Source organism: Aplidium turbinatum, chromosome 6 (genome assembly GCF_918807975.1).
Source record: "Aplidium turbinatum chromosome 6, kaAplTurb1.1, whole genome shotgun sequence".
NCBI lineage: Eukaryota > Metazoa > Chordata > Ascidiacea > Aplousobranchia > Polyclinidae > Aplidium > Aplidium turbinatum.
In genome coordinates this window covers 15,890,866-15,951,813 of record NC_137477.1, presented here as the reverse complement: position 1 = coordinate 15,951,813, position 60,948 = coordinate 15,890,866, and the positions used below count along the sequence as shown (strand labels likewise).

Here is a 60,948-nt window from a genome sequence, read left to right as displayed (position 1 = left end):
ATGCGTCGAGCGAATGAAGCAATCATCCGGGAACGACATCCCATTCCAACAATTGAAGATTTGTTGCATCGAATGAATGGTAGCACTATGTTTAGTAAACTCGATTTAAAGTGGGGTTTCCATCAAATTATGTTAGAGCCAGAAAGTCGTTACATCACAACATTTGTGACGCATAAAGGACTGTATCGCTATAAACGTTTGATGTTTGGAATCAACTCCGCTCCAGAGAAGTACCAAAAGATTCTGTGCGATGTGTTGAAGAAATGTCAAGAAGTAGCCAACATCGCAGACGATGTAATTGTGTACGGGAAGAACAAAGAAGAACACGACCAAAGATTGATTAATGTTTTAGAAAAACTACAGGAAGCCGGATTAACCTTGAACAAACATAAATGCCAATTTCGTTTACCGAAGCTGACGTTTTTTGGACACAATCTGAGCAAGCAAGGTGTCAGTCCTGGCGAGGAAAAAGTCGCAGCAATACTGAATGCAGAACCACCAAAAACTTCAAGTGAAGCAAGATCATTTATGGGATTGGTTCAATACTCTTCTAAATTTATTCCAAATCTTGCTACGATCGCTAGGCCTATGCTTGATCTGACAAAGAAAGAAGTTAAATTTGAGTGGAAGCAGGAGCAGCAACAAGCTTTTGAACAGCTGAAATCATTGATGACCAAAGCTAATGCATTAGCATTTTTCCGAACCGATTGCAAGACACGCATTATTGCAGATGCATCACCAGTCGGTTTAGGAGCTGTTCTTACACAGCTACAGGATGGGTTATGGCGCGTAATTGCCTATGCGTCAAGGAGTCTTTCTGACATTGAGAAGCGTTATAGCCAAACAGAAAAGGAAGCTTTAGGATTAGTTTGGGCATGTGAACGTTTTAATCTGTATGTGTTCGGGAAAGAATTTGAGCTGGAAACAGACCATAAACCTTTACAGTTTATTTATAACAAAACGTCCAAACCCTCTGCCAGAATAGAAAGATGGGTTTTAAGGTTACAAGCTTATGATTTCAAAGTTGTTTACAGACCGGGACGTACGAACATTGCAGATGCCTTATCAAGACTCAACTCCACACAATCAAAAGAAGACGGTTCGCATGAAGAGTACGATTTTGTGAGGTTAGTAGCAATAAGCAGTACTCCAGTTGCATTAACACCGCTAGAAATTGAAAGAGAGTCTGCTCGTGACAAGGAGTTTGAAGAAATTCGAAAATATGTCAAATCTGGCGATTGGTCAAAGTGTTCTCAATTTAGCTATTTACATGTCAAGGATGAACTTTGTTGTTATGGTGAATTAATTTTAAGAGGAACACGACTAGTAATTCCAAAGTCTTTGCGAGAACGCGTTTTGGAGCTCGCACATGAAGGACACCAGGGAATCGTTAAAACTAAGAATAGACTACGCACGAAAGTGTGGTGGCCTAAAATGGACAGTGATGCAGAGAAGTTATGTAGGAAATGTCATGGTTGCCAAGTGACAAGCGAATATGCAAGACCGGAGCCGATGACAAGAGTGGTTCCTCCGAACGGTCCATGGCAAGCTTGTTCCGCTGACATTCTTGGACCGTTGCCAAACGGTGAAAACATTTTAGTTATTGTAGACTACTACAGTAGGTACTATGAAATAGCTGTCTTGAAGTCTACTACCACCACGAAAATAATAGACGCAATTGTGCCTGTGTTTGCACGATTCGGTGTGCCAGTTTCTTTGAGAACTGATAATGGGCCACAATTTGTTTCTTCAGAGTTTGAAAATTTCTTAACCGAGTACGGCATAAAGCATGAAAAGTCGACGCCATTGTGGCCACAAGCAAATGGAGCGGTGGAGCGACAAAACAGAACGTTGATGAAAGCGATCAGAATTGCACATGTGGACGGGAAAAAATGGAAAGAGGAGATCAGTAAATTCCTGATGGCTTATCGATCGACACCACAGTCATCCACTGGTGCATCTCCGTACTATTTGATGTTTGGACGAGAAATGAAAACGAAACTTCCAGAATTATGTCGTGAGCCACAACAGTTCGACGAAGAAGTCAGAGATCGTGATTGGGAGAACAAATTGAAAAGTAAAAGCTATGCTGACGAAAAAAGGGGGGCTGTAGAGTCGGAAATAAAAATGGGTGATGAAGTCTTAGTTAGAAATCCTAAAACTTCTAAATTGTCTCCTAGATTTAAACCTGTCCCTCAAACAGTTGTCTCGAAAGAAAAGGGTGAGGTTACTGTTATGGATAAAGATGGTATTGAACTAAAACGTAATTCGTCTTTCTTTAAGAAGTATATCAGTCCAGACAATAGTCCTTGTGAAAGTGAGATTTACGACTCACCACTAGTCACTGTCGATGAATCAGATTCAATGAATCTATCACCCCCACGTTTACAAATGCCAGAACGTAGATCTTCTCGCTGTATAACTAAACCAACAAGGTTTAATGACTATGTTTTCACATAAACATGTTTACTGTATGTGGTAATATTGTGTAGTTCTGTTTTTACGTGTATTGGAGTAACCTATACCACATACTAACAATTTTCTTATTTGTTTATGTCTTGCTTCATACTTGCATATTAAGGCATATCGTCGAAATAGTAATAGCCTGGTCTGATGTTCTATGTACAATTGTACATACCGTTTGTGTCACCAATTGTTTCGTAATTGAGTCGCCACTAAAGTGCAGCTGTAGCAGTTCATAAAAGCTCATTCATGTTCTTGTTTTTCAATGTTAAAGCTGCATTAACTATATGATCTGTACCGTATTGTGAAGTTTTAAAAAAAAGGAGGGATGTAGTGTTTCGTCATAGAAACCATTGTTACGTTTCACTAGCCTATCGTTTGTACTACGTGCGACTGTTACGAGACTAGAGCATGAGATAGATTCAGCTGAGAGAAAGTACAATAAAGTGGTCTGTGTGTAATCTATTAAAGTGTGGTATATCTAAGTTAATCAAACGGAAATACAACACTCCTCTTTCAAAATACCTAGCTATGCTACTGAATTGGATCATTGTCATTGAGGCCCGCAAAACATATTCCGCACAGGGGCCGAAAAACCCTAAGACCGGCACTGCTCCAAGAGCCCTGCCGGGCCCCGGTGCAGATGTTGCTGCCGGGCCCCCCAGCGCGACATGTCGCGTGATATCTCACCAAACACAAGCAAAATTTGCGGTGCGCGTTCTTACAAAGGATAAATTAAGCTTAGGTTAAAGTATTAACACTCCATTACTTCACAAACAATGCACTATTGTAAATATAACTTTAAATTCACAGATACACACTAGTTATACACAAAGATAAAATGCTGTAAAATACTAAAACACTAGGCCTACATAGTGTAGATATAGCCTCAATAGCGTTGTCAGATATGGAATTTTTCCCTAATTTGAGGAAAAGTTTATAGCTGTTGAAAACAAAAACTTGTATTTTGGATATTTTTTTAGTCCTGGGCAAAGATCAAAACCCTAACCTTTTCTAACTCTAACCCTTCCTAACTCTGGCAACACCTGATTGTAACCATCGCAACAAGTGGATAAAATCGGTAGCCACTTTAACAAGTCGAAATTCTGCCACTGCGAATGACTACAATGCAACCGCCAACCAATCAGAACATGTTATAAGAAGCTACCGTCCAATTGTGACCCTTCTAGCACTCATCCAGAGAGTTAATGCTTGTTTTGAACTTTATTTGGTAATTACAGAAGAAAAAGAGCAATAGCAATGGTGGGAATCGAACCCGCGTCAATGAAATGACTACTTTCTAGCCCTAACCCCTAAGCCAACCAGCTGACAAAAAATCCATCACTTAATTTGCTTTTTATCATCTTCTTTTCGCCATTTTTTACGTCACTTAAACCGTAGCTTATGATTGGTTGGCGATTTCATTCTAGTCAAGTTTAGTGGCAGAATTTCGACTTGTTAAAGTGGTTACCGATAAAATCGGTAGGCACTTTAACATTACCCATTCGTCGAAAAGGTACGCAATCATGCGTGACATGTTCATTCGCGATTCAGCTGATTTCAGTCATGTGACTCGACACGTGATATTCTGATCGAAAAATTTTGATACAAAGAAATTTAACTGAATGCTTCACCACAACCACCGTTGCCTAATGGTTAGGGCAGAGGAGTAGTAATTTCGATTTCGTGGGTTCGATTATACTAATAACTTACCCTCTGCTAATAACTTACTATTTTTTTCTTCTGCAACTGAACTGAGTGCAAGAAGGATCTAAATGGTAGCCACTTTAACAAGTCGAAACTGTGACTAAAACACAAAGCAATTTCACATTGAAAAGCAGGCACTCTTCGACGAGTGGGTGATGTAAAAGTGCCTACCGATAAAATCAGCCATTTTGAAGATAAAAATTGCAATACTATCCGACATGGCTGACATAGCATTGCATATGTGTGCTTACAGCTTTACATTAACATATACAATACCATATCTGACCTTGAAATCTGCAGAGACTAGGGCAGCAAACTTAGGATGAATGCATTGCTATTGTTCATGACATTAAGAAATACCAACTTCAATATAAGAAATACCAACTTCATATAAGAAATACCAACTTCAAAATATTAAATTTTTTTTATGCAAAATTGACCTTAACACGCAAATTTAAACATTTTATTGGCCCCCTGAACGCAAAAAATGAAAATATTGTTGTTCTAAAAAAGGGCATAGCCTACCCATGAGGGGGCCCATTCAAAATACAAAACTAATATTCATATAAAAAAACAATATTTTATGCAAAATCGACCTGTGCACGCAAATTTAAACATTTTGTCGGGCCCCCCTAAACTAAAAAAATTGAAAAATCTGTAATTTCAAAAAAGGGCATAGCCTAGGCTACCCATAAGGGGGCCCCATTTGACATACGGAACTAATATAAAAACAATAGCCTATATACATAGGCGTAGCCAGGGGGGGGGGCGAAAGGGGCCATGGCCCCCCCCAAATTTTTAAAGTTTGGATCCGAAGTTGAACCCTTTGTTGAAAATATAATAAAATTTGTAGAAATTTATAACTTTTTCCAAGACATCTGGCTATTAACACCCCCAAGGACTTGTTTTAGACACACAGAAAAACACCAATAAATTTTGCAAATCATAAATCGCGCAAAATTTACTCGATTTACGTTTCTTTTAACTAATTTGTGGAAGCAATTTCAGAATGGCTTACTTTGTTGGGTTTTTGTGTAGCTGAGTTTTTGGTGTTCTCTAATTTTAGCCACAGATTTTGCCCGTTCGTGTGTAAGAGCTCCCTTTAAAAAGTTAATAGCTGTTTATCTTCTAATAAATTTCATACAAATATTACCCTAAAAGTGTTCCCAGAAAGCGCTATAATCCATCATTTAAGTGCAATTTTGCAAAAATTTCCGGGAGAGCATGCCCCCGGACCCCCCTAAAATACACGTACCTTCGGCACGCTCTAACCCCCACCAGTTTTATTGCTTCCCTTGCTCAAGCCACCAGGATGCGCCACTGCATATCAGGTGGCGATGTCTTCACTTAAATCAAACACTTTGTCGTTCTCTTCAATTCATCAAATATTTGGCCCCCCCCCAAAATTTTTTCCTGGCTACGCCTCTGCCTATATACTTTATGCAAAATCGTTAAAATCAATCTTTTTATCGAGTGAATTTAGACATTTTGTCAGGCCCCCTTGAACTCACCGGGCCCCCGGTGCAATGCACCGGTTGTCCCCCCCTCTTGTGGGTCCTGTGTATAGGCTAACACCTAACCTACAGCAAAAGAAATCGTGGCATAGATAGGCCTACAGCTTTGCAAGGAAAGCAATAGCTTTTTAGTTCACGCCGTTTTTAGCATCTTATTGGTAATGTGCAGCCTAATGTTTTAATCATATTTCTTGCAAATAATTTAACAATTTCGTTAAGACTGAACATTCCTTGTTGAAAAAAGTTACGGCTTGAGTTGACCTGGAGGTCGTGCCTGATTTGTCACATTTTGCAGATTTTTGCGATCATTGCTGTGCGACTGAAACTGTCTAAAAATTAGGTATTTTTTCACTTTTTTCTGACTCTTCTCCGACCCGTTAGCTCAGTGGTTGCGCCCCCAGCTGGTTCGACTCTCGGGGTGCGCGCTTGAGCAACGCACTTTCAGGACTGCTCTCCATTCAGCGGCATCTAGTGAATGGAATAATTCCCCGGCAACAACATTTCAACAATAAGAAAACTATACTAAAACTTGGTGACCGACCCTGCGTCAAAAGCCTTTACAAGTATTCGAAACTACCAGGAATAACCTATCAAGGCTTTGTCAGTCCGAGGACAAAGATTCAAAACCCACCAAACCAACCAACCAAATGAGAAAAAATTAGTTCTTTCAGTCAAATCTGTTTTCTTGTTGTTTTTTTTTGGTAACATTTGCTACGTAGGCCTATAGGCTACTGTAATGATCTAAAAACATGTAAAAGATTCTTCGAGCGTAAAATTTGACTTGCTGGCGAAATGTGTCCTTTTTTTAGGCGATGAAAATATGGTAGGCCTACCTTCAGGGATGGAGGAACCACGTGGGCCTCGTGGGCCTGGGCCCACCTATTTTATTTTCTGGGTGGGCCTGGCCCACCCACTTTTGAAAGCCAAATTTCTTTGAAAAGGTAGCGAAAACGGCAAATTAGAGAAGGAATTCAAAAAAAAGCTCTCATATGATACACACTAGTTTGATTACACAGGCCAACAAAAAATTTTGGACAAAAGGTGAGAGTCAGTTTAGAGTATTTCAGAGCCCTTGATTCCAAAAATGCACTTAGTTTTTTCGAATTTTCGAAACTACCAGGAATTGAATTTAGAATCAAGATTACGTTCTTCCATAACAAGGATAAAATTTCAAGCAGCTACTTTACTGAAGAACATAACTTTGTATTCTGTAATTACATAAATGGCCTTCGTACCTTAATGTGTGTTGCTCAGTATAGTAGGCTAAGCCTACCATAATAAAGAATTGAACGAAGTTTTGTTTGTTCATCGATGGCTTTTTATTTGTTCATTGATGGCTTTGTTTTGCTTATTCGTCTAGTTTGTTAAGCAAAACAATGTATGTATTTTGTTTGTACTTAGTAGCTTAGTTAGTAAGTCTGATATTGTTGAAGTCAACAAATATATTAAGGCAAAGCACAAATTGTTTATTCTACATCTTGTATCCTTTGTATCCTAAGGCTTGCTTCACGTCATATTTTGATTGTTACTAGGCCAGTAAACGTTAAATAGCTGTTTGTTTGGGTTGTAATCAACGTGATTGGTTCCAAATAGCGTTTATACAACTCAGAAATGTCTGAGATTACTTTCAGTTTTGTCTATGTACAGTAATAAACGACACGACGTTAAATCTATAGGGGCTCAAAATTGCAAGAAAAAATGTTTTGTTTTTGTGGTAGGCTATCTCAAAAACTAGAGCCAATTCGAAAAGACAAGTGCATTTTCGGAATCAGGGGCCTCGAAATACCCTAAAATGACTCTAACATGCCGTGCATTTAAAAAAAAAATTTTTTTGTTTACCTGTGTTATCTTTGATAGCTCAATGATGAAATCTAATTTTCAAACTTGTCTGTTGAGCCCACTATTGATGGGCAGCATGTGTGGGCGTGGTTGCGTGTGATTGGTGGAGTAATCCATAAATCAATCTAATTGATTTCTAATGTTAAAACTTAAAACAATGATATCATTACATATTATGCAGTGCATGCACGATTGTAGGCCTATTGTATAATGCTGCAGATTATTTCTCCCAGGTTGGTATTATAACTGTGTGTGTATTTTTGCCTTTTTATTTGTGTGTAAATTGCCATATTTTGTACAGCGCTATAGAGCAATTCAACAATTTTGTAATTTGTTTGGCCAAATCGGTCCCAAAAACGAAAGTTTTTCGCTTGTTGGCACAAAAGGCAATCATGAAAACACAAGGTATAAACGATTGGAAGTATTAGATACGCAGCAATGTTATTGGGGGGTCTGGGGGGCGAAGCCCCCCAGAAGTTTGATTAACTTTGACTGCTACGCCTTTGGGCCCACCTACTTTTAAAATGGTTCCTCCATCCCTGCCTACCTTATGTTACATTTAGCAAACAATTGGTTAATTTCATAAAACAAGAATATAAGTAGGTCGAATGCTAATAGGCCTATATCCGCACAAACCGCTCTTGCAAAATGCTAAATGTTTATCAATTGTATTAACGACCGCAGAAGCAAAGTCATTGGAATATCGATTTGGGCTAAAGCTTGATGTAAATGTTACGTGATTACATGTTAGGTAATTAGTGTTCAACCGTTACCCCCAGTATTTCTACTGCCAGGTACTTGTTTCACAAGTTAAAAGAATATCCCCGATAGCTCAGTTGGTTAGTCATGACTTCGTGAACGAAGAAGCATCAAGATCGAGCGGCGCTGGTTCGACTCTCGCAGGGTGTGCGCTTGAGCAACGCATAGGCTACTAAGTACTGCTCTCCGTTCAGCGGCACTAAATGGATAGAATAATTCCTCAGGAACAACACTTCAACAATCGGAAACTTCACTCTGTCAATCTCGGTAACCGACCCTGGGTCAAAAGCCTCTACAGTCTACATGCATGCGAAACTACAAGGAATAACTAGGGACGGTACATTACGGGACGCGCAACTCCGTTGTTCCTTCATTCAACATTAGAAGAGTCAATTGCCAATTTGACATTTTTTTACGCTTTACTGCTGGTTTGCTTTCAACTAAAAACCTTAAATTACTTTAAAACCAACTTCACTCTTCTTATACTGTATAACCCATAAAAAGTAAAATACTTTGTAAATTACAAAAAAACGTAACCCTTCTAGTGTTGCGGATAAGCCAAAAGCGGATGAAGTTTTGCATCCCTATGATCTACAATCCCTAGGAATAACCTATCAAGGCTTTGTCAGTCCGGGAATAAAGATTCCAAACCAAACCAATCAACCATTGTCGATCGCTTTTCACACAAAATAAATTACTGACCTAGGAACCTCGTGCTGTCACAAGCAGCTCTTATTTCCTTCAGATTGGTCAGCAGCTGCAATGGCTCTCACGTATCAAAGAGTTTTTATAATCTGTGTGTAGCTAAACTTTGAGTAAAAATAAAATGTCATTTTTGTTTGCAACTGCCTAAAATGCTTTTAGGAAGAAGCTGGTTCCATTTGTTCGTTTCACCGGCGCACTGACAGCATCCCTACCGGCAAAACCACTTCTCAGCTTGGATAGATTTTGTGATGTCCTTGCGACTCGTTGTTTTTGTGCTGTTTTTGTTCGTCGGGTTCTTGTTGACGAGTTCATTGTTTGGTCGCCGCAAGGTTTCCGCTCCAACGTTAAAAGTTTGAGCAGCGACTTTTTATACAAGCTCCATGTCTCTACCGCCTCCAGTGACGCTCGCGCTTCGCCTGCTGTTGGTAATTCATGGTTCTGAGAAAAAAAGTAACACTACAATAGCAGTTTTGGACTTTTGTTTTCTTAGAACTACGTAGCCTACTGCATATCAGGTTTATTTTTACTAGGATGAGCTTTCTTATGTCTTACGCCGTTTATCCGCTTTGTGAAAGCCACTGCACCAGCAGTTGATGGAGAAGAATTCTTCTAGATGAATACGTCTTCAAATGGTTGGCTACTGTCCCCTTTTTGTACCTCAATTTTTACAAAAGACTCGTTGTGTAAAGCAGATAACCCATGTTTTCATTGCATAGGCTACCACGTGTGTGTCAGTATAAAAAGGATTGAGGCATCATCACCTCTTCAAACGTTCATGGAGCCCATGTGAAAACATTTCGGAAGCCTCACGTACATTCGAAGAGATTATTGACGATTTGTGAAGACTTACTGTTAACCTTCAGACCAGGCATGGAGGGACCACGTGGGCCTCGTGGGCCTGGGCTCATCTACTTTAATTTCTGGGTGGGCCTGGCCCACCCACTTTTGAAAGTCTTTTTTTTTAAAGTAGCGAAAATGGCAAGTCAGCGAGGGAGTTCCAAAAAAGATCACTCATTTGATACACACTAGTTTGTTTATCTTTGATAGCACAGTGATGAAATCCACTCTTCAAACGTTTCTGTTGAGCCCACTATTGATGGGAAGCATGTGTGGGTGTGGCTGGGTGTGATTGGTGGAGCAAACTGTCAATCAATATAATTATTCTCTTTTGTCCCTATCAATCAATCAATCAAGGTTAAAATGGTTTTGTCCCTATGGTTAAAACGGTACTAGGACAGTTTATCGAACGACTATTAATTGAACGACAGTTAATCGAAACGACTGTTCACCGAACGACGATTTATCAAACGACAGTTAATCGAAAACCTAACTCTAACCTAAAGCTTAACCCTAAACCCAACCCTGACCCTAACCCTAACTCCTAACCCCTAACACATAACCCCTAACCCCTAACCCTTAACCCTAACCCCTAATCCTAACCATAACCCCTAACCCTAACCCTAACCCTAACCCTAACCCTAAACCCTAACCCTAATCTCTAACCTCTAACCCTAATCCTAACCCTAACTCTAACCCCTAACTTCTAACCCCTAACACCTAATCCTACCCTTAACCCCTAACCCTAAGCCTAACCCTTAACCCCTAACCCTTAACCCCTAACCCCTAACCCTTAACCCTTAACCCCTAACCCTTAACCCCTAACCCTTAACCCCTAACCCTTAACCCCTAACCCTTAACCCCTAACCCTTAACCCCTAACCCTTAACCCCTAACCCTTAACCCCTAACCCTTAACCCCTAACCCTTAACCCCTAACCCTTAACCCCTAACCCTTAACCCCTAACCCTTAACCCCTAACCCTTAACCCCTAACCCTTAACCCCTAACCCTTAACCCCTAACCTTTAACCCCTAACCCTTAACCCCTAAACCCTAACCCTTAACCCTTAACTCCTAACCCCTAAGTATTCCATTGCATATGTGCTTCGTCGTTCGATAAACAGTCGGTCGATGAACTTGTTAAGGACAATTTTCATATCAAACGTCATATAAAACCGTTCAGGTCTACTGAATCTTGGCGTCTGACGTAATGGACTATTGCTAATAATGAGCAGATTGCAGAATCGTTTGCAATCGTTTGCAATCGTTTTTCCCACGAAGAGATTATGGTTTACCGTTGTGACCATAAATAATAAAAGACGTGGCTTGTTAGTTGGTAGGCCAAGAAGCACTTAAAGTGCAAAATAATAAAAGACGAAGTTGTTGGTTGGTAGGCTACAGAAGCAAAGAAATAATAAAAGAAGATCTTGTTGGTTGGTAGTCTACAGAAGCAAAAGAAAATTAAAGACATTTCTTCTCAGTTGGTTCTGAAGAATTTCAAGCTGAAAATTAAAGGCGTTTCTTTGTTGGTTCTGAAGAAAAAACTACATTGACATTCATTGGCAAGATAAAAGATTAAAGACAATCGATCTGTGCTTGAAGATTCAAGTGGACGAATCCAAGCAAGTTTTGTGGAACTTTAGGACTTCTACCCAAATTACCCATACAACTACGGTATTGTGCATTTAAATACTTTTTGTATTTTTAAAGTCTTTGCAGTTAAGTTTTTTATAACTTAATAATTTGTGTGTTTGTGTAACTTAAATTTTTAATTGTTAAATTTAGCCTCAACATTTAATATGTCTACACTCGGTGGCGACAGGGACTCGGCCGCCGTCGACTCGACTGAGTTTAAGCCTGATGATGTTCTTTGCGGTCGGGCAGGCCATTCTGGGGAGGGACCCAGTAACGATGAGGCTAAGTCAGTTCGAGAGGCCCGGCATCTTAGAAGGGATATTTTGACTCAAATTGGAGAACTTTCTGTAGCCCTAGGTTCTTTGAATGATAAGCAGGAAGTGTTAATTTTTCGATCTAACTTATCTACTTTAGAAAAGGAATTACGGCATTTCCATGCTCTTTTGAGTAAAATTTTTAACTCTGCAATTTTGGCAGAACTTCGTGATAGGGTAGATCCCGAATTTAACTCGTTAAAAAATAACTTCGAACAAAAAGTAGTAACTTCTCAGATAGGGGGGATACTGACATACATCCTGAGGATAGCGCCTCAAATGTAAGCACTAGGATGTCTGAGAGCTCGTCACGAATAGTTGCACAAATTAACCTGTAGCTAAGACGAGAGGAGCTCCAGATACAAGCTGACGCCGAAGCGAGAGCTGCTGAGGCCGCCACGAGAGCTGAGACCATACGAGTTGAGGCCGAAGCGAGAGCTGCTGAAGCCGCCGCGAGAGCTGAGGCCATACGAGTTGAGGCCGCAGCGAGAGCTGAGGCCGTACGAGCTGAGGCTGCCGCGAGAGCTGAAGCGAGAGCTGCTGAGTTCGCACTCAAAGACGCACAGTTGAGGTCTGAACAACGTAAAGAGGTAGCTTTGGCTGAATATCGATCAGATGTGGGCTCCCGGCGTAGCTCTAAGAAGGGATCTTCTAGGCATTCCAGAAGTGAACATCAATCGCAGTTAAATTTACATAACCTTTTCCAGACGCCTGTTCAATCCGTAAGTGGACCAGTACAATCCACATCTTTTCAAACTGTTTCAGGAGGTCTCGGGGCGCAGCTAAGCATCTTCCCAAGGATCTAAAGCCAAGGTCAGCGAATTTTAGCCGAACTCCTCCCCCAGAGCGTACAGGTCACGAGGCCGCCATCAGCAATAATGCTTTGCCCCCTTCACAGTTTTCTGCTCCGCTAGTTTTTGATCGCCCAGCTACACGTAATCTGGGTGGTTGTGAGAGGCATGTCGCGTCTAATGATTTTAACGTGTGTGAGGATCGTGATCAGGCTGTGCATGTGACTGAGCCCCTTCACCCCCTTAAGGGATATAGCTTGTCTTCTCCCGCTAAATCGAGTTCTCAACAACAGGATAGCTTTTTTGAATACCAAAATAGTAGGACGTTTATTGATAAGGCGGCCTTGATTGGTTACGATGGTAATAATATGCCATTTATCTTCTTTAAAAATCGTGTTACGGCCTTAATGGCAGCTTCGCTCTTTAAAGGAACTCGTTTGACTTTGTTACAAGCAACTTGTGTTAGAACAGCTGCGCAAACGATTGCTAATTTGGTTTCTGACACCCCTAGCTTGTCAGAGGAAGACAGGATAGAAATGTCGTTAGCTCGCTTGTCCCAGCGTTTTGGAGTTCGTGGAGGTTTTTCCGCCGAACCGGAAATTAGAAAGTATCCCTATGGTAGCAAATTGACTTCGATCTCTTCCAGTGATTTGAAAGAGTTTAAAGATGAATTGTCGCAGTGTCTGCTTTACGCGCAAGCTTATGGTCAGCGTGACAAATTGAACGTTTTGTTTTGGATTTGGCTAAGCGACTCCCGTTTGACGCTAAGCAGCGTTATCTTGACTTTTTAGGTGATCAGTATGGTGGCACTGATGCGCCTACTTTTCAGAGTTTGTTTGAGTTTGTAGTACGGGAGGAAACGCGCAAGTCGACTGATTTTAGCATTATGCTAATGGCCGATTCTGGTGAGTCGCAGCATTTTAAAAAGTTTGGCAAAGGAAAATTGCCTTCATGTCCGGTTAGGCAGACGTCGGTAAAACCCCATCATAATGTGATTTCAGGGAGTTCGCAGTACTCGCCTGCTGTTGGCGCACCGCGCGGTGGTGTGACCAGACGTAGTGATATACCGGCATGTTTTTATTGTTCGTCACGTGGTCAAGTTGAATATCATTTTTTGTCTAATTGTAAAGATTTTTTGCGCTTGACACCTAAAGATCGGAGAGATGTTATTGTGAAAGCTGGCAAATGCTTGAATTGTTTGCGCCAGCATATCGTTAGGGACTGTAATCATGCAAACAACTGTCGTCAATGTGGGCCTAACAACGATAGGAAACACTTTTTTCTTCTGCATGATTTTTATGTGACGTCACGTGATTCTCTGGATTCGGTCGGCAAAGAGGATGCTGGTGCCAGAGTTCCTGTGCGTAATGTTAAGATTGGAAATGTTAAAGCAGCCTTTAACCGCGTTACTGCTGCTCGTGTTTTGAATCCAATGACTGGCAAATCGAAGTTGGTGTATTGTCAGCATGATCCTGGTTTGCAGTTGACTTTTGTTTCGAGTGATTTGGTGTGCGAACTTGGCGTTAAACCGTACGATAAAGTGTCGTTTAAAATGGATACTCTGGCTGGTCAGAAACCTACTTGTGCTAACCTTGTTAAACTCAACATCCAGCCGTTAGAGACGGATGAACTGTTTTGTGATATAACCTCGGTGGTTAACCCAGCTTGGGCTGACGATGTTAAAACTTTATCGCAAAAGCAGGATTTAAGTGGCTTCCGTCAATTTCATGACGTGAATATGTTTCATTTGAATGATTGTAGTACTGTAGATGTGCTGATTGGCAACGACAACGCTTATTTGATGTGGGCTAAAGAAGAGCGTGTTGGTGAAAATCGTAGTGAACCGCATGCTTTACTCACTCCTCTCGGTTGGTTGGCTTGTGGTGGTAAGTCACCCTTAGATGAAAGCGTTGCAAATGTGTGCAGAGTGCAGACGTCTTCAGAGTCGGATGTCATCTCTGGCTTTCAACGTAAAATTGAGTCTCGTGAGATGGAAATAGCAGACCTGAACAAAGTCATTCAGGATTTGACGTTGCAAAATGAAACCTGTGAATTGTCTCGCAATGACATTTTGGCTAGAGAACTTGTTGAACCGAATATTAAGTTGAAAGATGGTCGGTTTGAGATACCTGTACCGTTGAAGGAAGATATTGATTTACCTAACAATTTTGTGTTGGCGTCAGATAGAGCTGCTGCTTTAAGGAAGAAGGCTTTAAAACAACCTGAACTTCGTGATTTCCTTACTGACACCATGAAGGATCTTAAATCTAATGGCTATATTGAGCGTGCTGGTGAAGCAAAAAATGTAAAGGGATTTGAGTGGTATTTACCATACTTTGTGACGTCACAATTGAAAAAGCGCATTGTTTATGATGGCAAGTCTGAATTTCGAGGAACTTGTGTTAATGATGTAATGTTTTCGTGTCCTGATTTGTTAAACCCTCTGGCAGATCTCTTGGCTAGATTTCGGCTGAGTAGATTTGGTTTCGTGGCCGATATGACTAAGTACTTTTTTCACATTTTGGACACTTCAATACGTAAGCCCAATTTTATTGAACTGCTTACGTGCACAGGCAGTGCCGTTCGCATCGTGAACGAACGCCCTTTGGTACCTTTGAGTGACGACCCTAGGGATTTTACTGTCATCACCCCTGCCTCACTTTTGACCCCATACTTAGACCCATACTGTGCTGTTGGGAAACCACATGATCGTGACCAATTAAGACGGGATTATCGGTTCAATTTGTCACTTTCTCAGCAGTTTGGGGGTAAATGGATCGATTTTTACTTGCCAGGTCTTCAGGGCCGGAAAAAATGGTTAAAAATAGCCGAGAATTTGGAGCCTGGTCAACTTGTAGTGGTGGGTTCTCTCCAAGACATTGGTAAACGTGGGAAGTATCAACTTGGGAGGGTGCATGAGGTAGTTCCACAAATTAGGAAAGGGAAGCCTGTGGTTCGTAGAGCTAAAGTTGCCGTCTGCAACTATGATGAGAGTACGGGGAAAGTGAAAGTAGACTACGTGTTGAGGGATATTTCGTGCCTCGCCCCCGTAAAGAACACTTAAGTGTTAGGGCTTGAGCTTGGTTTTGTCTGCGGTGGCCGACCCTTGTCTGAGCCCAGAACAGTCGGTTATTATCGCAACCATTGTATATAGCGTCATTTTAGTGTGTACCTATGGTACCAATTTCATGTATCATCGTGTATTATTCTTATCGCTGTTCATTCTTTGCATGCCCTTTGTATTTGCGTATTAACTTAAACGTGAGTGATTCAAACAATTTGTGTATCGTCTGTTTTTATTCATTGGTTCACAATTGTCCTTAAATTCTTTTTTATTTATGCCATGATAGACTGTCATAACTAGGGCCGCAATGTTACGGACAATTTTCATATCAAACGTCATATAAAACCGTTCAGGTCTACTGAATCTTGGCGTCTGACGTAATGGACTATTGCTAATAATGAGCAGATTGCAGAATCGTTTGCAAGACCTGTAAAAAATTTGCAGCTGCGGCATAGCATTACATCATCGTTAAATCTTTAATTACTTGAACAAGTGTAAGCCAAACTTGAGCAGGTGTGAGCTAGGCTTGAACAGGTGTTAGCCAAACTTGAAACAGGTGCTTGAATAGTTTATCATTGCTTATCATTATTACGTCACATAAGATGCTTAGTTGCTTATGTGGGATTTGGAATATTGCAAATTATTCCCTTATTCATAAAATGGTTGCTTGAAAGCTGGTCGCATATTGAACTGTTTTGCTTATTGCTTGCTAGCTGGACAAAATTTCCGTCTTTAATCCAAGTAATCTGTTCTGTAGTGACAAGTTTTAGTGGCGTACGGTGTTGCGGCCCAATTTCGACAGCCTTGGGCTATTTTTACAGAAATGCACTTTTTGAATAAGCGTTTTCAAAGGAGTGTTTCTTTCGGTCATTGCATACAGACGAACAGATCCGGGAATCTTATGTTACAATTTTCTCACGAAGAGATTATGGTTTATCGTTGTGACCAGAACTGTCGTTTCGATGAATTGTCGTTAGATAATCTGTCTTTCGATAAACTGTCGTTTGATGAACTGTCGTTTGATGAATTGTCTTTTGATAAATTGTTGCGTCACGGGTTAAAACAATGATATCAGTACATTCACTTACTGTATAATGCTGCAGATTATTACTTTCAGGTGGTATTATTACTATATGTGTATTGTTGTCTTTTTATTTGTGTGTAGCCGACATCGTCATATTTTGTACAGCGCCACAGAGCAACTTAACAACTTTGCAAATTTTTTGGCCGAAAATCGGGCCAAAAAATAGAAATTGCTTGCTTGTTGGGAACACAATGTACACACGACTCCAAATATTAGGAATGCAACAATGTAGTGGGGGGTCTGGGGGCGAAGCCCCCATAAGTCAGATTGACTTTGACTGCTGCGCCTCTGGTGCCACCTACTTTTTGGTTTCCCCATGCCTGCTTCAGACCAGTGGTTCTCAAAATTTTGACATTCCTCCCTTACAAAGCTAAACACTATCAATGCTTTCTGGACAAAAACGTAGAAAAAATGATTGCCAAAACGTCTCACTATTCGGATGTGATTCCAGCAGGTGTGTTTTGAATGTTTATTTAAGGGATCAAATTAAAGCATTGTAGCCTAGTCGTGATCTTCATGTTGAAAATTTAACAACGAAAATCTTAAAGAAAGCAATAAATTTTGGTCGAGAATCTTTATGCTTACAAATGTCAAGTGTTCCTCTTGGTCGAAATGTATGTAGCAACTAGCTAGCTAATGGAATGAAAAGCACATTCAACTAAATATATAATTGGAAATTGCAGAAGTATTTACTCTGCCACCATACCTCATTTGATAGGCTATACTTAGCACAAGCTTATGAATACTACAGTGATCTTGATGTGCTTTTCAAAAAAATGCTGATCTGAATTTTGATCTGTTTGATCATTTACATGCTCTTTTATAACGTGTGACTGTGACTGTAGTTAAAAACAACTTGACTTTCCGTACTCTATTGTGTGCATTCTTACCTAAACCAACCTAGTTGTGCAGTTATCATGCTCAATAAATAATAACCATATACTAAACTTTTAAATTTTTCATCTGAAGATTTTCCCCAATTCCTTCCTAGAAAAAAGTTCTTCCCGATAATTAATTTTCTTCCCTTAGTGAGCCAAGTGGCTTTTGTTTGAGAACTTTTGCTTTAGACTCACCGATGTGCTTAGCTTTATGAGCAGATTTGCTGGTGCATGTCGGAGAAAAAATCCTCTTTTGATTCTGACAACTTCCGCACCATTGCTTATCAACGCTATGCGAGTGATGTCATCTGCACTCCCGTACAGATCGTCCAAACCCTAAAAATCAAATAGCTGGTTATGTGGGCCAACATTGTAACATTTTTGTCACAAGCGTCATCAACTAACATACTCTTACTTTTACTTACAAATACGTCACCAGGTGTTAATCTTCCCAATTCAAGATGAGCTCGTCGCATACCGTTCTTTTTGTCCAATGAGCGGCTGCCATTTGTAGCAAGTGACATCGAAGCAGCCATGCGTGACCTACTCAATACTTGCTTTGTTGTAATGTCAATCCCAGCCATTGCTGCGTCCATGGGGTTTAAGCCGGAATACACTGGTTTCTTGTTGATTGGTGGAAGATCTGTTTCGGCGCCGCTTTCCTGTACATTTGCAAACTTGCAATGACAGCTAGGTAACTGGTGGCAACAGAAAATCAATTAGGCCCACCACAGGCAGTAATAGCTTTCAAACTTTTTTTAGCCGGTTCTTAAATACACCAAGTAAATAAGATAGAATTTGCAACATTATTGCCAAAATTGCAGACTGTTTCCGTTAAAGTATTCTTCTTCCAAGTTTAATTCATTTCTGTCAAGTTAAATGTCTCTTAACTTATAGTTGATGCTCTTGGTCAATGACGCTTTGTTTTGTTTTTAAGATATGAAATAAGTTCCGCTCATCACAATCTTCAATCAGCAAATCGTCACGATGATACAATAGATATGAGGTAGAGAGTTTTTAAGAATTGTGGGGGGTTTTTACACAAGAACTGTCCCATACCGATGCATTATTTTAAAACGCGTCTTCGATATTATTTTATCACACGCTTTTCCCATCTTCATATCTAGCCAGAAAAAAGTTTGCACTAATTTTCTATTGATATTGAGCACTATTGCTTCACTATTACAATGGTTTCATCTCACTTCATTGTGTAAAAAGCCTTTTCCGCCCTGATGTTTTTCAAACTTTAATCAAACGAGATGAAGAGAATATTTTTACAATGAAATATTGCACCTCATTACTGCTATGAAGTTACACGCAGTGAAATCATCAACTTGCAGTTTTACGTTGGACCGAGAGAGTTCCTAATGCCATGCGGTTTCTTTTTGCTACGTTTCGTATAACCAAGGTAAAAATTGTGATTCCACTCCCGATTACACGAAAACCAAATGGCATATTTTCAGGATGCAGTTGGGGAAGGCAGCTGAACCACTGTCTTATTATACATATAAACAGCCTACAATTACCAGTAATTATTTTAACAATTTAAAAATTAACAAGAATAGAATGATATCAAAGTTAGTTTGAAAAGTTAAAGGTATTTCGACAAGAAAAAAAGGCAACTTAGCCTATAATTCAGGGCTTCCCAAACTGGGGGTCGCGTAACGAACTTCAGGGGTCGCAGAAAGTGTGCCAATTTTACTCAAAGTACGGTACTGCATATTAACACTTCTGTGCAAGTTATTAACTGTAACCAAACACGTTGAGAGTAACGCACCCAGTACGCGTATTTTCGCAAATTGGTGTGGTAAAACGGAATCGGAATTCAAAACCCTTTTATTGCAATGTGAAGTAAGATGGCTTTCAAAAGTTAAAGCTAAAAAGATTATTTGCCTAGTGTTGAAAATTGAAGTCGTGATTTTTCTAACGAAAACAAATGCAGACTTTGCCCACCATTTTCGCAATGACATACTGGTTCTTGAAATTAAGCTATTTATGAGATTTTCTTAAAAAACTGAACGAACTTAATTTGTTCCTCCACAAAGAAAACATCTATGTTTTTATATTTGTTTTACACTGAAATCTAAAATTAAAGCGTTCATCAACACATTAAACGTCTGGAAACAAGAAGTTGAAAATGATTCTTTTGAGATGTTCTCATTTACTGAAAAGTTTTTGAATAACAAAATGATGTGAAATCAAATGTTATTAAGCCTTTGGTTTGTTAATGTTTGTCGAATCTGTTGACAATTTCAGAAGTATTTTTTTCCAGAATTGGACAATACCACATTTACAAATTATATTGAATCCAAAACCTATTTGTAAAGCAAGAACAAAGTAGCTAACCTACCGAGCACCTCTCTCAGAAAGAAATTAGCCTACTGATCTATCTTCTGACTTAAAGTTTAAATTTTGTAAAAATTTATAAATTTTATGCAAAAAACCTTCTCACATTTTGGCTTAACGTTAGAACGGAATGTCTACCATGACCTGAATCAACAGTAGGCCTAACCGCACTCCTGTCGTTTGTTTTGACGTATTTGTCTTGAAAATTTCCTGCAGAGGAAACTGAGGCAAATGCTATAGGTACTCGTTAAGAGGATCGTCTCACCAATGACGCAATTACAAAGATCAGTTAAAGTGTCTCTCAACCCAGCAATCATTGATCTACAATAGCGGGAACAGCTTGCTAGTGATAAATCAATTTGGAAGAAGATAACATCGAAAGGCACGGAATTTAAAAAAAAAAAAAGCAAGATACAAAAGGTTCAGAAAAAATAAAATATTAGAAAAAAAGCTAATACAACCACGTTCCCAACATTCCATACAATGTGACGTTTTTCCACGTCTTTTCCACTGTAGACTAGGCCTCCAAAGCAACATCTGACTGGAAAATAAAACCAATGTTCGGACACAAGCTGGAGCCTACGACGACAATTTGTGCCAGTCAGCGTTTTTAACCTTGATAAACAGACACAATCAAAAATAAGCAACATCGAAACCGCTTTGGGACCAGCATTAGCCAATTGAGCCACGGCTGGACTTGCTCTGTAGCAGAAAACGGTTACACCCATCACATTCATCTAAATAAATGTGTTTGGTTTTTTGTTTTATTTCCAGTATGCTACGTGTCAACTGTAAAGCCTGGTCTACACTACAAGCCCGAAAAGCGCAAACGCCTGCCTTGTCCAGCCTCGACTGACTAAAAACTGTCTACACTGGCAAATTTGATCTTGCGACCGTGTACATTCAAGCGCTAACAACTTCACTTTCTGCTTGGTTACGTCAACTGGCTGGAAATTCGCCTTCAATTGATTTATACTTATCAATCAAACGCATCCATCGCTGTACTGACACAGTGTAATGGATCAACTGAAAATAATCTAGAATAGTATTGTAGACCTAGAGCTATCCTTCAACTTGTACAGTTGAACACTGCAATCAATGCAAGGCCAGGCCCGTAACTGGGGGGGGGGGGGGCGCAGGGGGGGCGAAGCCCTCCCTGCAAAAATGTTGGCACCCCTTAGAAAAAATTATGTTAATTAGCTCTGTTCGCTGACTTTTCAGTTTTATACTCAATTTTCTTGTGTTATTTAATTGTAAACATTGTGTGTTAAAGGGTGTGGTAGAATGTTGTCTCTAAAACAAAGTTTGCCTAATTTTAAACGAAACTGCATTAAAAGAGCGAGTTTTGCCAATACCAAACATTCAAATATCTCAGCCACGAATTAGCAACAAGAAAACATAGAGACTTAGCTTTATTACTGAAAAATGCCCTAGAAAACATGATCTTATCTTTTTGCTATGCCACCGGACAGCACCATTTTACAGGAATATTTATACCCACATGTTTGTTGAAAATGCTTTCAGAATGCACCAAATTCAAAGTAACTTTTCAAAATTTTCTGGGGGAGGCCCCCCAGACCCTCCGCTGCTGGGTGTCGCCTTTGGCGAAGACGCCGTCGGTCTTTGCCCGTCGGCCGTCAACCCCCACCCCCTTTCAAAATTCCTGGCTACGCCACTGACTGGTTCTATGATAAACTAGTCTAATGTAAACGTTGTATTAGGCCTACGATTAATGTTCTTGCGTAAATATACCCACATTGTGTACAAACGTCGTTTTCGTACATGATACGGAAAGTAAAAGTTGGGCCCCCTCTACAATACTTTTTGCCCCCCCCTGCTGCTCCAAGCTAGTTACGGGCCTGTGCAAGGCTAGCAGGTAGGCCAACCCAAGTTTGACCAAAAGCCTGGTGAAGTGCTACCTGAACCTGACCAACAGCTAAAGATAGTTTGAATCCGTTTACCACCATACTAGCTGGAAGGCCAACTTTAATCATACCAAAAGCCTAATGAAGTGCCACCTTAACCAAACTAACAGCTAAGTAGGCCTATGTAAGACTTTTTTAAACCTAACCTTTTAATTTTTATCTACACACACCAATTAACCTATTAACTGAAACAGAGTACCATCTTTCCAGAAATCTGAAACTGCCTTTCCACCAAAGTCCCACAAAATGCCAAGACCTGAGCTCAAACTAAATTTTGCGCCAGAACCTTGGTCAAGCGAATCTCTCCAGAGCGTAAAAAAAGCTCGCGATGACTAGACATTTTCAGGCCGACGGCGGCGCTGTTGCCGAGAGAAGCTTTGTGTTAAATAAACAACGAATGCGCCACGCTCACCTCAAAATATTTTGTAGTGTAGACCAGGCTTAAAGTAGCAGTCTTTGAGTGGCGTTAGCTTGTTTTAAGTTTTCATACGAATTAAATCTTTTCATCAATATCACAAATGTAGATTATATTTTGCACTGGTTATCATTTTAACCGTGAAGAGTCGCGGAACAATTTAAGAGATTAAAAGGGGTCGCGACTCGCGAGCAAAAACGTTTGGGAAGCCCTGGCCTATATGACAAGTGTTTGCAAAAACACTTTGCTTTGTAGTCTACTACAACCTACAATGAATCAACTTACTTTTTGTTTAAAAGCTATCATAAGTAGATGCTATACCTGAAAGAAGTTGTCCTCAGTCCTGCGAAATGATATTCGATTACTTTGTGCGTTGTTGGTCGATTGGATTCTGAAATGATGAAGTCATCAAACTTGTGTATCTTCATCCTTTACGATACGTTTCTATCGAAGCTCATTTGTCACAACCCCTCACCTATGTTTTCCCCTTGCATCGCTTCTGCCTGAAAAGCTTTCCTCTTGTCGCTCCCACATTCTGAAACCCGCCAATATTGCTTTTCGTCTTCGCATTATCCGCTCACATCCAACCTCCTGGGCAGCCCGCTTGTTAAAAAGTGATTTTTTCTGTTTTGGTACATCACTCACAAGCTGTGTTCGAACCATAGAGCAATCCCCCTATTCATAAAAGTAGACTATTTGTTATTCGCTTGACTATGGTAACAGCGAACTGCAAAGTGATTAGCGTACCGATTTGATGACGTAGATCCACTCGTAGCATGTTCCTCCAGGAAATATAACTTCTCCGCTTCTGAAAATGTTTATGACATCAAGATTAATCTGTTTCTGTGGGTTACCACGAAAACAATACGGTTTCGAATGAAACTCATATTACACTCGTGAATACATAAGCATACCCACAACAACGTAGGCTTACCATTATGGATTTGAATGTCGTAAGCCTAGTGGCGTAACCAGATCCATTTTACTTGGAGGGCAAGGAAAGGGCAATGCTTTTTCCCGGGGGTGCTACACTTTTAGTGATTTCATAAACGAAGGCAGTATAAACATTAAACAATAATTCACGATAAGGCTTTTGACTGGTGATACGCACGGTGAATATGGTTTGGTTATAAATGAAAGAAAAGCGACGCAAATGAGTTTCTAAGGAACGAACATGCTGAATCAAGATAACACACAGTCAATTGCAACTGCAACTGTGCAATATTGTTTTCAGCTGGATCGAGGAAAACGGATGTATTTAACCGAATCCGGTTAAAATAGGTGAACTACTGTAGGCTACTGCACTATGAGATACAGAATTCAAATAAAAAAATAAAAATAAAACAGTTCTTCTTGATTGACGTCTCGTTAGCTGCATTTTAGAGGGGAAGGGGCAACAGGAAAGGCAAATAATTTTACAGGGGGGCAATTTTCCCCCCTTAGTTACACCACTGCGTAGACCTACCAAAAACAAGCTTTAATTTTTATTTCACAGTGTTAGATTAATAATGTGCAATTTCAACCACAAAAAATACCTATTTCTTTTTGTAATTTAGAAAAGATAATTAGTTTGTCATGCATAGATGAATTCAGTACTACTAAACAACACATTTTAGCTGCAAATATTTCTAATATATGTTGTTTCATGGTTGTTTAAACAGTGATGTATTAAAGCTTTTAAAAAAATTCAAAGTTGGCATCTCATCAAAAAGGTCACAGTTTGCCACTTCTGCCAACACTACTAGAAAAAGGATAACTTGTCGATGATGCTGGAAAATTGAAACTCAGCCCCGTTAGCTCAGTGGTTAAGCGCACGACTCAAGATCACGCGACGCTGGTTCGGCTCTCTAGGTGTGTGCTTGAGCAACGCATTTAAAAACTGCTCTCCATTCAGAGGCACCTAGTGAATGGAATAATTCCCCGGCAACAACATTTCAACAATCGGAAATTTCACTCTGCCAACCCCGGTAACCGGCCCTGCGTCAAAAGTCTCCACAAGTATTCGAAACTACCAGAATTAACCCATCAAGGTTTTGTCAGTCCAAAGATAAACATTCAAAGCCAACCAACGATAACACTTGAGCTGTGGATGATATAATCGCTTACTGATAATACTTGAGCTGAAGATGAATTCCGTCATTGTGTAGAAGCTGAGGAGGAAATAAACACAATAACGTGTGTTGGGAGAGATACTCCTTTGCCCCTCCGCGTTTACTCTGGCAGAGATCCATGTAATCCTATGTATGAGGAATGGTGAAAATTAATGCGTATGTGATGGCGTTTAACTCATCATTCACACTTACGTCACGATCGATCACAATCACTTCGACCGCTCCTCGACAGATCATTGTGCGATCACGTGTTGTTCCTTTCAGCATTTCATCGCTCTGTGATGTCAGAAGCACATTTATTTATCTCATTGCCGACATGGAAATGTATAAGCAACATCGTAACAAAAACTTATTAGGTGACCGCAAACCACGGAAGGAAAAAACAGGCAAACCAGATTGGCTTCAACTATCCAATTGTTCATCCATGTTTTTATTTGCCAAAAGAGCAAACTAAATGAAGTATACAGCACGGATATCAAACCAAAAAGTTTGTTACATTATTCGATGGTAGAAGAGCTTACATCACGGGTCTCCAAACCCCGATCCGCAACCCAGTGCCGGGTCGCGAGAACACTAGATCAAAATATCCATCAAGATTGCCAGTTGGTTAAAAGTATGTCCTCATCCATAGAATAAATTAATCACAGCGAAAGCAATTGCAACAATGCACTCATTTTATCCATAACTTTCGGTATATCTATCAAAGCAGTAGCGGATCTTGGGAGAAGGCACTTGGTTACGTGCTCCCACCCCCTCCCCCAAAAATATATTGAGAAAAACACCTCAATTTTATAAATTTTAGCAAATATTTCTGGCTTGCTCCATCCTATGTAATTGACCTAATGGGTGGTATTGGATACTTATGTTTTCAGCACTGGATTTAAGAAGGAGTAGCCTATAGTTTTAAAGGCCCCTAAAAAAACCAACATGCTAATAAAATATATTCAGAAGTAAACACCTTGCTCACTAACCACTAAACAATTAGTTTGACCTATTTTAGTGTGGGTAGGCTAGAGGAATGAGGTAAACGGTGTCTGTATAAGATACGGAAAGGTGGAAACATCTCAGATGAATTTTCGAAATGTTACTGAAAGCCCCTCTATGGTTCAACAAAGCAAACTCTCCACCAAAGCTTTACTGAAAGCCTACGCAATACTATACACACTTTTAACAACTAAATTATTGAAATCTTTCTCTTGTCGTGAAAGAAAAAATCTTTAAAACGTAAGTTCAATCTTAAGTGAACCCCTGTTACTCAAACTTCTTAAGAAATCCAGTTCTAATGTGATGATATTGCATAAATAGCCTACAAGGAGTGCGTCTTGATTATAAAACCACCGTAGGCCCAAAAATGCACAAAAAGCGATCAAACAAGGTTAAATTAGTCAACATTTTCTAGGTCTAGGAAGCAAGCCTCCCAGTCTCCCTGCTAAACTATCTTTCTTTTCCGACCTCAACTTTTACACTGTTTATTTAATTTTACTAATCTTGCTTAAAATGTGTTTAAAGCCGCTATAAAAAAAAATAGACCAATAACTGAATGCCAAACTTTGTTTTTCCTATTGCCGGTCCACAAAGCTATCTTTATTTTTAAAATCGGTCAGTGACAGAAAAAAGATTGGGGACCGTTGTCCTATATGATACAGGTCGCCTGTCATCTTCAAAATCAGCCGTGTCAACGCGATCGATGTATACTTGTATTTGAGTTTACAAAGTATTTTTAAGTTAAAGTTCTTTGCTTTCTAAGTGAGGGTAGGCTATTTTATTGTCAATGTAGTTTACTTTTTTGCAAATTGGAGGTTAGTGATAAACAAAATTAATTAAGCTACAACATTAACTTTCCACCATTCTCACTCCGATTAGTGGTAGTATTTCTCGGAATCTATTGAATGTGTGCCGATTACTAAGTGATAGAGTTTGTTATTGCTGTGGAGCTGACGGAATCTGACAACCATTAGGCTACAAAAATTGTCACACGCAGCAAACACGTAATATACAATATGCTTTGTGAAGAAGGGGGCGTTCTTCCCGGATATCAGCACAAGGCTGAGCACTCACTAGTACAGCGAGCAGCTGCGATTCGCCAACCATAACGGTTTGGCTTCCACGCTAGCTATTCAGACCATCCAATCAACAATATGTTTCTCGGCAGCCGATTTGTAGCAAGAATTGACAGCGATAGACACCGTGTTTTGCCCATGAGGCTGGGCTCGTCAGCGCCTGCTGGTTTTGTTGGCTCTTTCTTTGTTTCCACAAAGAGTTAAACTGACTGGTAAAGCGGTGGTCGAATACCTTATAGTGTTTCGATCCACACTCTCCCTCCACAGGTACCTATTCAAATATGCAAAGTCCGGGGCCACCTAACTTCCAAATGCCACACGAAGCCGAAGAAGACCCAGGCCAACCCACCTCGAGACGGGGCGTCCAAAACTGATCCACCCCGTGACCGGGCGTCCAAGCCGACCAGAAACCGGACGCCAAAAAGAAGAACAAAACACTCCCGGGACAGGAGCGACAAAGTATACTCAAAACGCTCCCGGGATTCGTCACCGGCCAGGTACCATCTCCCCTTGCCATGTTTGCCAATCAACAGGCCTTCACAAGCCTGGATGTGACGCAAGAGAAAAGTTCCGGGAAATGTGTAGTGGAAAAGGAAGAGGAAGAGGAAGAACCCCCCCGCCCCAAACAACAGGAAGAGGAAGACCCCCCCCCACGAGCGACGATGGCTTTATCACCGTGGGCAAAGGAGGGAAACACAAACCCAAAACCCACGTGCGCAGCATCTTCTCGCCAGATGCTGAATTGGATAAGCCCATGTCCAACACAGAGTCCAAGACATCGACTCCAAAAGAACTCGCACACACGCGGAGATCGGTTACCCAACCTGAATCTCCGAAGACGATGAATCCCAGAGATCATGACGCATCCCACGCCAGCTCCAAGGATGCGCCGATCTCAGTTGACAAAGACAACACGTCAACTGACTCGGAGTCCACTTCTTCGAGAGAGTCTCTGCGGGCTGGACTGCCCGGGACTTCTCCTCCCTATCGAAATGTCTTCAGTTCGATGGGCGAGCTTACGGACTCAGATGACGATCCAGCCATCCAAACGGTCTAGTCCAACTTCTTAAACTTTAACCTGCTGCTTTCTCTATCTATAATCATGTTCGCAGATACGGAGAGTGACGATTCGGACGCCGGACTGGGCAACCTCAAGGTTGGCTCAATGAACATCAACGGAATATCCAAGAAATTGCGAGATGTCAAAAACTTCTTTACATCTCACAGACTCTCTGTACTGGCAATACAAGAAACACACAGAATCCCCACCGATCAACTTGAGACGTGGGCACAACATAACAATTACACAACATACACCAACATAGAACCTGATAGAACCCCCTTCTATGCAGGGACAATGTTCATCGTAAAGAAGGACATACACGATAGGTCCGAAATCACACATCACACCATAATACAAAATCGAATACATCACCTCAACATCAAATGTGGTAAAAATAACATAAACATATTCAATGCATACCTCCCGCAGAGCAGCGGAGAGGGAAAGTCATGTTTTGAACTGCTCTCCGAGGCTATGCTGGAATATGAACATCAACATGTGGTCTTACTTGGTGATTTTAACGTGATCCTTGATCCGTTGGACACTGCTAAGCCGCAATTTTTCTTCACTACACCGGATAAAACAGCACTTAGAACATTAATACATCATAACCAATTGACAGACATATTCAGACAAGAATATCCTTACAAAAGACTGTTCACGCGCCAAAACCACAACAGTAAGACCAGGATAGATAGAATATACATAAATGAACATGCACTTGAAAATTATCATAACATCAAACATGAATACTTCACATCATCAGACCACTGCACATTACCAATAATTCATCTCCAATATCAACAACACATCAAATGGGGTGAATATTTATACAAAATCAATTAGAATATGCTCACGTCATAACAGAGCTCGAAACGGCTTGGGAAAATTGGACCATAAACGTACCACAAATAGAACCACCAGACATGCTTATAACGTGGGATCATGGCAAGAAAATGTTGAAAAATCGACTGATTGAACTCTCGCAAGATGTCGCACTCAAGCGTAGAGAAGATTACAATCAAGCGAAAAATATGCTCCACACTCTGGACGCTCATCCAGACCACGTCCTGGAAGATCGTCGCCCGGAATTCTTGGAGAAAATCAACAACTTCTACGATTACAAAGCAGTCGGATCGCAAATCAGATCCAGAACTATCCCAACTAGCGATGAAGAGCCATCTAAATGCTTCTTCAAAGCAGAGGAACAAAATTGTAACAATAGCTCTATCACTGAGATACACGACGCAAACAACACAACACTCACCAAGAAAGAAGACATTCTCAAAGAAGTACACAGCTTCTACCACTCCCTATGGGGTGTAAAAGACAACATAAACTCTCAAGAACAAAACAACTACTTAAACATCCTTGGAGAGGCCAAAATTGAGGAAGACGCAGCTGAACAAGCGGAACAGCTGATCAGTCTCAAAGAAGTAAAAACCGCCATCGATTCTCTTAACAAGGATTCTGCACCTGGATCAGATGGTCGCGGCTCATTATTCTACCAAAAATGCTGGCATTTCCTGAAACACGACATTCTAGAGATGCTTACAAATTGCTACTTGAGAAAAACAATGACTCCCTCAATGAGAGAAGCAAAAGTGAAGTTAATCTTTAAAAAAGGTGAAAAAGAAAAGCTCAAAAATTGGAGACCGATCTCTCTGCTCAACACAGACTACAAGATCTTGAGCAAAATCCTCTCCAACAGACTCACACCCATGATCACAAACCTGATTTGTCCGAATCAGAAATGTGGACTGCCAAACCGCAGAATAGAGCATGTTACAATGAATATACAAGCTGCCCTGGAAGCTTCTCAAACACAACACAGGGACTTGTACGTCATGATAACTGACTTTGAAAAAGCTTTCGATAGAGTTAGTCACTCCTTCCTCTGTGGAATCTTGAAGAAACTCGGAGTAAAACCAATAATGATGAATTACCTGTCATTAGTTTACCACAAAACAAAAAGCAAGATAGAAATCAATGGAGCTTTAACAAAACGAATAAACGTTAAAAGGGGCATACGACAGGGTTGTCCCCTCAGCATGCTCTACTTCATAATCTGTGCTGACGTTCTCACCCGACGCATAGAGAAAAACCATCTGATCAACGGTTTTCGCTTTTCCAAGCTGACAATCAAAATCGAGCAATATGCGGACGACACCACATTCATCACAAGAGACATTCCATCTCTCAAGGAAATCAACAAAGAACTAGCCATCTACCAGACGATGTCCGGCCAGAAAGTGAACCAGGGAAAGACCCAGATCCTGGCGTCCAAACCTGACCTGGCCCAAAGAGCTCAGCAACTCTTTCCAGAAGCTGCGATCTTGAACAACGTCAAGATCCTGGGCATCTGGCTAGGCACAAACAAAACACAACTTGACAAGATGAACTGGCAGACCGCCATCAAGAAAACTCAAACGATCGCCAACATCCACAAACCACGAAGACTCTCCCTCTATGGAAAGATCTCCATCATCAACACTCTCTTGGTACCCGTCACTCTGCATCTGAGTAGAGTCCTGATGCCAACGAAACAACACATCAAAGAACTAAACAAAATCCTCTTCGACTTCCTCTGGCATCCTTCGCCATTTGAACAACTCCAGAGAAGCAAGACATTTCCTCCTGTCAAAAATGGAGGCATCAACATGGTGGACATCCAATCAAAATTCCAAACTAGTCGCATAGACAGAATTCGGCACCTCTTCCCACTAGAAGACGCCACCGAAATCTGGCACGAATGGGCCATGTTCAATTTTAGTTACAGAATGAGACACATCAATCCTCATCTGTTCTCCAACAGCATTCCGCATGCCCCGATTCCAAACGAAATGTATGCGGACATCTTCAAGTCCTTTTGCAAACTCAAAGGCTTGAAACACGACTGGGAAAATACTTCCTACAAAAACATCTACATCAATCTGAAAACGCAAAATGAAAAGAAGATTGACAAGATTGATGAAAACGGAAAGAAGATTCCTTGGAATGAGATCCTCTTGAAAAACAAGGGAATCAAACTCTTCCTTCCACCTCACCTATCCTCCATGTCCTTTCGGATTGCACATGGAGGATACAAATGGGGAGATTTTAATAGATCAGTACATTCCGACAGAAAAACAAACTGCAAATTCTGCAGAAAACCAGAAGACAATGTGGCCCACGTCCTCACCAAGTGCTCCTTTGCACAAGGAATATGGGAGCGCCTGAAACAACAATATCTTGACCTAACCAAGGAAGACATAGAAATAACAAAGGACATGATCCTTTCCAACCAACTCCCTGGAGGACAAAAGAACAACCTGATCCTTCTGACCATGATGAATATCGCCAAGCACACCATCATCCAAAAGAAGATATCTCTGGACATAGGCGACACATATATACAGGACACAAAACGGTCCACCACTCAAGCCCTGTTGGTGATCATGACAAAAACGAAAGACATAACACAAAAGCATAACACTCCTTTGTCATCTGACATTTCTACTCCTTCCAAACCTCCTCCTACGGTCAGAAGAAAGAAGAAACAGTCGAGATCCACTCTTCAACCGCCCTCTCAGTCGTCCTCGGTGGTAGGGATGACTGATTGCAGCGGTGGGTCTCACTAGCACAGTACGGTCGTAGATCATCTTTGAAGAAGCTTAGACAGCCAAGGGCGTAACAACCCACCTTTAACCCGTCCCTCTCACTCATCTGCAACGGCCTGATGCCGGAAGAGTGATTGCAGCGGGAGATCTTTAACCGTCCCTCTCCGTTGTCCCACTCGCTCTGGGATGACAGGATTGCAGCGGCCCATTCCAAGACGACTCTGGGGTCAGCGAAAGCTACCCTCCCTCTGGCCGCTCCTCTCTGGCATCTCCGCCAAATGAGGTGTCAGACTGCAGTGGCCCGTCTCCCACAAGCAGGTGCCCTTCTTCAAGCGGGCAACAAGAAGATACACACACACAAACAATTTCAAATAAAATTAAAATTAACTTTCTACCAAAACGCGCTAGTTCTCATGCTTGACCCGCCATCTCCTAGTCTGCTCCTAGATCAGCAAGAGGAAAGTCGAGACAGGCAGATCAGCTTGAGGCAGCCACTAACCAAACATTTACATCCACAGATTACCATCTACCGCGGTGGGTCCCTTCGGTCGTAGTGAGTCCTTCGCCTCCCTGGTAGGTATCTTCCATGTAAGTATGGTGTGCCTGCTGAGTGTTTGGGTGTGTGGACGGCTCCCGGAGCGGACGCACTAATGATGAGACAGGAAACAAATCCATTCCATATGGACAATTTGTAAACCTGCAAGATGTAGTGGTATCCATCTTGAACTCTGAGCGTTGCGCGAGAGAAAAAAAAAAGAAAGAAAAAAAAAAAAAAGGTACCTCGACTCTCCAGCCTGGCCCTCGCGACCTAAGCTGGTGGACTTAACCCTCCAGGTGCATCGTCACCCCATAAATCACGCCGCTCCCCGCCGCCGCGGGGTGTGGCAGGCCGGTTTACTAAAGTCTTCGACCTGGCTATGTTTGTTTGTACTCTCTCACCGTGTCAATCTTTTGTACCGTGAGCTACTGATGCGAATAAAACAGTTCAACACTAGTGGTGCGATGCTGACAAGCCCAGCCTCATGGGCGAAACACGGTGTCTATCGCTGTCAATTCTTGCTACAAATCGGCTGCCGAGAAACATACAATATGCTATTGAATAAAATTATTCAACCACGTAAGCTATTGTTCGAGTAAAAGTCTACACAAATTAATACAGAAGCAGTGGGTAGGCCTATAATAAACCTTTATAAGTTTCTTAGCATTGCTAGGCAATTTAGGGTGAGAAACTCACGTCAGTGGTGTCTCCCTTTTCAAGTGTTGATGTTGTTTTCGAAATAACATTATTCCCCACGTGGTATTCATTCACTAATAAAATCTTCCCATTGATGACATAATAAAACCTGTCGAGACTGTGGCCTTTTTGCGCCACCATACGTCCATTTTCATACCTGTTGTCCGGAAAATATATAACAAATCAGTGAGATGCAGTGTTGTCATACTGTTTTATGCTTAATCTCTTATTGATGGTTTGCATAGATCAATTTCAAGAAGAATACTGTGGATCCAACTCGGCAATGTTAATTTTACATTTTTATTATTTATTATCATTATCAATAACAACACGCTCATCGTCAAATTCAGGATGTGTGCAAATTATTGTTATACACAAATCTTGCTATGAATGTTTGCATCAAACTGAAATAATTCAGGTTGTAAATTGAAAAATTTGTAAGTACAATTTTAACTTGCCTTTCATACGCAGCGCAGCGAGACATTTTCTTCTCGTCACCAGCTGTTGGGTGGCCCAACACGGCCTGTATTGCGCCGATTGCCTTTAAGTAAAAGACAACTTTGCGAATATCTCTATCTGTTCTGAATTGTGAAGGCGTTGACAGAATTAGCTGAAGTTCAGATCTCAACTGTAAATACCGGTAATGCCATCAATTTAAGCAATAGTAATAATATTGTTCAATTGATTTATCGTTACTTTTTGTAATGATACTGTGCTAAAGTTTGTTTGTTTGTTTTTCATATCTTTATCCTGCATTGCGGGAAAGCGGACTTGAGCGCTATGCATCGGTGTACGCCTTCCGACGTACACCTGACCCACGCTGCAGCCGACGGCAATGGCTGTTTCCGGTTGTCTACTCTACTTATGACTTAAATTTGGTACTACCCATTACTCGAAATCGATCACTGGGTAGAGGCAATTATCGTAAAGTTTCTTGCCCAGAGAAACAACACCAAGTGCGGGTGGCTGGAGTCGAACATGCAGGCTCTCGACTGCGAGCCCAACGCGCTAACCACTCGGCCACTGCAGTTATTGATTGATTTTAATCTTCGGACTGTAAAAGTTTCTTTGAGAGCTCAATCCTGGAAGCTTCGCATACAGAGGAACCCGTATTACGGATCCAGAGATAGTTAGGAAATCTGGGTAGTGGTGGTGAGAAACGATTGCTTTGGTTTATGTAGAGCATGGCCACGTGGCCATGTGTAGAGGTGGATTGTTCGGCATAATTTCCTGTAAAGCAAGATACACGTAGTAGCTTTTTCAAGATCAAATGCTAATGTTTAAATCATGTACAGAACATAACTTATTACTATCAATAACGTGGTTTTAGGTTTGTGCTATGGAAACTCAACCGGAAAAGACAATTGTGCTGAAAAAATAACAAAAAGTGGATTATCATAGGCCTATATCCTGACGTGATAGCAAATTCTGATTTTAGATTTGAGCTCAGCACACGAAATTTACTTAGAAATAATTGTTAATTTGTCCTGCAAAAATTTCTTGTAGACCAGTGAATAATCATAGTCATGTTTTAGTTTTGCACCTTAAGGAAAATCAGAGATGTACATATGCGCCGCAAATTTTACGCCGTAGACTTGCGGCGTAGACTTTTTGTTTACGCTAACGCTTACGGCCACATTTTTTTGGACAGTTGTTGCTTGAGGCTACGTTGTAAAGTTTTCGCGGTTTTTTAGCGCATAGCGTCAACACATACTTCTTAATGTATTTTTTTCTTTACAACACGCCAATACCTTCCAGCGCTGCCGTTGAAAGAATGTTTTCAATGGGCAAAGACATATTGAAACCAAAACGCAGCAAAATGTCAGATGAACACTTTCAGATGCTTGTGTTTCTTCGTGGAAATTCAAAATAAAACTTTTTTGTTTCGAATGGTTTATACGGTGTGAATGTTTGGCACCTAGCAAACAAAATGAGTTTACGCTAGTATATGCGCTGACGCTGACGCCGCCAACTTTTTTACAAGTTACGTTGACGCATACGGCGTATGATTTTTCGAACGTTTGCGTTTACGCTGACGGCGTCAATATTTTTTGTATGCGCGTACATCACTGAGGAAAATACATCACAACATCACAAGCTCTATACTCACAGTGCTTCGCTCGTTGTACATAACATCATCATGCTGCATGTCATCAGAAAAAATGAATTTGCCAGAGTGAATTACTATCCTGTGTGCAAAAAAGCTTTGCGTTAAGTTTATTTTTTACTTGTTTTTTATATGCTATTTGAATGTGGATATTCATTATTTTGTTTTAGCTGATAAATGATAGTCGTCTCGATAAGCCGATCATCTTAATTTGCGCACATCCGCCATGTATAAAAAAAAAATCAGATCATTCCAAAAATTTACTTTTTTCCAACCTCTTTCTTATGAAGCACAACGTATCTATTGTGGAATTGTATGCTCTACGTGGCAGGTGCATTCACAATTCTGTAGGTCACTGAGCAGTAAAAGGAATAAGTTGACCAATCCGAAGGCAGAATGTAACTTATATACCAACTTTTATGTCCACAGCACATGATTTACTATACCAAAGTTTTATAGAATTTGTGGATTGCCCTCTTGTTTTTCTTGGGCTACAAAGACTTAATCTCTTTAAAACTATTTTGTGGTATAGATTTGCAGTAGCGAAGTCACGTATTAGGCTGTAAAACGCGTTGCTGAAGGTGGCGACAGTTCAAAGCTGTTTTGAATCTTAGCCTGCTTCAGGTGGTCTACTCATATATTTCAAACCAGTTGCGTCGCTGGTGGTTAAACTATAGGACTGGATCTATACTGTAATAATCTGATTTTGAATAGCAATTTATGATGACATTCTTTGGAGGTTTGATCTCGGTTAGGCTACATTACCAGAAACCGGTACCTACCTCAAGTAATAACGTTTTGCTTAAGGTTACAGTCACATGCCCTAGCTAAAGTGACGAGGCCTAAAAAGGTAAAAAAGTGCTAACGTTACTTTAACATAACTATCTAACGTTACTAAACGTTACCATTTAACTATTACTGTACTATAAAACGTAACTAACGTTACTGGACTGCAAAATTTAAGCCTACTACTATCCATTTAAGCAAAAACAATTTCTGAGATATGATATAGGCTATCGAAAATTCTTTGCTCAACCGATTAATTATTATTTGATAGGGCAAAGTGGGGCGTGTTGTCACAATTTTTGCAAATCAGCATATATCTCGTTCTGTACCAATGGTATCGAGATGCTAGATAGTGCAATTGAAAGAGGTATCATTCGACTTCTTTTTGCTACCGGTACAACTAAAGTTTTTCTGGATTATTTCGTCTTTACATAAATGCATGTTTAATGCAAGTGAATGGGCTGTGACAACACGCCCCACCCCGGGGCGTGTTGTCACAAAATTTCTGCACATGCTTTATGACTAAAATGTGACAGAAACCAACAAAAAGTGGTTTTAATACAGGCTGAACGAATAAAAAAATATGCGAAATGCAAAAAAATTTAATTTCAACATATTGGTAAAAATTTTATGCCCATTGTCACAAACAATAGAAATGTCATCTTGAGAATTATGTGTCACTATCGAATAAATGTGTGTATCATTATCTAATATTAATTTTTATTACCTAAAAAAGCGTTGTATTTTAACAAATACGCATATTACCTCGTTGTATAAGCATAAATAATTTTTTATGTTTCTTACTATTAAAAATGCACACCACGGGGCGTGTAGTCACAGCTGTGACAACACGCCCCATAGTATGAAATCACGTGGTTTCAACAACCATGTGTACATCTCTACTTGCATGTCTTATCTGTTTGGTATGATGAAAAGAACAGGCTTAAAGCTAACGAATGGTACCTTTCCTGATCAGTTATGATCATACCTTAGTTTGCCAGACCATTTTTTAGTTTAGTTATAAAACCTGATTTTGCCCAAAATTCAATGGCACTCCTCATAAATTCTGCTGTGGTGACAAATTTACTAACCTTCACTGCTTGTACGAAAGAGAACTGAAAACTATGCGTTCAAATTGAAAACTTGTGGTTATACGCTTGGGTTATCACATGGAAATCGTGCTGTGACAACACGCCCCTGTGACAACACGCCCCACTTTGCCCTATTTGATTACACTGGTCAACAAAAACAAATTTTTTGCATGAACCTTGAGAACTGATTTAGGGTAATTTTGGGGTGCTGAATCCGAATCTGAGCTCAGATTTCCTCTATCACATTATGTGTTTTTGCAGTCTCCATATTCTATATTGATGACTTACGTAAAAGTTGCTCATTCACTCACGAGTTTGACACAACACAACCAAACACAATTTAAAATTATATCAAGTTCGCGCACAAAGAGTCGTTTATGGCACCGAAGGGACTTGCAGCGAGACCGCAGCATTTGAGACGAGACTGACAGCTTATGAGACTGGGTGTATTTCATAAGCGTTTTGTAGGAACGAGTCACCAAGTTCGAGATATGGAAGATTTTAAGTTAAAGAGTTTTAAAGTTAACGACCATTTGCTGTAGTATAGGAAGTGTTGTCATTTTTAAAGATACGTTTGACTGTAAGAGCATTAGTTTTTTATCAGGAATGTAATGGAAATGATAAATGGAGATGACAGTGAGGTTGAAGACTTTGCAGAAGATAGTGACTTCGATGGCGACGGTTGTCAAGATTCTCAGGTATTGATTAACTTAGTCAATTTAAAATTTAATGTACTTATTTTTAAACTTCAAGATTATTGGACACCTGGAGTTGGACTTAGATTAGGGGTCGGCAATCATCGGGCCATGCATCACTAATGCCAAATTACTACAAAACTTGCAAACTTTTTTGATCAACCGGGCTAGTGCTAAAATACGAATTTTATTTTTAAAAATCAGTAAACGTTTGCTGTGAAAAATACTCAAACACCTCACATAATCAAATAGCAGCGTTATTGATAGAATCCATGCAAGGTGTTGTCGCTTGTGTATGTGGGCCTGTGTTTCATTGCTTTGTGTACATGCTCAGACAGTAAAATCCATCATTTTTACATAGATTCAATGTTTGCAGACGTTTAATCAATGTAAAAATGATAGATTTTACAGGTTCTTATTGAAAAACAAGTTATAGTTATTTTTGAAACTATTGCAGACTGTTGGTAAAGATCAAAGTGACACTAGTGATGATGATTGATGATCAACCTCTGTCCCACTTGATTCCACAAACAGCCAGGAGCTCATCCTACAGATCAAGTGCATCCTATCAGTGGAGAAAGAAAGATTTCGTTCCGCCCAATACTACTTTTACTGGCCCTACAATCCAAACTCCTGATGATGAACTGTTTATCTCCATTTGTATATTTTCAGCAATTTATAACTTCTAACCTTCCATGCACAAATGTCAGAAAAAAGAACATTTCGCACTAGCCCACAAAAGTTGATAAGAGAGGACAGTGTAGATTATGTGAAAAAAAAACAATACAAACACTTTATGCTCTAAATGTAATGTAAGATTGTGTTTTGTAGAAGAAATTGTTTTGTTGATTTTCATGTCTGAAATGTATGCAGGCATTGCTAAATTTACAAGATTGTTCGATCAGTTTCACTGTTCAAAAATTGAGATGTGTGTACAACTGTATATTCGTTTTTCTGTTTTTGCTAAATTGTATTTTATTGCCCAATATTACGTAAATCTCCCAGACAACAAAATCTGTCATTTTTGCATTGGTTCCATGTCTACAGACGTTGAATCAATGTAAAAATGGCTGATTTGTTAGCTGGGGTCACAAAGTCAAAATGTACTGTAAATACCCGTTGTGACATATATGTCACAAGGTAAAAATCCCCCTAAAAATAATCAAATGTGGTTTTTTGCACTAATTGTTTGATGTACAAGATGTAATCGGCTAAATAACTGAAAATAATTTTTTTTCAGCTTGTTTATGTTGGTCTGGGTTCTGTGGGGTTAATTTGCAGGTTTAGAGATAGTGTTTGTAAAGACGTTTTCCTGATTTATCTTTCTGGTACATTAGTTAACATGTCTACGACTTCCAAGCGAAAGAAGTGTTGCAATGACCCTGATATTTTCTGTTATATCCGTGGTTGCTTCACTTTATAACCTCACATCAAGAGGTAACATCAATACTTTTATCAAAAGAGTATAGCTTGCTTATTTCGGAGCACCACTTGGTGACCAGGACAAAAATTGGGCGCCTCATCAAGTCTGCATAACTTGTGTCAAAACGCTGAGATGCTAGTCTCAAGGAAAAAATGATAAGCTCAAGTTTGGCGTGCCAATGGTTTAGAGTAGTGGTTCTTAACCTTTTTTCTGACACGTCCTGTCGCCCTCCTTTAGCATGGATCACATGCTTTTCGCCTCTTCCCAACTTTGAAAATGTGTAACACCAAAAACAATTTTGTTTATTTATTGAGCATGGTTGCCTACATGAAAGTGAGAAACCGTCTTTAAAATTTCTTTTTAGCAACTACACAATTATTGCTAAAATAGGTTTAACTCCAGAAATTGCGCAACGTATCGTTGCTACAGTTTTTAACTCACGGTCTGTCCTTGGTCTTGACAGCAACTGCAATAGAAAATGTAGCGAAGATAATGGGGATCCAAGCACTGTTAGTATTTGAGTATCCTGAGTTGAAGCAAGCAAGTAAAAGCGAAGATGATCTCGAATTCCTGTTCTTCGATGTCTCGCTTAGCTTCAGGGTTAAACTTCAAGGCATAACTCTTTTGTGGTTCTTCAAAAATATTTTTGATGGATTTCTAGGCTTCTGGAAATTATTTTATGATTTTTGCTTTCAAAGCATTTGGATGAGTTATTGGTTGATTCATCAGCTCGAACTCATAGTTAAACTACCATTTACAAATGCAGCATCCAAGCTAGTGAAGCTTACTCAATTCCCTCGTGCAACTCGACTTTTCCAGAGTTTCTGTTAGCATACTTTTTTAGACAACCACCAAACATTCGTGTGGAAAAGCCAGGTTTTTGACCAGATTACATGTCCTTACACAGACGATTAAAAAGAGCTCCAGGTTGTATAAAGTTGAGAAATTTGATAACTATGTTCAGGATACCCTTTATAGTTTGCTAAAAGTAGAGTCTTAGATGCTAAGGCTTCGCGATAAACAATGCAATGAATACTTCACAATGCAGATATTAACGACTTGTTTTAGGCTGATGCTGCGAGTTCGCTGTAGTGATGAATCGCACTAGCTTTCGGAACACAGTTTCCCAGTCATGTGCTATGACCAGGGCCCACAAGAGGGAGGACAACCGGTGCATTGCACCGGGGCCCGGTGAGTTCAAGGGGGCCCGACAAAATGTCTAAATTCACGTGTTAAAGTTGATTTCAACAATTTGCATGAAATATTGTTTATATATTAGTTCCGTATGTCGATTGAGCCCCCCTCATGGGTAGGCTATGCCTTTTTTTAAAACTACAGAATTTTTAATTTTTTTAGGTTAGGCGGCCCGACAAAATGTTTAAATTTGCGTGCTCAGGTCGATTTTGCATAAAACATTGTTTTTTATGTGAGTTTTGTATTTCGATTGGGCCCCCCTCATGGGTATGCCCTTTTTCAAAACTACAGAATTTTCACTTTTTTTAGTTCATGGGGCCCGACAAAATGTTTAAATTTGCGTACTCAGGTCGATTTTGCATAAAATAATGTTTTTATATTAGTTCCGTATGTCCATCGAGCCCCCTCATGGGTATGCCCTTTTTTAGAACTACAAAATTTTCGATTATTTGCATTCAAGGGACCCGACAAAAAAATTAAATTTGCGTGTTAAGGTCAATTTTGCATAAAATATTGTTTTTTTATATTAGTTTTGTATTTCGATCGGGCCCCCTCATGGGTAGGCCCTTTTGTAAACTACAAAATTTTCAATTTTTCAAGTTCAACGGTCCGACAAAATGTTTAAATTTGCGTGCTCAAGTTGATTTTGCATAAAATATTGTTTTTTACTGTATATTAGTTTCGTATTTGGATTAGTTTTGTATTTCAATTGGCCCTCTTCATGGGTAGCCTATGCTCTTTTTTAAGACCACCGGTACAGAATTTTCAGTTTTTTACTGTCAAGGGGGCCTGACGAAATGTTTAAATTTGCGTGCTAAGGTCGATTTTGCATATAATATTATTGTTTATATATATTAGTTCATATATTAGTTCCATATTTCGATTGGGCCCATCAAGGGCATTCTTTTTTTTAAAAACTACAGAAAACACACATTGCAGTGTGAATGAATATTTCAGTTTTGTTCAATGTTTTAATTTCAGTGTTAGTTTGGGTGCTTTAATGTAAATATTTGGATGTGCATGTTTTGATAAGCAATTGATTGATCAGGGTAGGTTACAGTCATTACACAGAATGTATTTAATGCATTTTTCTGACATCTTGTCAATTTATGACACAAGCAAGCAGTGACAGTTATGTGTAATCATGTTGAACTGGCACAATTTTAGTTTTACCGGTATATACATATCTAGTGAGTAGGTTACTGACCACCTGCTGTAGAAAAGAAGAGAAAGTGACCCTCAATCTTGCTTGAATGCAGTTTCACTCAAACAAGCAAGGAAAACTAAAGGAGTAAAAATAAGAAGCAGCCTATTGATCCTGAAATGAAGTTGGTATTTCTTAATGTCATGAACAATAGCAATGCATTCATTCAAGTTTCTCTCCTAGTCTCTGCAGATTTTAACGTTATAAATGATATTGTATGTTAATGTAAAGCTGTATGCACACATATGCAATGCTACGTCAGCCACGCCGGATAGTGTTGCCATTTTTATCTTCAACGTGGCTATTTTTACCCAGTTTTGCCATGGTTTCAGAGTTAGGATTAAAGTTAAGAAGGGTTAAGGTAAGGGTTAGAGTTAAAATTAAGGTTAAGGTTTTGATCTATGCCCAGGACTAAAGAAAATTTCCAAAATACAAGTTTTTGTTTTCAACAGCTATAAGCTTTTCCTCAAATTAGGGCAGAATTCTTTATCTAGCAACGCAACGGTTTTATCTTTGTGTATAACTGTGTGTATCTGTGAATTTAAAGTCATAAACACCACTAAAATACTGCATTCTTTGTGAAGTAATTAAGTGATAGGCTAATACTATTAATGTATTCTTTGTATTATTTTTTAAACAGGTCTGGTTTTAAAATAAAAACACTGTGCGGAACACCATGTATGCATTGGCCTTGTGGATTAACGCGCACTGCAAATTTTGCTTGTGATTTGTGAGATATCACGTGACATGTCACGCTGGGGGGCCCGGCAGCAACATCTGCACCGGGGCCCGGCAGGGTTCTTGGAGGCCCTGGCTATTACGAATGGTGGTGGAGTCAGTTGGTCGTTGTTTCATACGGCTCTTTTGTTTAGCTTTAGGCTGCTGTCTTGAGTGCTGTCTGTTGAGTTTCTGTGTTGTTAAGCGTTATTGCTGTGAAATTTTATTGAATCAGTTGATGAATAGATTAGGTGAGCTACCCCTTAGGTTGATGTAACACCTTAGCTCAGATAAACATTCGGTCTTTGATCATCAAGAACAGTGCCTCGCCGACTTTGAATTTACAATCATTACCAGAGCCAACGATGCGGTACAATTACGCTTTAAAGAGGCCATTTTCATAAGTAGACAGAGTCCAAAGATCAACAACCGTTCGGAAAAGGAAAAACTACCTCACCTAACCTATAAATCAACTGATTCAACAAAATTCCATTGCAATAACGCCCAATAACACAGAAACTCAACAGACAGCATTCAAAACAGCAGCCTTAAGCCCATAGGTGTAGGAGCTGAGAGTGCAGGGGGTGTGAGATCGCACCCGCAAAACCTTTGATTTGTCGAAAATTCGGGCAAAATTGCAGAAAATTTGGGCAGAAAACTTTTGGATATTTTGTCGATTCATCAAAATTCCATTTCTTTTTTGCTTCTTGCTTTAAAGAACTAATTAAAACTGCATTTTAATTTTAAAAAATGCGATAAGTGGCAAGAAATTCACAATTTAGATGAAATATTTGCATATCTAATGTCTTTGAGTGACAATAGGCTATAACTTAAGTATGAACTTCGGGCAAAAGAAATTAACCATAAAAAATTTGGGCACTGTTAGTCAGAATAGTGTGGAATGCTTATTTGTTGCAACCTAATTTTCTGTAAAATTTTGTGTAACCTATCTAACTTTGTGTAACCCTCGAAACTCTTATTATATGACGTTTGGGCCAAAAAAAATTAGCCAGTCATTGCTTCGAGGAAAAGTTGAGCACAGCTAGAACAGTGTGGAACACATTATTAGTTGAAACCTAGTTTTGTGTGCAGTAATCTTCGAAACTCATGCAATATAAATTTTTGGGGATTTTGGGGATAAAAGATAAGTCAAAATTGTTTTGAAGAAAATATGGTCACAATTAGTCAGAAGAGTGTAGAACACATATTTGCTGCAACCTTGTTTTGTGTTATCCTCAAAACTCATATATGACACATAATTAATTAAACTCAAATTGTGAGTTTCGTCAGAAAGCTTTTTTAATATCTTTTTCAATATCTCTACTCCCATGTGGTATATTTATTGCCTGAAAATTTGTGTTGAAAGGTATAACCATCCTGGTCTATAATTGGAAATCTTATTTGTTTGTCTTTGTATTATTGTTCATCAGCAGTGATTTTCTCATTTTAGCTGACATCTACAAGTGTAGCGTAGTTAACATATTGCCCATGGATAAAAATAGAAAAAAAAGTTACAGAAAAAAAGTTAAATGTGGAAAGATGTTATTCTCGGATTATGTAAAAGAACATTTGAAAAGGAAGCATGCCGGTGATCAGAGTATAAGGTTTTCAGGTGTAGATGATACAAAACAAAGAAAACTGTCATTTCTAGTGTTCACATTCTAGTAAACAAGATGTATATAACTCATAAGTGCGACTGTGAGTGTTTTGAACTAAATTGTGTTTCTCTTTGTATTGGTGTTAAACTGTTGAAATTTACTTGATGGAAGATCTGTTCATATATTTCTTGAATTTTGTTTCAGTGTTTTCAATTTGCAAATCACGCCACCACTGTATTTATAGCAGGTTTGATGGTCTGGTAACTTCGAGAAGGTATGTAATGTTACATCATAACAAACAGTTTCAGTGTTTTCTGGCAATTGTAAAAAACAAAAAAATATTCCAGGCTTGCACGTATACTAAATGTTCTGGAAATACGTTACATACTAAACATTTCGCAATCAGAGGTTACTACAAGACAGTAACAGATAATAACACATCGCTCAAGAATTCAACAATCAAAACAGCACGTTCGGTCAAAATACAAAGCAGCCCGTCGCGAGGCCTTGCACATTGATTGTGACACACCAGCATTATGGCGTATGCTTTGAAGGTAGTGAGAAATGGCAAGGTAACACACCACAGACCAGTTAGACTCCATTAATAACTGTTTCAGACTGTGTTCTATACTCTACAGCACCTAACACAACAGTAATTTTTGCAACTGTAAGTTCTGCTTTATTATCAATCTATGTTCTATATCAGAGGTTCTTAACCTTTTTTGTCTCGTTTACCCCTTGCCGAATGAAAAAAGTAAAATTTACTCCCACCGTTTTGGTGGCCCCTTGTGATGTCCAGTCAACCATACGAAGATATGCTAAACATCCATTTTTATCTGGATTTACCTTGGCAAATATCAAAAACAAGCTGTTTATTTGCAGAAGACACGATTGTTCTTGACAGGGTCGTGTGAAAAATAATGTTTACTCAAATGTCCTAAATAACTATGATAAAAGCACACAAAATGTTTAAGTTTTTTTTCTTTTATTATTAACTGACACGCAATTTCAATAGTCAATCAGTGAGACTTTTGTGCTTGTTTTTCACGAACAATTTTGGAGATTCTTGAAACAGTCGTTGAAAGAGCTACTCGCATGTCGTCTTTGGGAACTAAGCGAGATCTATGTTTTGTTTTAATAGTCAACAATGAAGAGAACCCTGCTTCACACAGATAAGTAGTTGGGAAAGGTATAATAACTTCAAATGCACACTTAGTCAGCGTAGAAAACTCTTCGACCAATCCACACCAAAACTTGGAAAAGTCACCATTGCACGATAAGAATTTGGAACAAAGCGTTGTTGAACATTGAAGATCAAACAATCATCTTTCTTTGCAAAGATCATCGTCAGCCATAGTTTCCAACTTGGCTTCAAAGGGATGAGTTATCCAAAGAGCAGTACTGTTAAAACTTTCACCTACGAAGTAACCGTCAAAGTTGTTTTTTAAGGCGGCAAGGTGCTGGCATATTTCGACTTCGAGGTCAGAAATCTCGTTGCGACTTCTACTGACTTTCCAATAATCAAGTGTTGGAAAATTTGCGTAAATTCCTTTTTGAACTCTTCTACTCCACAGATATAATTTTTTCTGAAAGCCCTTCTTCTTCTCTCGTGTTGTCGCTATATGTCAGAGCATCCGTTGGTTAATCACTGCCTGGTGTCGTCATCGATAGAAACTAGGCCTTCCATACCATGAGGAGGTCTGTATAGCCGGCAATCCTTGATAATGTGGGCTGCCGTTTGCATTTCACCACACTCACAAGCAGCACTCTCTGCCAAGCCCCAACGCAGCATGTCTGCACCATAGCGTCCAACACCAGTGAGCAAACGGTTACGCCTTGATGAGGCAAGTCTAGAGGGGCCATGGCCCAGCTAGTTCTCGGGCGGGGATCTGAATACTTGGCGAAGTGGGGATGTGCTGCTTGACCATTGTTCACACCACGCCTCGTGGCACCACTGTTTGCTAGGGCTTCCACCAGAGGCTGCCAGAAGGTCTTGTGCAGCGCGTACAAATAGCTTTCTTGATTTTAGCCGCTGCTTTGGTGGATATCTCAGCATGGTTGTGTGTAGCAGATGGCCGGGGTTTAGGGCTTTACGGCACAGGGAAAGAACAGCACGTTGACGCCGTAGTGCAGCTGGCTCAATGTTTGCAAGGACAGGCAAGCAGTCAGTTGGAGTTGGACGGAGGCAACCTGTGACAGTTTGCAGGCAGTTGTTGATTGGCACATCGACAAGGTCAATGTGGGCGCTTCTGCACCAAGTAGCAGCACAGTATTCAGCAGGGGCGTAGACTAAGGCTAAACCACTTGTTCTCAGCACTGAGGGGCTAGCACCCCACCTTGTACCAGCAAGACGTTTCAAGAGAGCAGAGCGAGCTGTCACTTTTCCGCGTAAGTGTTCTAGATGTTTGCGGTATATAAGAGACCGATCAAGTCGAACCCCAAGGTATGTGGGTGTGGCTTCAAAAGGAAGTGTCCGGCCGTTATTTTGGATGTTAATTTCCCTGTTTGAGTCTCTATTACATACAGGTGGAAGGCAGAAGTCACGGTCTTCGCTTCACTCAACTTGAGGCGCCATTGGTGCAGATAGGAAGATAGAATGTCCATATCCTTAGTCAAGGTGTAGAATCCGCTTGAAGAATTGCTTATTTTTTGACACTTCGTATTACTCTCTGCTGCCGCCACTAAAACATAGCAATCTCTGGCGTGCAGATTCTGTTGAATCTCTTTTTGTGTGAGCTACCCTAGCGTGAGGGTGTGCTAAAGTTCACTGCATGGCCTGTTCGACTCCCAGCGTGGCTTCTCTCAAAAGGTTTGTGCTGACTATGTTTATTTATTTTGCAGCACTTGACCTCAATGTTTAAAAATCAGATAAACCAGATTAACAGACTTACAAGCATTTGGACAATTGAACTAAACTCTGAATATTGACTTGCAAATAATCTGTGGCACATGAAACTCTGGATTGGAGTTGTCATTTTTCCCCTCTCTTTATCTTCTGAGCTAGCCTGGGTTGTTTTTTTTGTTAGCTCAGTTAGTGGTAGTATTTTGGGTGGGTTGGGCCTTCTTGATCATAACTTGAGAGCATTTGGTTTGGCACTCACATGTGCTATTGTCGGCTACCCCACAAAGTACATTTCCGTTTTTTATTTGTATGGTAACTGTCTGTATTTTTAGTGTTATTTGTTGGTGCTTTATTCATTAAATAGAATCGTGTTGATATTGGTGTCAACACAAGGTGTTTTGCATTGTTTCCCATTTGCGTGAGAATAAAGAATAGCCAGGTCATCTGCATATGCGTATTTATTAGAGGAAGTATTTGGAAGGTCATAAGTGTAGATGTTGAAAAACATTGGGGAGAGAACAGATCCCTGCAGAACTCCATTTCTTAAGCGCCTCTGTCGGCTTTTCTTTCCGTCGCTGGTTTAAAGGATGAAGCTGCGGTTAGAGATGAGTTCGACAATAAACTTAATCATGTGTCTATCTGGGATTATCTGCAGCAGTTTGTAAGTGAGGCCCCTGAGCCAAACCGTATCATATGCCGCAGTAAGGTCGAGGAAGACCGCTCCCGACTTCAGGTTGGCCTCAAACCCATCTTTGATGTTTTGTGTGAGCAAGGTTACTCGGTCGACTGTTGATCTTCCTCTCCTAAACCCCGCCTGTTCTTGTGGGAGTTTGGGGTCAATAACGGGTTCCATTCGTCGGTGTAAGACGCGCTCCAGTAGTTTGAATGGGACGCGCAATAGGGAGATGGGGCGATAGCTCTTTGGGTCAGTTACCAGTTTGTTTGGTTTTGGGACTGCAACAATCAATGCTTTCCGCCAGAGTTTAGGGATCCTTAGGGTTCGCATGCAATAAGAATAAAAATTTCGTGGCCAATTAATTGTTTCCTTTCCTAAGTTTTGTATGAAATCGGGGTGAATCAGGTCTGGTCCTGGAGCCTTTCCAGCTTTCAGTAACTTTATGGCTTCAGTCATTTCTTCGGTCGAAAAGTCTTCAGTTAGTTTGTTGTTATGCGTGTCATCCTTCCTCATTTCTGATGTGAGGGTTGAGATTCTACGTTGAAATTTGCGGCCTATTTGTTGGTGTCGTCCATTTTCCACAACCTGCGATGCAATGGCATTAGGTGTTACAGGACATTTCGAACAGGTTCTGGAACTTCTTCCAGTCAGGCGATTGACCGTGTTCCATGCTTTACGACTGGAGTGGATAAAGTCTATAGCTTCGACTGTCTCAATCCATCGCTCCTGGCGTTTGGTGTTGAGGTGTTGCATCAGGCTTTCAGACCTTTCTTGGAAGTCCTCAGGTGTTTCGGAGTCATTCAGGTCTTGGTACATACTTTGGCACGTTTCGCCCCAGCATGGTATGTATTCCTTGCGTTGTCCACGAGGAATTGCCTGCTTTGCTGCATGGCGAAGCAAATTTGTGAAGGCTGTGTAGGAGGTATTGACATCTGCATTATTGGGTGAGGGTAACATATGAACCAGTTTACTCGTGATTTCAGAGAATTGCTTCCATCTAGCCTTCCTAAAGTTCCAGCGTCTGACTGGGTTGGTTGGTGGCGGTTGCACAATAGATGCAGGAAAGATTATAGAGGGTCTGTGCTGAGATCTGGAAAATTTTTCTATGATTTTACGATCTGAAAGCCCTGAATTTTATTCTGAAAGCCCTGAATTTTATCATGTACAAATATAATGGTAACACTTTTTCCTTGCACTTGCAATTTGCATATTGAGCTGGTTCAAACTTGAAAAAATGTCTGCCAAGTAAGCCAATGCACCAATAAATTTGTTGTCGCCAAAGTGCTTGCTCAACGGAGATTTGCGTTCTCGAAGAAAAATCTCGATTTCAGTATGTAGTTCGAAAACTCGAGACAAAACAAGACCCCTAGAGAGCCACCGAACTTCGGTGTGATAAAGGAGAACAGAGTGTTCTGATCCATTTTGAAAAGACGATGATTAAGAGCACGTACTCTGATAAAATTGACACATTCAACCACATGCTTCAATACTGCTTTCAAATATTCTGGAGGGGTTTTACTTTCCAGTGCACGTCGATGAAGGGCACAGTTAGTAGAAGTGATGTTCGGTGCGCGTTTTTTCACCAGAGTTGTAAAGCCAGACTTAGCACCAAGCATAGAAGGGGCACCGGCTGTGCAAAGTGAACCCACATGATTCCAGGATATATTATTTTGTTGAAAGAAATTATCCATTTTTTCCAGAACATTAACCGCTTTGGTAGTCGTCTCCAAACTTTTGCACATCAAGAATTCCTCTTTCAACTCACCAGCTTGTACAATGTACATATCGACAGTAATCCAACAAATATGCCCAGTTCGACACATCAGTTGACTCGTCCAGCTGAAGACTAATTCTTGCATTACTAGTTCGAATTTCGTCTGCTACCTGATTTAAAATATCCTGGGACATGTCACTTATACGCAACGTACTGTATCGTTTGACAAAGAAATTTTCTCAAGTTTTCTTTTTTGTTCTACTCCACAAACAAGTTCAACCATGTCCATAGCGCACGGTTTGTATGTGGCTTCTTTTTTTTGGTATTCTACAAGCAACGCGATATGATGCTTCCAATCCTGATTTGTCTTCGGAACAGAATCCTTACTTCGGTTGTGTTCCTGCAGCACGAAATCGAGCACGCTTAGCCAGCAAAGACTTATGGTCGTCATACACATGTGTGGAATGGCATAACGTAAAATGAGCTTTTAAAATTGACGGCTTCATGGAACCATTACCAAGCACTTTCGAGCAAAAGATACACTGAGGTTTTTGAACATCATCTGTCGTAATGAAGTCGAACCCAAAGTCAACATATGATGCTAAATAAGTATGCTTCTTGGACATAATAACTGCAGATTGTTTAACTTGTTTACTCACTTCAAAATAATTCACTTGGGAAAGACGTTCACTGTGCAGTCTGTCCACTGTCCTCTAATGCAATATGAGACAAATGGAGCATTGGAGTAAGGAGTTACGCCACGTTTTGACCATTGCAAAAACAATGCATTTTATTGCGTAATAAAAATAAGTTGCAATCTTAGCAGAGTTGCAATCCACCTTGTGGTCGAAGTCCTAATTAGGTTGTGTACAGTAAAAATGCAGCACACATACGCTTCTGAAATGAAACTGGTAGTCTACTTGCGTGGAAATAAAAGAAAAAGACCAAAAATTACATTAAGCATAAATTTGAATCAAAATCGAGTGCAAAATTATCAGTTTTTTAATAACTGAAAAAATGAAGTTTGCTTTAATTTATGATTCAGTAAATTTATCCCCGGTTAAGAACCCCTGTTCGGTATGATTTAGGTTCTGTCTCAAATATAAACTATCTTTCTGCAGATTTAGTGTTTCACATGCATATAGTAGTAGCAATATTGGAGTAAGTTGCATGTTTTTGAAAATGTAGGTTACTGCACCACAGCAAGGTAAATGTAACTTTAATAGATCCAGGATTGAAGCTGTAAAAAATAAATCACAGGTTTGATGTTGTTGTATCTGAGTTTGTTCCTGGATTTCAATGATAAACTGAGACATGAAATAATTGTGTTTTGATGTTTATTAGAGTCAGCATTCAAGGTTATTGTACCTAAGTGCAAAAAATTGTGACATGTTTTGAGGTGGAGCATATTTCATTGCAAAATTTTTTCGGGCACAATTTATCATATTTGGGCAGAATTTCTTTCGCACTCCCTTAAAATACATTTCTCCTACACTTATGCTTAAGCCAAACAAACGAGCCGCATAAAACAACGACAACTGACTCCAATACCAATCGTCATAGCATGACTAGGGAATTGTGTTCCGCAAGCTAGTGCAATTCGCTATCACCACAGCGAACTCACAACATCAGGCTAAAACAGGTTGTTAATATCTACATTGTGAATTAAGAAACGATCATGTTCCTAAAAGCGAAACTCAATCTATTGCAATGCAATGAATTATCATCATCAGCCTGAATAAGACATCAGCTACCGTGAGTTTCCACAACAATCGATTGCACAGTTCTTATTAAGTTTACAAAATCTTGGTTTGTCCATGTTGTTGAAAGATTTTTGAATATGTCCAAACGTGGACGCCCCCGGTGCCTCTGATCAGGAAGTCGCTCCATCATTGCCGAGTGTTCAATTCCGCGTTTGCGGTAGACATGTCCGATAAATGTCATTTGCCTTCTTTTGATAGTTGCGATGAGGACGCCGGGAGTACACCTCAAACCAGGGGTACACCCAGTAGGCTGCTAGAGAATACTGGTACTAATAATGGATTTCATTCTTTTTCTCATATAACAAAACAAATTGCAGAGTAAGCGCAACAAAGGTACTGTCTGCACACAAACCTTTACCAGAGATTTCCAGTTTCCAAAAAAACGTGAACGCCAAAAATAATAGGCTACATGACGTTGAATTCACTGCATAGGCTACTGCAAAAATTTTAAATATTGTTGAAGATTTTGCACTCCTCATGTGAAATGGTTGACAACCCCTAAAGGGGCGTGCCTCTCCTGGTTAAGGACCACTGGCTTAGAGAAAATCGCAAAACCACGTAGATGACTGCTACTTCTGCCTTGTAAACGTCAAGGGATTTCATAAGAAAAACAAACATCACTTCCAATATTCCAGCATATCATCTGCTATACCAGTGTTTCTCAACCTTTTTTAGTCCAACGCCCCTTTCATGAACTGGAAAAATGCTACCGCCCCCCAACAAAAACGATTAATTGCGAAAAGTGAATATAAAAGAATAAATAGTATTAATACTACAAAAGTGCTCAATGCCATGCAAAAAGCCAAGCAGAGCGAATTACATCAAATATAGGCTAGTTACCAATTTCTAAAACCAAACCCTTACAGCCTGTTTTGCATTAAAAGGGGGATCATCAGAAGGTCCTTATTCAAATAGAATTCTATTTCTATTAGAATAAGGACCTTTTGAAGGTCCCCCTTTTAGGGTGAAACAGGCTGTAAGGACTAAGGGTTTTTTTAGAGACTAGTACGATAACTATATTTGATAAAAGCAAATATATATTTGCGAGCATGAAAACAGTATAGGCCTACTGGTAGTCAGTGTGAACCTTGGACTTGGTGAGAAAGTGCCAGTTTCTTCACATTTGGTGTAAAGTCAGTGAGAAACATTCGAAGATCACCTCTTATGGATATGTCAAGTGGGTTTCGCAGTTTGGTATGTAGCATAGTAGCAGAACAACACAGCTGAATCCCTTTTCTACCAGGTATGAGGTAGGAAATGATACCACGAAGATAGAAGCTCTTTGATGAAATCGTTACGCTGGGCGGTAGATGGGTTCAACCAGAATGCCACCTAATAATCAAAACGCCCCCCCTTAAGCCGAAGTAATCATACCGCCCCCCTACAAAGTCAAAACGCCCCCTGTGGGGCGGTACCGCCCCCGTTGAGAACCACTGTGCTATACGATCGATTCCCCGAAGTGATGAAATACCCGTACCTAGTTTCACCGATCTCCCAGACTCTGATGAGGACTTGGTGTCCTCCAGGCCTTCATCCACTTCTGATGGAGAAGAAGAAAATAAAACACATGAGGCATGGGATACTGATCGAATTTCTCTGTATAGCCAGCCAGAATTAAACAATCTTGTACGAGATTTAAATTTTCCAAAGCAATCTGCTAAATGGCTGGCTTTCAGGCTACAGAAAAATACATCTTCTCAAAACCGGTACAAGCGCTTCTTTTTATCATAACTGAGAGGCCAAATTAAGAAACTATTTTCTCTCGGACTGCCAACTTGTTTACTGCACTGATGTTGAGGGGCTTCTTCTTTCTATCGGTTAACTTGCATATCTTTCAAGTGACATGACTTTTTATTGGTAGCTCGAAAAGAAGCCTAAAATGTGTCTTGCTCCATAATGAGAACAATTATGTATCCATACTTATAAGACACTCTGTCTCCCTGAAAGAGAACAACACAAACATCAAAGTTGCGCTAGAAAGATTAAAATAGTGCAGTCACCAGTGGTTGATCTGCGTGGATCTTACAATGGTGAATTTCCTATTGCGACAACTAAGAGGTCACACAAAGTATCCTTGCTTTTTATGCTACTATGATAATAGAGTCAACGAAGACATTGGGTAAGAAAAGAATGGCCACCAAGAAATACGATGAAACCTGGAGAAAAGAATATCATAAACAACCCGCTGGTTGATCGGAAAAAGATCACTCTATCACTATTGCACATCAAATTTGGACTAATGAAGCCAGTTTGTCAAACCACTTGATTGTTGTGGGCCCACTGTTTTGGTTACATATGCTGAAAATTTCCTGGCCTTAGCTATGAGTGAAAAGCAGAAATATTTGATAAGCCTCAAATTAGAACGTTGCCTAACGACCAGCAAAGTGATGGAAAAACGTTACCAATATTGATGGAACTACAACATGATGGCAGATTACTACTAGGGCTTGATTAGAGATGTCCCTTATGCAGTTCATAAGAGATCAACTACAAAAAAAATTCTGATGTTTTAACGAGAGTGCGTTTGTTTGTATCAAGATAGGCTTTGGATTTTTACAACATACTATACAAATTATTAAGGTGACAGTATTGCTTTTTCTTGCATATGCTTAGTTTAAATCTGCCAGTTCAATTCTATGACAAAGACACATAAGCTTAATTAAGAAAAAAATCAGTAATTTAGTGGGGCCTTATCTGTGATGAGCACAATGCTCCTAATTGTACTTTTTCAAATATGTTTCATTTACTTAGTGTTTGTATACTGCAGTCAATAAAGGTCGAAAACGGTGCAATCACAAAAGCAGTTTTGGAAAAACATTCTTGAAGGAATAGCTTCCTCCGATTGCAATTAATATTTCATATATGGGTGCTTTAATGCAACATTAATTCTATAACTTAAGTCGATAAAAAATATCGATTTAAAAAAACTTTTCATATCTCAAAAACGTGATTAGCTAAAACTAACACCAGATTCGGATTCAGCGCCCCCAAATTACCCTAAATCCATTGAAAAACTCCATGCAAGAAAAACTGCGTTTACCAATGTTATCCAACCCTTTGTTAAACACAAAAACTTTAAAATGCAAATATAAGACAAGGCGTTAAATGGCATGAAATTTCACAATGCCTCCATTAGTCTGAAGCTGATGGCCTTAAAAGTTAGCTAATACAATCAAGATCGAAAAACAAACTTTCGTCTCAGTTTGAAGCAGCGAAGAAGAAGAATGACGCTTTTGACGACACAGCGAAGAAGAGACAACATCTGTAAAGAAAGATGTCATGAATATCTGTTCAGATTGCATAATTGCTATAACAACAACGGTACCTTTCCAGTCTGCGGCCTGCTTCCTTGTTTGGTCATACGTAAACGACTTTGTTGTCTCGACAATAGAGGAGACGTCATGGAAGCTTCCAAATCCTGGGGATGAATACTAACAATTTTCACGTTTGATCTTAATAGCCTACTTTTAGGGTTTGTTTGAATAGTAACTAAGCTTAATCCTGACAGGTTCGTGTGCTAGTAGAGGCTTTGAACCACTGGTGCTGCCCCTGTCACTCCAATTGACAGGGTGAAGTTTTCGTTTGTTGAAGTATTGTTTCCAGCAAACTATTCCACCCACTTGGTACATCTGCATGGAGAGCTGTCCCTGAAATACGTTGGTCAAGCATACGCCGGAGAGCTTGCTCATCGTTGTCAGATCTTGTTTGCAGAAATATCACCATTTATAGGATACAAACCACTGCTTAAATATTACTTAGGCCAATTATGAGATGAAAAAAGATGTTTTATGTAGCGGTCAGCGGGAACACACTATATCGATAAGCCAAGATCACGTATGGGTTCTACTAGCCCAATTTCTAAGGCATATGAGAGTAATTGCTAAATAAAGCAACATAGTAAAGAAAGTATTTATTACAATTGAATACGTGAATTCAAGAAGGGTCCAATTTCCACAAAGGTGTTTTTGAGATAAATTCGTTTTATCTATTTTAGTCATTTACTTTTGCGGTGGAATTTCGACAATGATTCTTTGCTTAGATACACATATAAGAAGTATTATGCCTGAAAATGTTACGCGGTGAAGATTTTATGGAAAAACTATGGTAAAGTCGAAGCCCAATTGCTGGAATTGGATCTTTCTTAAATTCAATGGAAACATTGAGGGGTGTATTTTTATGTGTAGGCTTGAAACAATTGCCCGTTTTTTCAAGTATCATTTAGATTTTACAAGACACAAAGGAATCGGAAATGCATGAAAAGGGAAATTTGAAAAGAAAATGAAGTTGGGCCCTTTTTGAATGGATCGAGTATTCAGGTTTATGAGTAAACTAAGGAACTCATGCAACGTAGGTTCCAAGTGAGAAGAGATTGAAAAAATAAAGGAGAGAGTAGGTAGGGTAAAACATAGCCTAAGTGATCTTATGTAATAGTACCTCTTGCATCGTAGGCTACGCAAATACAAGGAAGAAACAGAGAGTTGAAGAGGGAAATGGTCGGTTTGGTTTGGATGGTTTTTAAATCTTTATCGTCGGACTGACAAAGCCTTGACATGGTGCTTGTAGAAAAACTAGAACTCCAGCACGTGCAAAGGTGGTAAAAATCTTGTTAGTTAGGCCTTTCAACCTATTTGCCTTCAAGCACATTCTTACAGATATCTTTTCTCGGATTTGAGTTGAAACTCCTTTGTTGAAGTTAGCTGGTTCATTCCTTTCGCCGAACATAGATATCTTCAAAATCTTGTCTGGGGCTACCCAATCTACAAATTAATGAAAAATGAATGACACCACAGCTAACGAAGATGGTGCAAGTTGAAACTGAATTTTGTCAGATTTTAAGTAAGTACAGAAATTTTAATAAAAAAGTTTAATATGCTTTTATGGTATGATTTTCGGCAAATATAGGTAATTTCTAGTTTTCATGGAGATAAACGCCAATGATTTTCTGTCACATAGTGACATTATAAGTGATCACTTTCAAGGAGGTGAACCATATGCTGCTACCAGCAACTTTGCAAAAGGAGTGAAAAAATCCTGTTAAACAAAGGGTCGAGACCATTTTAAGAGGCTGGAATGTTTTCAGGTGGCTTGTAAACTAAGAAAAGATTGCATCTCATGAAATTTGGTTATTCCTTTAAAGGTGTCTTATAAAGGGATCCCCGGAAATTTTATAATGATACCGAGTCCCAGTTATTCTCTCAACATATCTATATACAGTATATCAATTTAAATACTGCATATTAATGTCCTATGCCATTGTAAATGCCGTACTCGTAGACTATATCTTTGCCAATACTTTGTTGACAACCTAGAATAGGAAAATACTTTTTAAATTTTGAACTAAACATGAGAGTTTGTTTACCCAGGCTTTGTTGGAAAAATATGATTATTGATTACATCTTAGAAGAGTAATCATCATCTCCATTTTGGTGAACTAATTTATATTATTAGCGTGGTACAATTTAGTAAGATAATTATTTACTATTTTTAACATTTTCTAGAAAATCTATGTAGCCTACTATTGTACTTAAAACTGTCTTATAGCAATCGCCAGGGACAAGCGCCAGATCAAAGAAATTATGAGCTACGGACTTGTTTTAATGAGCTTTAAAATATGATACCTAAAAAAAGCACTTTACAATAAGCTTATAAATTTGTCAGACAATGTTCAATCTCTTGTTATAATATTTCCCCGGATGGACAAGTAAAATAAATTTTTGAGGGCGATTGATAAACTCAATCTGTTTGAGAAGGTTTTCACCAGATGTGTAAGTTATGTTTTATCTGTATGAAGTTGAATAGTGGACTTTCTTAAGATCAAGCTGTATAGTAGCCTATATAGTGCACATCTGCTTTCATGTTAATAATAATAATAATAACAACAACATTTATACAGCCAAAGGTAATAATTAATACCGTAATTTCAGTCTTTATGTTCAATGAAATACAACGTTTTCAAGCGAGTTTTGAATTTATTTACTCTAAATTTTCAGCTCCTTTTACACAAATACGCAAACAATTCTAGCAACTGGCAGCAACAACTGGGAAGGCGCGATATCCATATCATGTCTTCCATAAAGAGTTGCACAAGAGCAATTGATTTTGAGAACGCAAAGTTGGCAGGTTTATGATGAACAAGCAAAGTGTCCAAATAGTTCAGAGCAAAACCATGGAAAACTTTATAAATAAATAGACACATGTTGAAGCGAATACGATACAATACTGGAAGCCAGTGCAGAGATTTTAGTATAGGAGTAATATGCTCATGTTTACATTAGTAGTTAGCCGAGCGGCAGCATTCTTGAACTCTTTGAAGACGCAAAATAGTACTGTAGGCTACAATGCGGAATGTTATTTAACAATGAATTTGAGTAATCAAGCCTTGATGTTACAAGTGCATGAGTTAAAGTATTACAAGCATCAACATTAGTCTGCTGGAACCAATATTTCTAAGATGAAAAAAAAACAAGATTTAACAGTGTCACTGACAAAGTTTTCCAAACACAAATGATGATTCAATGTTACACCAAGCAATTTAATTGAGTTAGAAGAAAAAAAAATTAATATTACTTAGGATAAGGGTCATGTCGTTAAGCTTTGAAATACACCGTTTCGGAGAAAATACAATAAACTCACAATTTTCTTGATTCAGTTTCAACATATTATAGTACATCCAATTTGAAATATCAACCATACATTTTGGAATTTTGATTTAATACAACACAATTTTTCATCAGTAACGTGCAAATACAATTGTATATCATTAGAATATGAGTGGTATGAAAGCCCATGTCGCTTTATGATGTCAAACAGAAGATTTATGTAAAGGCAAAACAAGACAGGTCCGAGAACAGAACCCTGCGAGCAACTCCAGAAAAAAGGTATGTTGCAGCAAAAGACATTGAGTTTTCAATTGCTACAGACTGAGTTCGGTCATAAAGATAAGAAAGAGAACCAGTCAAGTGCCATTCCTGTAATGCCGACATCTGATTTGAGACGATTTAGAAGAATTTTGTGATCCTTGGTATCAAAAGCAGCTGAAAGATGAAGAGAAAGTAGAACAACGCTGTGATTACAGTCCAGTACAGTAGCAATATCATTACGGATTTTTATTAAAGCGGTTTCTGTGGAGTGATGTTGACGATAAGCAGATTGATTGATATCAAATAAATTTTGCACGTTTAAGAAATCATAACTGTCTGCAAACTACTCTTTTCAATATTTTTGACACAAAAGATAGATTGCACACAGGGCGATAGTTCTTGAACTGTTCTTTGTTTAGACTAGCCTGTTTTAAGCGTGGACGAACAATGGCATGGTTGAGTTTTGGGGGAACAAGACCACTGGTCAAGGATTTGTTTACAATAGAAGCAAGCATGGCCACCTAAAGATACGGCCTGATTTGTCACATTTTGCAGAAATTTTCTGGTTTTTCTAACTTTGGGCGAACGTTTAAATAAATTTTTCTAAAAATTAGACTTTTACGCTTTCTTTATTCTTTTCCCTAGATGCCACAATAGGTTTTAACATCCTCACATGTTGAAAAACAAAGAACATTTGATTTTGTAGATTTTAGTCAGACTGTTAATTTTCAATAACAGTCTGATTTTGCAATTTTCAACTTACTTTTTCTCATTTGCTACTGCTTCCCCAAGGCAACAAAAAAGTTTTTTGTCATTAGGAAACCACAAAAAGTAAAAACATCTCAAAAAATGTCAGTCAAGCACTAGCAGTAGCTGTAATCAAAATCTGCAAAATGTGACAAATCAGGCCGCATCTCAAGGTGGCCATGAAGCAAGAATAGACAGAAGAGATGATGAACGCTTTTTGAGGAGCCATGAGGGCACTGGATCTAATTCACAAGATGCAGATAATAATGCAGTTAAAACGTTAAGAATTTCAGTCTTGTCTGTTTCATGAAAACCAGAAAATGAAAAATCAATGTGATTATGGCTACAAGGATCTGCTGACTGAGTTCCTCCAGTGATGTGGTCCAGACATGGAAGAGTATTCCTGATTAAACATATTTTGTTTGAAAATTATTGGCTAAATGATTCAGCAATTTCTTGAACAGACTTTCCAGTTAGATGAACACTTCTGTTATCTTTGCCCATCAATGCTTTAGAAAATTTGAACAATTGTTTTGGAGTTTTGTTTTCACTGGTTTGTTAAGATAGTAATGTTTTATCTTCAAGTAGGCTACTAACATGTTCACATATTTGCATTGTTATTTGTAAATATCTCGATGAATAGATACGGTAATTTAGATTTTTCCTTTTGTGTTTAAGCTTCTTTCGAATTTATTTTCCTTTCTTGATTTCCATAGTAAACTAGAGAGAATTTGTTTTGAGTGTAAGCAATTGAGAGCTGATGGGAACATGATCATTAAAAATACATTTAAGAGATGGATTATAGAATTTTATAAGTTCTTCACAAGAACAGTTCAATTTTAAAGATTAGAAAGCAAGACACACATCAGAAGCAAAATCTTTATCAATAATGTTCTTCCATTTGCGAAATTTTACTTGCTTCTTGGGGCAAGGTGGTTTGTTTGATTTGTTTTTTATATTAAATTTGTTTTTAATATTAAAGCAAAATGGTCAGAAGAAGAAATACCCTGAACATTGGACAGACATGGATCAATGACTAGTAGTTTAGCAACAACAATGTTTGTGTGAGATTGCACTCGTTTGAAGTCTAGTGTGTGACCATTTGCATAAGTTGGATCATTGATCAATAGTTTCAATCCAAATGTAAATGAATATTGTTAAATTGCACAACATCCACTGAACTAATATTATCAAGATGCAAATTTATATCTCCAGCAACAATAACTTTATTATTACATAAAGACAATTTTCCAAATAGCTAGACCACTCATTAAAAAATATGCTTGTTTTAGTTTTATTGAGGGAGAATGTTATTGATATTAGGTCACTAAAGTTTATTTGGGTAGAATCAAGTGTTTTTTTTATGTTGTGCTTGTTTGGTATTAACTAGCCTACTTATACACTCTTCAGCCAAATGTGGTTTGGTTGTTATATCTCAGAAGGACAATGTCTATTTCGATTGTTTTTACTGAGTGTCTTCTTGTTCTCTACAAAAGAAAGAAAAGCGGTAATATTTTACCACTTATGATCAGTCGATAAAAATGTGAAGATTGAGCATATTTTACCTTCAACATCTTGTAAATTGTACACAAATAAAAAAAAAAGAGAGTTATCTTATTACCTAGTTCCCATTTTGCTTTGGTCGGTGAGGCACTTGTAAGTTCTCGGCTCGTTAGTGTCTCCATGCAAACTCCTTTAGAGTAGAAGCACTAGTAATATTTTTTTGCCTTTGTTTAGGAGAAAATGATAACACAAATTGAAATTGTTTTATTTAAGCTAACATTATTTATATAATATAGTTTATTTCCTGAAATATTTCTTACTTTACAGTATAAATTTAAAGAAATAACTCCCATGTTAGTCCAAAAAAAAACAAAAATAACTATCTAGTATCACTGTACATGCGTTGTTCAGTCCTTGTACATTTTATTTGAGCCTAGGTAAATTTCAATTCTTTCAAAACTGCCAATTTTCATTGTATTGTTAAAACTCTGACACGTTCCGAAAATAAGTTTATTTTTCCTTTTTAAAAAGCTCTGTGTCACAATCAATGTGTATTGCCTCGCGATGGGTTGCTCTGTGTCTTCAACGAGCGTTGTTGTTTTGATTGTAAAATTCTGGTGCGATGTGTTATTATCGGTTATGACCTGAAGTAACCTTTGATGCGAACCTCGAACATTCTGTTGTTTTCTCAATCACCAAATATCGTTTGTCATGATGTCACAAGGATGTTTACCAATGGATTTTTGATTGCAAAATCGTTATTATGTAAGAATCTTCTACCCTACGTGACATTCTTTAGACTTCTTTAAGCTTCTGCTTGTTGACATTTATTGCAACTTGACAGAACAATGTGACATTACGAATTTATTGAATTTATTGCTGTTTACTGTTACTTTGATTAATTGCTGGAAGTGGTGAACCATTCGTTGGAGTCCTTCAAGCGTTTTCATATAAATATCATTTCACTAGTAGAACTATCCGTGAATTTAATTGACTGCCTTTCGATTTAACCCATTAAACTACATCATTGAACCTTTCCAAATCTTTTTCCTGGTAAGAGATAGAAAGAAATCGTGACACTCTGTTTGAAGGTTTCTATGAAGGACACATTGGCTCTATTGACTGAGTCAAATATGCAAACACACTACTTTCACCCAGAGCCGTGTGAGCATCATCTCGTCCCTTTCCCCGAGAAATCTACTAGTGGGCCCTTATGTTTCGTGATTGCTCTTACAGATAGGACCAGAAAGCGTTTAGAGCGGCAAACTTTTTCAATGTGGAGAAAAAATTTACATTAATTATTTTAGCAAAGAGTAAACAACTTTTAGATTTTATAGAAAAAATAGTTGATATGATATGCTATGCCGACAATGCAGAAAGAGATCTAGAAAAAAGTTGGAAAAGGACCAGAGTTTTAACAAAGTAAAATCGATAACATAAATGAACAATGCTAAACTTAATGTCCAAATAAATGAAACGGAAAGGGGGTGGGGAAGGCTTGGCCCCAGAAAATTTTGACAAATATAATCTTGTTTTGGTCACTTTTTATGCATTTTTAAGAGCAACATTTTTTGTATCAAGTTGCACATTTTGTATATAACCAAATTCATCAAATTAAACTTGGAATGGGGTAAAAGTTTTGATTAAAATTTAAGTTAGCCTACCATTCAACAATTTTTTTATTCA

The 60,948-nt window shown here is 39.2% G+C and overlaps 1 protein-coding gene across 1 annotated transcript; it reads right to left on the bottom strand.

Annotated features, from left to right (window-relative positions):
• Window positions 1-8,247: 8,247 nt before the first annotated feature.
• LOC145772441 (uncharacterized) lies at window positions 8,248-32,979 on the bottom strand (the record flags this gene model as incomplete). Its single annotated transcript, XM_082584320.1, has 10 exons — window positions 8,248-9,425; window positions 17,785-17,925; window positions 18,015-18,251; window positions 22,597-22,666; window positions 22,751-22,950; window positions 23,023-23,083; window positions 24,382-24,512; window positions 24,579-24,662; window positions 32,343-32,499; window positions 32,801-32,979. Coding segments are annotated over 10 exons (1,554 nt in total), but the record flags the coding sequence as incomplete, so codon positions are not given.
• Between the last annotated feature and the right edge of the window lie 27,969 nt (window positions 32,980-60,948).